Here is a 72,089-nt window from a genome sequence, read left to right as displayed (position 1 = left end):
AGGTACAGGCCAACACGGAAGGACTGTGGCTGACCAAGTTCGCAGGTGACTGCAAACTGGGCGCCATAATCAACTCTCCAGCCAACACAAGCATCCTCCAAAAGGGTCTCATAGAAACTGACAACTGGTGCTAGAGCTATGGCCTCAAGCTAAACGCCAAAAAGTTTATAGTCATCCCCTTTGGCAAAAACAAAGTGCCCACAAATTACCACATAGGTGGTAATCCATTAAGTACAGAAGAAGTAATTAGGGACCTGGGGACCCAAGTTGATAGCAATCTCTCATTTGACAACCACGTGGCCAAAGTGGTTAGAAAAACATTTTATATAGCCCACCTAATCATGAAGGGGATCCACATCTAGATCAGGGGAGGTCATCGTGCCTCTTTACTCATCCCTCATCCGGCCCATAATTGAGTACAATGCCCCTTTTGGGATGTACCTTACCAGACACCTGCAGCAACTGGAAAGACCCCAAAAGTACCTCACCAAGAGGATCAAAGGGCTCAAACAGATGCCATATGCTGCCCGGTTAAAGAAACTCCAGCTCTACTCAGTGGCATACCGCCTGCTCAGAGGCGATCTGTGCCTGATGTATAAAGCCATGTCCAACCCGGAATTAATGGACATGCTGCACCTCAGAAAATCCAAATCCCATCGAGCCATGCACTCGAGAGACTTGAACCTCAGCACTGAAATAAATAGGACATGCTGGAGGGACAGATTCATAACCCAGAGGCTCCCTTCACTCTGGAATAAAATCCCAGTCCAGGTTAGGCAGAGTCCCTCATTGACTCTCTTCAAGAGGAATCTTGATGAGTGGATGGAAGATCGTAGGTTTACCCCGGGTATCACTTCTGTGTCACTGTTAGACAGAGGCACAGTATACTAACCTCGAAAAAGGGCATAGCAAAATTAATTTAAAATGGGTGGCGAAAGCCAAACACACTCTGGCTAGGCTTATAAATGCCCTAGGGCAGATAGCCTAGTATGAACTTATGAAACTATGAACCTATTGCTTGTAGCAGGAGAGGTAGCTCCTAGCACGCTTGTGGCAGGAGAGGTAGCTTAGCTTACAACAGTTTCTAAATAGCTCATGCTGATGAAACACAGACTGTTGTATTTTATAGCCTAGTACCTACCTATGAACCTATATGATTGGATGGGAGATAGGAAATTCATCCCGGGGATCACTTCTGTGGCTCTGCTTGACAGGGGCACAGGAAAATAATTTTCTTGGGTGGCAAAAGCCAGGGTACCGCTTGGCTAGGCTTATATAGGCCCTAGGGCCAATAGCCTAGTACCTACCTATGAACCTATGAACATCTTTCAAAGCTGGGAATTGCTGGTTGAAGGCTTAATGTGTCTGTTATTCTAAAAATGTCTTAGTTCTGGTTTAAGCGCTTGGGCTTCAGGCTAGTTATTTTACATTAAGGTTTGTGGTCTACACTCTTGTAGGAGGAGAAGGAAGCTTCTGCCCTTCTGAGCTGGGAATTGCTGGTTGAAGGCTTATTGTGCCTGATTATTTGAGTTTTTTTTTCTGATATTGGTGCACTTTGTTTGCTGTAGCATAGACTACATTCAGACCTGCTAAATCTAGCTCTGTTTGTATAACTTGAGCACTAAACCAGGCCAACTTTTGTTGACGAGGGTTCCCTTGTACCCTAGTGGCAGGAGTGTACAGTTAGAACTCATCTGATTGAAGGTTGCTGGAACAGGGCTCAATGTTGAGCGTTTTTATTGTTTAATTTGTTTAAATCCATTTGCTCTCATTTGCTACATAAGCAAATCCAAACCATCGGCTGATTTCTGCAAAACGTAAGTAGAATTTTTCACTGTATATTTCACTTTTGAACTGCATTTTTACCATATCACTGCTTATTTGAACTGTTTTTCCTGAAATTGCTGCACTATGTTTTCTGTCGCTTAGACTAGATTTGGACCTGCTGAACCTAGTTCTGTCTGTATAACCTGAGCACTAAACCAGGTCATCTTTTGTTGGAGAGGGTTCCCCTGCACCCTAGTGACAGGAGTGTGCAGTTAGAACTCATCTGATTGAAGGTTGCTGGAACAGGGCTCGGTTTTGAGCTTTTTTACTGCTTAATTTGTTTAGATCAGTTTATGCTCGTTTGCTACATAAGTACCGTGTTTCTGCAACACACACTGCCTCGCAGCAGTGGGCACCATTGGTGGTTATAGACACAAACAATTTTGCCTGCAAATTTCCCCTTAATACTTTGCTGGTGCTCCATTGGTGAGTTCTCATGACTGTCCCTCACTGGCAGGTGATACATTCAGCAAAGCTCCTGAGGTACCAACACAGATCCTACCCACTAGCCCTTCGTATTTTTGTCCACTTCTACTGTTCTCTTCTTTACCTGGTCCTTCCTGTCCTCTTCCTGTTTTCTGACCACATCAACTTACCTAGCATTATGGACAGTTTCCCACAGATTCTCCATGGTCATCCTGAGGCAGTGTAGCAATTGCCTCATGTACACTAACAACCCACTTCTTCTAGTCCGCACAAATTCATTATATGAGAGATGCAACTATAGCAAGAACCTAGAATTCAGGCTTTCTCACTCACCAGTGAATTCATCTGATACTAAGCAGGTTGTCAGCATGCTCACCTCACCTCCTACACTTACCAACAACACATAAGAGAGACCTCCCAAACACAAACACAAGCATGCTTCACATAATACATTCTCTGGAGAACACCGTACATGTAATATTTCACACACCAGTGTCTCACCAGTCAAGCCCCTAATACATAACATAAAAACATTTTAGTCATAGGCAATTCATTTGTGAGACACAAAGATGTTACTCGCACCAGACTGGATAAGGAAATGGTCACAGTCAGCTACCTGTCAGGGTCCATGATCCACCACATCACACACGCACTCAAGTCTCTCAACAACAGGCACTGTTATGACTCCATCATAGTCTATGTTGGTGGGAACAACTTGAACTTGAGACGTACCTCATTGGACTATATGAAGAGAGACATGACTGAGTTCTCTGATTATGTACCTCAGGCAGGTATGTCCATAGTCTTAAGCAGCATTTTACCTTCACCTAGGATGATACCTCAATACAAACAAAAAATGATTGATTTCAACAATTGGCATTGTTTCTGGTGTTATTCAAAGGGGATCTGGTATCTGTCAGCCTAAGATGACATGGTCGGCAGACCTTGATGCTTTGCCAGAGATGGTCTTCATCTGTCACCCCTGGAATTTCAGTAACTGGCTAAGGCTGTTGCCATCCCTATAGTGCCTTTTTTAGGCAATGTCACAAGAACAAAATTCCTGATGTAAAAATATCCTGTAAAAACAACCTCAGGGTTATGCTACTAAAAGCTAGGAGTCTAAACCAGAAACTGCACTCACTGGAAGCAGTCCTTACCCTTGAAGATGCTACCATTTGTGCAGTCACTGAGACCTGGTTTAAGGCTATGGAGAGCAACCTATCTATACCAGGTTACATTTCTTTCCACACATTCAGACCACAAACTGAAGGCATGAAAACTAAAGGAGGTGGTGTATCAATATTCATTAAAGATAAATACACCTCTAGATTGGTTAAACAGCATGATTCCCTTGAATTACTTCAGGTGCAACTTGACTGTAAGTAAGACCCCTCTTCAGACCATTGCCAGCTACAGGACCCCCCTCCATGAATCAGGACATCCACTCAACATACTTGGATCTATTTGAGTAAATCAAGATACAACCAAACACCCTGGTTTTGAGTGACTTTAATTACCCATCCATAGACTGGGCAAATTATATGTGTTCTAACACACTTGCTCTAAGGTTCCTGGACTTTGTTAACTCCATTGCCCTAGACCAGCTGGTTGACACACCCACAAGGGGCTGAAACATCCTGGATCAGTTGCTCATCAACACGGGGTACCACTGCACCACCCCCAGTGTGTGACCACCCCTGGTGAGATCTGACCACAAATCAGTCTCACTAGAAGGAACTATAACACAAGACTCCTCCCCCCTTAGCAACAACTAGACTAAAAAACTTATCCAAAACCAATTACTACCTCTTACATGATGGACTGCGTAAATAGCTTCATAGTCTCTCCCCCCACTGATGGAACAGGCACCTATGCTGAATTATTCACCAGTACTTTATACAAGCAGCTGTACAATTGTACTGACTCTGCTGTACCTGACAGAAGCAAAGCAAGATATTCAAGGAATAACAAAACTGCCTGGTGGACAACTGCCATTAATAGGCTATATAATAGGAGAAAGAAATTGCTGTCTAAGATTAGGAAGGAATGGTCTCAAAACTGGAAACACTCCCTCCTCAACTTAAACAAGCAAATAAGACTCCTAGTGCAGTCCTCCAAATCTAACTATGAATCCAAATTAGCTTCCCTAGCTAAGGATAACCACAAAGCATTCTTTAGTTACATCCGTAACCTCAAAGGTAAGGCCCAAATTTGCACTGAACTCATAGTTAATGGTACTACATATATAGAACCTGTGAATATTGCAAACCTGCTGGCTGACAGGTTTAGTGAAAACTTCCCTCCCCTGTTCCTGCCATATATACCCCAAAGCATCCCTAACACCTCTCCCCCACCTAGTATCTCCTAGGAGCAGGTCTTAAATGCCCTCTCCAAAGCCAAAAACACAGCCTTTCATGGGACCAGACAACATCCTGGGCTGTATTCTGCATGGGTTAAAACAGGAATTAGCATCACCATTGAGCACGCTCTTCAATCATGGCCTAAGCACTGGCTCTGTCCCAGCGGGATGGAAAACAGCTACCATCACCCCGTAGCACAAAGGAGGTGCATCTATGGAACCTGGGAACTATAGACCCATTAGCCTGACCAGGCTTATCGGCAAGGCCAAGGAACGAATCATCATGGACCTTTTATGGAGAAGTATTTATGAAGATCCTGTGGAACATAACAAAGATGCTAAATGGGTAGAAGAAGTAAAAGAAATAATATGAAGTTTAAAGGTGCAGGATATGAAATGGGATGAAGTAACAGCCAGAGAGATTGAAACAAAGCTAAGAAAAGCCTCTAACTGGAAAACCACAGGCCCAGATATGGTACCTAACTTCTGGCTAAAAGTATTAACATCTTTGCACAAAGACTTATCCATGAGTAAGAACTATTTATATGCACACACCGAACAGACGCCAACCTGGTTAATAATAGCAAAAACAATGCCCCTACTTAAGAGTGAACCTGCAAGCTGTCGTAAAAATTACAGACCAATAACATGCCTTCCAATGACATATAAATTATACACTGGAATTGATGCCAACAGAGTTTATAATCATTTAGAAGAAAACTCAATTATGGCAATAGAATAAAATGGTAGTAAAAGAAAGTCATATGGAACAAAGGATCATTTGTTAAATAAAGTTATAGTGGAGAATTGTAAAAAGGGGAAGATTCAACAAAGTATGGCATGGACAGATTACAAAAAAGCATTTGACAGTATCTCACATTCATGGATAAAAGAGTGCTTAAAAATGTATAAGATACACCCTGCACTGATAAACTACATCACAGCAACCATGAAACACTGGCAAACCACTTTGCAATTAAGCTATGATAAAGGACAAATAATTATTCCAGGGATAAAAGTCCGAAGGGGGATATTCTAGGGTGACTCTATGTCACTGGTCTTCTTTTGCCTTGCCCTTAACCCATTAAGCTGTCTGCTTAACAGTTTAGGGCATGACTATAATTTGGCACCTAGAAAGCAGCAAAGTATAAAGACTTCTCATCTTCTATTTGTCGATATTTTAAAACTGTATAGCTCATCAGATGAGGAACTTAAAGCACAACTGCAAGTAGTCAAAACATTTTTATAAGATATACAAATGTCATTTGGTCTCGATAAATGTGCAAAAGCAACTTTTAAAGGAGGAAAGGTGCAGCACCAAGAAAACGTCAGTTTGGGACAAAAATGTGATATAAAAGATTTTGAGCAAGAAGGAGTTTATAAATATTTGGGAACTGATGAAGGATCAACAATAAAACATAAACAAATGTGAATAAAACTTAGTAAGGAATATTTTAGAAGACTTAAATTAATCCTGAAAACAGCGTTATCTAGGAACAAAACTCAAGCTATAAACCAATTTGCTCTTCCTGTCCTTACAGTTTTGGAGTGATTGAATGGCCTCAAAAGGTGTTGGATAGATTAGACAAAAAAACAAGAAAGATGCTTCATGCTCATCAAATGATTTATAAAATTCAGTGCATACCAAGATGATATATTCCCCGTTCCGAAGGAGGTGTGGGCCTTCTTGAATTGATTACATGTATGGATCTGTAATTGTGGGACTACATACATATCTGCTGACTTTACAAGACCCAAACATAGTGAAAGTTGCGAAACATAAGGAGAATAAATCCTAAGATGACTTCCCTTCTTAGTCGAGCATAAGCATATCAACGTGTAGCAGGAATGGAAATCAAACCAGAAGCAGATAAAATTCAGGCAGCAAATGAATGTGCCAAAAAACAAAGGAAAAAATATAAGGTAAAGGATCAGATGAGAAGACAAGAAATGTGGAAAATGCATATATATAGCTGTAAGTATAGAAAACTCCTGGAAGAACCTCATGTCGATCAGGATCAAATGCAGGAATGGTTAAGGAGAGGCGAATTAAAACCAAAAGATGAAAGTTTAATTATGGTGGTCCAAGATAGTGGACTACTTACATGTTGGGTTACAAAGTCCATTGAACAAATGTAAGTTTTGTAAAGTAGAATTGGAAACAGTTGCACACCTTGTTGCTGGTTGTGACTTACTAATGGCAGAAGGATTGTATACTGAAAGGCATAATAATGTGGTAAGACTTTTGCACTGGGGATTGTGCACGTTATAACATTGAAGTAGCTGAAAAACACTGGAAACATGAGCCACAAAGCACCATAGAAAATTATGGTCTATATCACATGGCATCACCCATTTCCAAACAGTTCAAAAGATAGATGCGAGAAAACCAGATATAGTGGTCCATGAAAAGAAGACAAAAGTAGCATTGATGACTGAAATTGTTAGACCCAGTGACTACAGTGTCTTGCATACAGAGAGACACAAAGTCATAAAATATCAGGATTTGCAGGCAGAAACAAGAGCAATGTGGAAGAAAGATACCCAGACAGTTCCAATAGTAGTAGGAGCAACGGGTCTTATAAAAAAGAATCTACAATCATATTTAGATATGTTAGTGATACATGTAGCTCCATTTGAATTGCAGGAGTTATTACTGGGCACATTGTGGGTGCTGTGAAGAGCACTTCTGGCTGACATCAAAGATTGAAACAATACTAATTTTATGAAGTTTAGTCATACTTTGACTTAGGAATGGGGGTCCATTCCCATCATGGTATTAGAAACCCAAAAGATTTGGAGAAATGAAAAGAGAGAGACCTTATTAACAAAGATACAGGAAATTTCCAAACACTCGACTCCACCCAGTTTGGCTTTGTCAAGGGGAGATCATGCCTTTTAAACTTGGTGGACTTCTTCGAGATAGTCACCAAAGCCCTAGATGAGGGCAAATCTGTGCATACGGCCTACCTAGACTTAGCCAAGGCCTTTGACATAATTCCCCACTCAGGCATCATGGATAAACTCACCCTGCTGGGTATCAACCCATATATTGTCAGGTGGATTGCAAACTGGCTCACTGATAGAACTCATATGGTCAAAATAGGGGGCTCCACCTCACCCAGCAGACACGTAACCAATGGTGTTCCACAGGGATCCGTTCTGGGACCCCTACTGTTTGTAATCTCTTCCAAAGTACAGGCTAAAACTAAAGGCCTGTGGCTGACTGCAAACTGGGAGCGATCATTGAAACCCCTAGTGATGTCAACATCCTGCAAGAAGGTCTTACACAGACTAATGACTAGTGCCAAAGTCATGATCTTAAAATTAATGCAAAAAAAATGTATTATCATCACACAGTCAGTGGTGAGAGATCTGGTCTCACAGGTTGACAGCATCCTTAACTTCAATAACCATGTCTCCACAGTGGTAAGAAGGACATTTTATATTGCTCATCTCTTAAGTAAGGGCATTGCCTCCAGAAAAAAAATGAGGTTATGACCTCCTTGTACACTTCCCTCATCAGGCCAGTAATAGAGTACAGTGCTGCATTTGGTATGTTCCTTTCCAAACACCTGCAGCAAATGAAGAGATCACAAAGGTTCCTTACAAAGAAAATTCAGGGTCTTCAAGATCTGTCATATGTGGCTGGATTGAAGTCATTGTCGCTTTACTCTGTGTTGTACAAACTGCTCAGAGGCGACTTGTGCCTTGCATTCAGTGCAATCTCTGACCCAGTCTTAATGGAAATGCTGCACATTCTGAAGTCAAATGGCACACATGACACTCGCTCAAAGGACCTTAACCTGGTATGTGATATCAACAGAACTTGCTGGAGAGACAGATTTTTCTCACAGAGGTTGCCCCACTTTTGAACAAGCTTCCTATTCATGTTAAACAAAGCCCATTGTTGGCCCTGTTTAAGTGTAATTTGGACAATTGGATGGGTAACTGGAAATTCACACTGGGGGTTCCACCTGTGTCCTTTTTGGACAAGAGCAATAGGTGCTGATTTTAGTGTCTGCTTAAACGAGATACCCTTGGGAACACAGGTTGAACTTGGATAGGCTTGTAAGGGCCCTGGGGCCGTTAGCCTAGTAACCTCCTATGATCCTGTGATTCTGTGATTGCATGCTTTCCAGGATGCCCTCCCCAGGGTTGTGATCTCCATACAGTAAGAAAACATGGCTGTAATATGGTATATCAATAAAAAAGGAGGAACCTGTTCTTACACCTTCTGTCGAGAGGCCATGAAGGTTTGGCAGCGGGCGATGTCTTCACACCGTTTTCTTATAACAACACACATTCCCAGGTGTTCTAGTGTTCTAGCTGTCAAGTTAAACAGAACTATTCTAACCCCTCACGAGTGGTCCTTCAATCCCAACAGTGGCAGCAGTAATTCTCAGCTGCTGAGGCCAACCTACCTCAACAACAGGTGTGGCAGTTACTTTGCCCTGATCCCTCCACAAGGTCAATCACCAAGGAACACCCTGTTCCACAGTTGGCCCCCCGGTCTCCTGTATGCTTTTACCCCATTACCCTTCATGAGCAAATTCATCCAGAAAGCCAGACAGTGCAAGGCCAAAGTAATCCTCATTGCTCTCTTTCGACCCCAACAAACATAGTTCACCTTTCCGTGGCCTCTACTAGTATATTTGCCATGGATGCTGAATCAGTATCCAGATCTTCTGTCGCAACCATCCAGACTGCCTCCACCAGATCAGACAACCATGAAACTAACCGCTTGGTTCCTCCAGTTTTGACAATAGGCAGAGATGCCAGAGTTCCCATTAAGGTTGTTGGTATAATAACAGCTTCCCAGAAACCTGCTATGAAAAAGATTTATAACAGTAAATGGAAAAAGTTTTCATTTTTAGAAAAAGGTATGGACCCTTTCTCTGCTCCTACACCATCGGATTTGGAATTTTTAGCTGAAGTCTTTCAGCAGTGCTCTAGCTACTCTACCATCAAAGTTCATATGGCAACAATTTCCAATTTTCATATTGGATAAAATGATACTTTCATGGCCTTCTAAAAAATCTCAAAAGCTCCCCATTAGAGACCCAGTACTTCCATGGAATATACTATCATGCTCCAAGCCCTAATTCGACATGCTTTTGAACCTGCAGCTGTGATAGATATCAGATATTGGACATGAAAAACTAATTTTCTTACTTGCTATCGCTTCTGCAGGATGGATTTCGGATTTACAAGAACTGTCCTGTAAGCCTCCTTGCATGGTTTTCCATAAGGATCTGGTTTCTCTCTGAAATAATGCATCTTTCCTTCCAAAGGTGGTATCCATAACTACATTAAACCAATCCATAGATTTGCCAGTGTGTTTTCTTAAGTTTTCAAATGAGGGAGACTATATTCTGCATGTGCTAGATATGCATTTCAGAAAATCTGATCAGCTTTTTATTGCCTACTTAAAAGCTAGGCTTGGCAGAGCTGTTACAAATGTTACACAGTCCAGATGGCTATGAAATCGTATCTGTGTTGTCTGTGTTACAATAGATTTTAAGTTTACAGTCCAAACCAAAGGCCAGTTGAACCAGACCAGTAGCTACCTCAACAGCCTTTTCTAAGAAACTACTCATTGATGGCATTTGTGCAGTAGCAATTTGGTCCACTGTTATAAACTGGATGTGCAATCCAGATCTCATTCCAGCTTTAGCTCCACCATACTCAGGAATGTCTTTCGTTGATACCATCCTGTAAAACAGCTTGGGAATCAGTCACATATGTTGAATTGGATGAAAATAGAAATATTGGATGCAAAAGTTATGTACTTCCCATAACAATGGATCCATATTGTCTGATGTTTGACCAGTTCAACCTCTCTTCCCTCCAGCCCCCCTGCTAAATTGACTTGTATGGATAAATTCGAGATGATAAAGTGGTTACTATGTCACACCCTGTTTGTCACAAACATTGTCTCATGACCTTGGCCAGTTTTTTTCTCTGGTCCCACTTCATTTTTTTTTTTTTTTTTTTTCCATTTACGGTTGTGACGCCCCACCCCTAGCCCAGTAATCAAGGAGCCTCAGTCCTCATCACTGGCAACAGTGGGAGACGTAAACACTGGGAGGATGACAGGGACACACACACACACACACACGCACACGCACACGCACACACACACACACACACACACACACACACACACACACACACACACACACACACACACACACACACAGTATTTCCAGATGCAGCTCTCTGCATCAAGTGCAATTTCCCTTAAGAGCACACAGAGACCACAGTCAGCCTGGGGCTGGCTTCTCTCTCTCTTTCTCCAAATCCCCAGTAAGACTCCCCACTGACACAGCTATTGAGTTGAGATCTCAGCTGAGTGACCAAGCCAAGGCCTCCAGCACCCACTCTGTCCAACTAGTGCTTCGTGTTCCTGCCCAAGTAGCTGACAAACACACTCTTTGAGGTTTGATTTACACACACACACACACACACACACACACACACACACACACACACACACACACACACACACACACACACCTGGGAAAGGCTGGCACTGATTTACTAGCAAAGCCCCCTTCTGCCCAAACTATAAGGTAGTTATTACTACCACCAGTCACTCCTTATCAGCTACTTTAATGCCCTTAACAAAGGGTGTCCGGTGTTACTGTGTAATGTTACTATCAATACAAATGGTAGTCTGACCAAGAGCAAGTCTATTATTAGGAGTGGCCCACAGTGTCACCAAATAAATATGCAAGCACTCCCAGAATTTAAATATGTCTCACAAATATCATCCACAATGATAGGTTTAAATATATTTAATGATAAATAATAAAAGAACAACAAAATACTTAGTAAATAATCACAGTTACATCAGAGTGCAAAATCACAGGAATACCTAAAACAACATTGCAGGACAGTCTCAGATAAATACAAAAAACATCTACGCTATACTTCACTATATTCCTGACTGCTTCTAAGAGAATTATTATACCCTGGTTAACTTACTTACAGAGCAAGGCAAGTGTGGTGAATGGGTCTTCTTGTCAGATCAAAGACAAAATACAAACTGCTCTGTCTCTCTCAAAGAGTTCTTAAATTAATATCTCAAATATTACTGTTGGGTTAGCTTGCAGGATAACATCACATGTGAAATTGTTCAGTCTCGCTGTTTGTTCTTACGCATGGGTTCGGAGCCGATCCTCGGCTCTGAGACGGCCACTGCTTCAGCTCTGCATCTTGAGAAAGCTCGAGGCACAGTCCTATCCCATAATCCTCTAGTGCTAATCCTCAGATCTAGTTTGCCGCGACAGCAGATGCATTGCAGAAGCTCGGGCCAGTAAAGCTTTTTTCAATTTTTTTGAAGTTCTGTCTAGCTTACCTTTAATTTAGTACAGATAGTTGGTAGCAAAATATTAGTCTTTTTCTAGTGTAGTTGTAGTGGGATTATTATTATTTTTTTTTTTATAAAGTTTTCGCTAAAGGCAATATTTAGGCCTATTATCCTGTCTGGGTCGACAGGTGTTTTTTCTTTAGGAAAGGCTTAAGTCCATAGACTTTTTTCTGTGTGTGTTATCTTTATATATGTATACATACTTTTAAATATTTAGGTGTTTATATATATATATCTTTGGAGTATTACATCATGTCTGAGAAACAAAAATCAGGTTTCAAGAAATGTCAATGCGAACAAAAAATGTCCATCACAGATAACCACTCTTCCTCCGTCTACTGTCTTGGCCCTCTCCACTTACAGGAGGACTGTTCTGTTTGTCATTCCTTTAGTGGGAGGGTCATGATTGAGAGGCGCAGGAAGTTAGTAGACAGGGGTTTGTTAAAAACCGAGTTTCAGGAGGCCCTTGACAAGGCTGAATTGGTATCCAAGTCTTCGAAGGGGTCCAAGTCTTCGAGAGTGTCGGAGCCAAAGTCTTCGGCTCTGAGCACCTCCATTAAGATTCGGACACCGGCTCCACAGACTTTGGAGTCGGCTGTCGAATGTATATCTTTGATCGAGACTCCGGTCTTGGAGCCGGTTTCGGAGGTTCCACCGCCATCGATCCTTCACTCGGTGACGACTTCGGCCCCTTCGACCCGCTCTTCGAGGCCCTTATCTGATTCGGATGTGGATCGAGTGATACAGAAGTTAATGGAGAACTCGGACCTTTCCAAATTGATCGAAGTTTCGTCCCAGCTCGTTTAGAAACTCAAAGCCCTCCCTGGGTCATCTACTGCTCCTCCTCCGAGACCTGTCGAGTCTTCGGAGCCGAGAGTCGAAGTTCCGATGATGGTAGAACCCTCGATACTGAAGCCTACAGCCATGCTTTCAGTACCATTGACCTCGACGCCTTCAAAACGGATCGAGGGGTCCCAGAGTCGACTATCGTTCCTGGGTTTTGGGGCGGACAGTCGAACCGAGCTGTCGGTACCGACTCTCCCCCTAGGAGCCTCGGCTCAGATTAGTTCGGCACCATCCTCTGGGTCGGAGCCCGGACCCCCGATCTCGGGGATTGTTCCTGGTTTCTCGGAACCAGGGAGGTCCTCGGATCCGGGTACCGGTGCCTTCGACACCATGAGGAAGGTCTTGTCGAAACAGACACATATCTCATCAGATTCTTCTTCTCCTCCCCCTAAGGGCCCACGTTCAACTTCTGTATCCTCGGCTCCTACAAAGCGTTAAGACCCAATGCCTCAGCTGCCCCCAGAGGGTGCTCCCGGTTCCTTGGACGCTTCTCCAGAAGCCCCATCTGAAGAAGTACCAAGGAAAAGACTGTGCAAGAGGAGGCACATAGATTCCCCACAGGAATCTCTTACATCAGATACAGATTTAGATGAAGCAGAAGGGTCCCCACGGTCCCCCTCGGAGGATGTCTCCTTTGCGGACATCCTGGAGATCCTAAAACGGAGGGAGGATTGGCAGCCACTTAACCCTTCGGCGGACGAATCAGTATTGCTGAAGGCATTTGGGGCTCTACCTTCTACCTCCTGGGTGACCCCTCCCTTTGACGAACTTATGGACTTGATAGCTCGTAGGGCTTGGGAGACACCTGACACGGTGGAACCAGTTCCCCGCAGACCGAATAAGTTTATAACAGCCCCCCAGGACAAGAGTTTTCTTACCAAGGGTGTTCCAGTGGATACTATGGTGGTGGCGGCAGCCACTAAGAAGGACATGTCAGAGTCCTCTTCCGCTGTCCATCCTCCTAATAAGGATTCTAGGACGATGGACAGATATGGGAAGCGCATTTTCAGTTCTGCAACTTTTTCCGTGCGATCGCTGAACTATTTGACGCATTTTACACGTTTACAGAGGGATCTCCTCAAGGAACTCGGAGATACTCTCCAGGGTCGCACAGATGCTGCTGTTGCTGAGAAAGTGACAGCACAACTTAATACCCTAAACTCTGTAGTCAACTCCTCCATGAGGCTCATTTCGTATGCGGCCGAAGGTGCGAGTAGAGCGGCAGCTTCAGCGATTGCACTTAGGAGACAATCCTGGCTGCGGCTGTGCTCCTTTGCGGAATCCTTCAAGTCTTCCTTTACTAACGTCCCGTTTGATGGTGCCTCTCTTTTTGGCCCCAAAGTAAAGGAGACCCTCACTAGGTGTGAGCAAGAAGGGAAGACCCTATCTGCTGTAGGAGCCCATTTTTCCGTCCCTTCCAGACCATACCCCAAAGGGCAAAGAGGCGGAAAGATGTGGTTCCGTAAGACACAGGGTTCCTTTCAGTCCACACAAAGTGATAATGCCCCTTCCAGAGGCAGAGGAGGGGGAAGGAATGGAAGACGCTGACCAAGCAGCAGAGGGGGTCCGCAAAACCAGGGCGACAGAGATACTTTCTCTGGCAAGCCCTTCCAGCACTCCTGAGAGGAGGCCCGACTGTCCTGCTCTGGAGGCAGTCGGGGGACGCTTAACTTTGTACTCACTGGCCTGGCGAAAGTTAACGTCAGATTCGTGGGTACAAAGTATAGTTACCAGAGGTTACGACATAAAATTCATAAACGTTCCCCCTACCACCAAAAGATTCCCAGACGTTCCACCCAATCTGCGGAATCAGGCAGCCTTAGAGATCCAAAAGCTGCTCAGAAAAAGAGCCATCCAAACAGTCCCGGCAGACCAAATAGGATCCGGAACTTACTCAAGGTTCTTTTTAGTTCCAAAGAAGACAAGGGACTGGAGACCAATTCTGGATCTCAGCAAACTAAACGCCTTCGTAGTGAAGGAGACGTTTTGGATGGTCAGGCTACAGTCAATCCTTCCTTTTCTGCAGGAAGGAGACTGGATGTGCTCTATAGATCTCAAGGACGTGTACTACCACATAAAGATGGCCAACCCGTCCAGGAGAGTCCTGCGCTACTGGCTGGGAGCCAGTCACTTTCCGTTTCGAGCTCTGCTGTTTGGCCTCACCTCAGCCCCCAGGGTGTTCACCAAGTGTATGGCAGTAGTAGTGTCTCACTTGAGACAACAAGGATTCTGGGTGTTTCCGTATTTAGATGACTGGCTCCTCTCCGCCACCACCGAGTATCATCTTCTCCAAGCAAGAGATTACACAATCAGTCTTTGTTCCCGTCTTGGCATTACAATCAATTTAGAAAAATCTACCTTATCGCCATCACAGCGTATCTCATTTATAGGGGCAGAACTGGACACCACTTTGGTCAGGGTCAGGCTCCCACCAGAAAGGGTTTCAAAACTAAGAGAGCAGATTGCAGTACTCCTTCAAAAGACAAAAGCAACAGCAGAACAGGTTTTGAAAGTCCTGGGATTAATGTCAGCCGCACTTGTTGCAGTCCCTCTAGGAAGAATGCACATGAGGATCCTTCAATGGTTACTGTTCGCCCAATGGTCCTATCAGCACCTGCCGTTGTCACACGAAATTCCGATCACATCCTGCTGCAAGCAGGATCTGCGATGGTGGATGCTATCTCAAGACTTGACACAGGGTCGACCTTTTACCCTACCAACTCCGATAGTGACAATAACCACGGACGCTTTCCTGATCGGGTGGGGGGGGTTTGTTCCAGGGAAAGACGGTCCAAAGTCAATGGTCCAGAACAGAATGCAAACTGCATATCAATGTCCTAGAGCTAAGAGCAGTGTTTCTAGCGTTGCAACACTTTCACAGCATCTTACCTCGAGGAACAGTGGCAGTCCAGACAGACAACATGTCAGTGGTCTGGTACATCAACAAACAGGGAGGAACAAGATCTTATCCACTATGCAGAGAGGCCCTCAGGATCTGGCAATGGGCTGTCTCCACCGGACGCTTTCTGATAGCAACGCACATTCCCGGGACATCCAACGTAATTGCGGACAGGTTGAGCAGAGCCATCCTGTTACCCCACGAGTGGTCTCTGACATCTCAAGTGGCGGAAGCGATATTCCGCAAGTGGGGCCAGCCTTGCTGTGACCTTTTTGCATCGCCGATGAATGCCAAATGCAGAAGCTACTTTGCCCTTCTCCCTCCACCAGGGAGCATCCCCAGAGATTCATTGGTTCACGATTGGCCCCCGGGTCTCCTTTATGCTTTTCCACCCATTCCGTTAATCCCCAGGTTTCTACAGAAAGCCAAACGTCTGGAAAGGACCATAATTCTAATAGCCCCATTCTGGCCTTGACAGATCTGGTTCCCCTTTCTTCAGGCCCATCAAATCGAGGAGCCATGGATTCTGGACCCAGTTCCAGACCTTTAGACTCATGCATCAGGAGCCCCTCATCCATCCCTGCAGACCCTGAAATTGACAGCTTGGCTGCTCCTCTTCCCATCCTAGCCAGGTCAAGCCTTTTGTCCCCTGCGGTTAAATGCATAATTATTTCCTCTCTCAAACCATCCACTACAAAGGCTTACAAGTCAAGTGGAAACGTTTTTCTTATTGGGCACTACAACAAGGATTAGATCCAACAGAAGCACCAGTGCACAAAATTTTGGAGTTTCTGTCTAAGCTCTTTGAGGAAGGACCATCATCGTCCACAATTAGAGTCCAACTGGTGGCCATATCGAACTTTCATGTGGGTGAAAGAAATTCTTCCATCATGTCCCACAGACTATGCAAGGCATTTATGAAAGGCACTTTCCACCTCCGTCCTACCATTCGTAACCCAGTTGCTCCTTGGAATCTTAACCTAATTTTATCCCAGTTGATGTTACCCCCCTTTGAAGCAGCCTTCACAGCCTCTCTTAAGTTCGTGTCATGGAAAACCTTATTCTTGGTGGCTATCACCTCCGCTCGTAGAATTTCGGAATTACACACGCTATCTGTTCGATCTCCCTACTTGATCTTCCACTCGGATAGAGTGACATTACGCACCAATCCGTCTTTTCTCCCAAAAGTTTGTTCACTTTCAAATATTAACCAATCCATCGAACTTCCCACCTTTTTCAAAAATCACACTAACAAGTTGGAATATATGCTGCATAAGTTAGACGTCCACAGACAACTCAGGTTTTATTTGCAAAGGACAAAAGATGACAGAAAATCAGATCAGCTATTTATATCCTTTGCTGACCAAAGAAAAGGTATGGTGGTGATGAAAGTTACCTTGTCTAAATGGCTCACAGATTGTATTAAATTTATCTATTCGCAGATGAAACAGCAATTACCTTTTCAACCCAAGGCTCATTCTACCAGGGTGATGGCCACATCTCTAGCCCATGCAGCCCGTTTGCCGTTGGATACTATTTTTGCAGCAGCAACATGGGCGAAGCCTCATACCTTCATTCTCCATTATAAGTTGGACAAGAACTCCAAAGATAGGGCCTCCTTTGGTTCCATGGTCCTCAGGAACGTTCTCCGATGAGCCACACAGGGTAAAGGAGCTAAGGACGCTACCCATGCATAAGAACAAATGGCGAGATTGAACAATTTCACATAAAGAAGTTATGTTCTTACCATAACGTTCCATGTGAATTATTCATCTCGCCTTTGTTCTTACTACCCACCCTCCATCCCCCGGCCTATGGTTTTTCGGAGAACGGGATGATTTGGATTCCAGTTCAGCTTGTCTTCAACACCTTCCTTTCAGTCTCTGGCTTCTTCTGTTGTCAGGGTACACTTCTCAGTACCTAGGTATTTAGGGCATTGATGCCCCTTATCTTTAATTTACTGCGAGTGCCTAGGGCGCATTGTTATCTTCTGGTGTTAGCAAACTAGATCTGAGGATTAGCACTAGGGGATTATGGGATAGAACTGTGCCTCGAGCTGTCTCAAGATGCAGAGCTGAAGAAGTGGACGTCTCGGAACCGAGGATCGGCTCTGAACCCATGCGTAAGAACAAAGGTGAGATGATCAATTCACATGGAACGTTATGGTAAGAACATAACTTCTTTTTCTTGTCATCTGACTTTAGTTCCCAAGCTAACCCCCCATTGCTAGAAACTACAAGCATTTAGCATCTACTTGTGAAAATACATAGCCCTCAGATCTTTGCAGCTGCTGGAAGACATAAAACAATAAAACACTTACGAGATAATGCAGAAGGCTCCCTAGTTTTAGCCATCCTGTCTTCTTGCTGCATTGAAAACATTTTTCATGGCACAGTTATAAATTAATTTAATTTCAACTATTTTTTCTGAAGTTTTACAAGTTAACCTTTATATTCCAGTTTCCACTATTAATATATACATTTACACAGTTACAAAAGTTTGTGTACATTTCTGTTCTCTTCCAGTAGGGTACACCGTGGACACATCTCTAAGCTGAGTACTCTACAAAATATCTCTTCAGCACACGTCTGTACAAACCACCTTATATGACATACAGTTCTAACACATTTGTAACACAAGCATATGAATCATGTTGATATTCATAAATAACGTGATTATTTACAAGATTCCAGCTAGCTGTGCTGGCAGTACCTCCTTTTGTTACAAGGGTCTGCACTATTTTCCCACTAAAAGGTATGACCACTTTCCTGTAATCAAACTCAATCTGAGGTATTCAATTGGAGTTCAAAGAATTATGGGTAGGGGAAGACTCAGACCCCTGGAGCCAAGGAAGCTTCAGATTTGGTGCCGAGGTCAGATCAGGGTGGATCCAATGTCCCATATGTTGAACTGGACGAAAATCGGACAACATGAATCTATCATTGTGGTAAGTATATAAGCTTTGATCTGATGTTGTCAATCTTCATCTTTTCTTGACTTGTGGGTTTCGGTTCCGATCCTCAGAACTGATCCAGCCATTATAAAACTTGCTTCAGCCAAAAAATCTCTTGAGTTGCTAGTCTACCCACAATGCCCCTTTCCACATTACCCCAGATCTCATTTGCCACGCTTACGACAAGACGTGGCAGCCATCTCTCGTGTAGCTAAGTATATTTTTATGGGATACATTCAGAATTTCGAAGCCCAAAACTTCGAATCTCATATGACTGAAGATCATATTTTCGAAGTTTTAAAACTTCAAAATCCTGAACAGAGATTGGCATACAGCTCGGACCGGGAGATTTCCCTTGTCCTCGCTGTAGTGCGATCTCGGAGCTGGTATACTTAAGTTGCGGGGGTGTGGGGGGGTGCAGGGGGGCTTACTTGTTGTTTATGTATTTAGTGGTGTTTTGGGGGAGGGTTCACAATTTCGAGATTCCAAGATCTCGAGATTCTGAACTCGGTGTTCTGAAACTCGAGATTTTGAGATTTTGAAATGTAGAACTGAGCCCATATTTTTATATATTATTATTATCTTTTTCCTGCTAAAACCTTTCTTATCCCTTAAATCTTGGTCTACCTGTTATGAATGTAATGTAATTTCCTTTTACAGTTGGTAAATTCTCCCTACCATTGTTGGTAGCCTTTCCCTTTTTCTCTACTTTTGGTAGTCTGTCTACCATCGTTGGTAGATTTTTTTCCCTTTTTCCCTGTTGCATGAGTGAAGATCTAATTTTCTTTCTTTCTTCTCTCTTTTTCTGCCTTCCTGTTTTGTTTTGTCAAGATCATGGCAGAGAAACCAAAAAGCTCCACTACGGTGTTTAAGCAGTGTGCAGAGTGCGGCAGAAAGATGCCAAATTAGGATAACCATGAATCTTGTGTGTATTGTTTGGGAGTTTCCCATTTGAGTATAAAATATTCTATCTGCCAGGGTTTCAATAATCAAACTCTGGCAGAAAGGAAAAATAAGTTGATTCTTAAAGGGCTCTTTAAAGCCCCTTTTGAAGAAGCCTTGTCCAAGGCCAAGTCTCCTCCAGTATCTGGATCTAAGTCCTCTTGTTCAGTGCTGATGTCTCCATCAGCTCCGATCATCAAGAAACATAAGCACGCTTCCGAGGATTCGTCTTCAGAACCAAACTGTTTTCACCTGTTGTCACTTTTTACCTTTTTGACTGTTTTTTTTTTGTCTTATTTCCTTCTCCAGCATTGCATAGCTTCTATTCTCACCTTTCTACATTTGTTGTGCCCTTCTGGACTCCAAGACCAGCTCAACCCACCTACCTAAGCCTGATTGAGTGTTTCTGTGACCTGGGTAACCCAGCAGCCCTTGGACTAAAGGCCACAGCTACTTTTATTGTATGTTACAAACAAATTATTTGTTAGCTTAATTATTACTTAATATCTAACCCCAGCACCTCCAAGGTGCACTAATTCTCCTGCCATATCTGCCAGCAGCCATACCCCCCGGGTTTAACTATCTTTTGTTCTACCTTTTGCCCCCTACTACTACAGCTACCCTTCTGCCTTGTTACACCACTCTTTCCACTACCCTACTTTACCTTGATATTGCACTGCTTCCATCTCTTTATAGCTGTTATAGATTTGGCCACTAGATGGCACTCATCACCCACCTGTAATCTCATTTCTTTTGCTACCCCACCACCCTCCCTGAAGCTTATATGCTTGAGGCACTCTTCTCTTTCTGTTGACAAAGCCCTCTTAACCCTGCTACCCATTCTCCTTCCTAGTTCTTATACAACTCGCTACCTAACTCTCTCCTCTACTCTCCCAGGTTTTTCCCCTCTTTCTATGTCCTCCTCTTCTGACTCTCACCTTGTCTACTCTGTTACTGTCTCTTGTGCTTACCTTCCTCCTTACTGATTGTTTCCTCTCACTTCTACTCTTACTTTGGTCTGCCCCGCTACGCTCCTGTACCCTACCCCCATATCCCACCCACCCCCACTACTCCTACACTTATACTTCACTAGCCACACCCCACTAACCTCTCAACCAATTACAAACCCCTTAACACCAGATACTCCCTTATCCATACCTGCCGGTATTAGTTCTATCTCACACCTGAACTACACCCCTATCAGCTTTACTACTCCATCCTCTGCTCTATTTCCCTTTCCAATTCCTTCACTACATCCTTCACTTATCTAACCTTATACTCTTGACCCGCCTCATCCTCTAGTAACATTCTTACCTCTTTTCAACCGTACATACACACTATACCTACTTTCTTCCAACAACTACACTCTACAATGGCTATAACACAAAGAACTATTCTCACACAGTTACTTCTCTTAACTTGTATTACAGCCTCTCTAACCATACCCTATTCCCTCACCTTCATGGAAAACCTTACTATTCTTAAACAAAACCATAATGTCCAACAAACTCTATCTTATACTTGTATCAACACTCTTACTCACTGTAACATAACCTCTATGTCTAACTACATACTCCCAAAATATCATAGAGTAACACATGTAACATACCTCTCCTCTAAAAAGAGTTTGATTAGCCTCAATAAAATCTTGAATATAAAACTACTTCACCATTGTCATCTCCTCTCAGATGGTGATATTCATCCAAACCCAGGCCCCAATGGTCATAATTCCAATATCCTAGATAATATAACTTTACCTGTGCACTCCACATTATCTAAAGCACATAACTCCCTCCTAATAGCTCATCTCGACATTAGAAGTATCAATAATAAAATCTCACACCTTCATGCTCTCCTACACCTGCACTCTTTTGACATCTTATGTCTCACAGAAACATGGCTAAAATCATCCACCCTAGACCAGGAAATTACCCCTCCAGGTTACAACATCCTTAGACATGACCGCATAACCAAAAAAGGTGGAGGAATTGCTATTATTTATAAAGCTAATCTCCAGATTTCCCTGTCTAACACTATCACATTACTTGACACCAAAGCCGAAATATTATCTGTCACTCTCCAATTAAACAACTCCAAATCTATCTACCTATTTTGTATATATCTTCCCCCTGGAAACAACACTAGTACTCTTGAACACCTACTAAGTTACCTATCTACACAACTTCCCCAAGAGACCATTGTACTAGGAGATTTTAACATTGACTGGCTCACCTGTAATTCTCTGACCCCAACTAACCACTTAAATCTTTTTGGCTTCTCTCAATTAATAACTACTCCTACTAGAATTCACAAACCTAACAGTAAAGAATCTACCCTTGATTGGATCCTTATCAATAGCCATCCTAACAACTATACTCCAGGAACCCTTCCTGATAATATCAGTGACCATATGCTTACTTACATTATCAGACAAAAGGTTCACATTCCGAATACTCCTAATCTTATAACCTCACGCTCAAAAAACACTTTAATCCTGACAGTTTTATAAATGAACTAAAAGCATGTAATTGGTCACCACTAACATATCTGGACCTTAATGAGGCTGTAACCTACTTTAATACTAACTTTATTCAAATACTAAATCACCATTCTCCATACCGCTCCATTAGAATAAGAACCAAATCTGCCCCTTGGCTAACTAAACAAACTAGGCAGAAAATGCTACTTAGAAACAAAATTTGGGCTAAATGGAGAACTACCAAATGCCCATCTGATCACCTTCTCTTCAAACAATTAAGAAATGCTACCAAGAGAGATACCCTTAGGGATAAAAAGGACTTCCACCTAAACCTCCAACAAACTTCACAACATACACCAAAAAAATTTTGGTCAGGAATTAATAAACTTCTTCAGCCAGGAAACACTACTACTCCCACCCCTGTAGGTTTCAACCAAAATAATTCCAACCTAATCCCTGATGCCTTTAATAAATACTTTACAGAAGCCATTCAATCTCTAGCAAACTCTCTACCACCTTTACCTGCTTCACAACTGAATACCTCTAATACTTCTTCCCCAACCTTTCATATACACCCTGTTCCAAAATCTCTTATTTACAAACTTCTTACTAAACTAAAACCTTGTACCCCATCCGCTGACCATCTCCCATCTGAATACCTACAAATTGCTGCACAAGCCATTGACTACCCCATATCTATCCTGATTAACAGAACCATCACTGAAGGCAAAATCCCTACCATATGGAAAATATCACATATTATCCCTCTACACAAAGGTGGAACTTCAATTGACCTCTCTAACTACCGACCTATTGCCTTACTCTCCCCATTAGCCAAAATAATGGAAAAATGTATTCACAAACAAATACTTAACCACCTTCTACAAAACAACCTACTAGCCAACTGCCAACATGGCTTTAGACCATTTCATAGTACTACTACTGCTCTTCTCTCCTTCACTGACACTATAAACAAAAACCGCAATAATAACTCCTTTTCCTCTGCACTATTTTTAGACCTGTCAAAAGCCTTTGATATAGTTAATCATACCCTACTTCTTGAAAAACTAAAGCACCTTTCCCTCGACCTACAAGCATTACAATGGTTCAGATGTTATCTTCAAAATAGACAGCAAGCTGTACTCTGGGATAACAATTTGTCTTCCTTACTTCCTGTTAATATTGGAGTCCCTTAAGGCTCGATCTTAGGTCCACTTCTTTTTTCCATATTTATTAACGATCTCCACTTGAACATACCCCACGCCACTTGCATCCAATATGCAGATGACTCTACCTTAATCTGTACTACCAATAATATACCCTCACTCCAATCCCTAACCCAAACTGTATTCCAAAAAGTAGAAAACTGGTTCATGCAACATCGTCTTCTCCTGAGTCCAAAGAAAACAAAACTACTACTTTTTACACCAACTCATAAGTCACCCACTCCATTCTTCTCTATAACCTCCAATAATGCTACTAATATAGCACCAGATACTACCACCCGCCTACTAGGTGTCACAATCGACAATCATCTCAACTTTGATGACAATATTAACTCCACCATAAAGACTGTTAAAAAACTTGGTACCCCCTACAGAATCAAACCCTTCCTTACACCCTCAGCCAGGCAAACTATCGCACAAACTCACCTCATTTCTACCCTTTTCTATGCCTCTGCTATATATACCAACCTTTCAAAAAACAACATCTCCAAACTATCTACCTGCTATAATAGTATTGCTAGATTCATCACATGCTCTCCCTTTAAAACCCACCACTGCCTTAACCTTAAACAACTAGGATGGTTAGAATTACAGAACCATATACTCTGTCAACAGTTACTTATGACACAAAAGATCCTATACAACCCTAACAATACACCCATCCTCTCTAATCTGATCTCTCCATATAAAAACCTGGCTACACTACGTTCTGCAAATAAACTACTTGTCTCCTTAACTAAATCAAACAACAAAGCTGGTGACTCTCTTTTCTCAAACACTATAGGAAAAAAATGGAATCAGCTCCCTCCTGAACTATCTACCCTAGCATCTGCTTCTCAATTCAAAAAGCAAATAAAAGAACATCTAAAAACTAAGTGGCTCTGTCCTTGTGCTAACCCAGACTGAAACTTGTATTTCACTCCTATTTCAACCCTACCCCTCCCTCTTGCCTCCAAAACTTATTTCTCTCCTCTTGTTTTATTCTTAGTAATTTGATAGGATTTGGGAACTTTGTTCTTTCTGCAATTGCCCTGGTGCTGTCTAGTGCATTTGCTTGTTTATGTCTGGTCTAGCTTTTGCCTAAATGTTTTCTAGTCACTGTTTGTTAGTCCCATTTGCTTTTCTCATTTTACCTATGTTACTATGGTACTGTTGCTTTATTACTCTATTTTACTTATTTGCTTTTGTTATATTGTTATTCTTATGCTTGGAGCTTTTCTCCCCGGGCCTCTACTGAAAATGGACATGTATCCAGTTAGACTAGCCCGGTCAACAAATGTAAAATAAATGTAAAATAAATAAAATAAAATAAAAAATGTTAAGGTTCCAAGGCTCTCAGAGCAGACTAAATCTCCAGCACTGAAAACTTCACTGGTGCCTTCTACACCGGCTATGACAATTATTCCTACTATAGCCTCTATAGCTCCGATCTTGACTACGGCTTCAACGTTGGTGCTGACTGCCACACCAACCAGTTTGGTGCCCATTTCACCCTTGGTGCAGACAGTACCGAAATTAGTGTTATCCACAGAACCCAGGTCTATCTATTCTCTATCCTTGGAACAGTTCCATGGTTAGCTCCCTGGTCCATTCATAGAAAGATCCAAATTGCCTTCTGGTTTATCCCTGCGCTCCACCCAAAGTCTTTCTGAGGTCAATATTGTTGGGTTGGTGGATCAGATCTTCACAGCCCGGGGTCTTCCGTCCTCTTCTCAAGCCCCTCTCCCTTCTGGTGCAGAGGGTTTTTCTCCCCCCTGCATATTCTCCTCCTCTAAACTTGACACAGTCTTCAGAGCTTTTGACTTCAGCTTCCCAGGTACAGATAGCTTCAGTGCAGACAACACTTCTGTCTCCAGCACCAAGTGTAGCCTTAGCTCCCTTGGTGCCTTTGGTTTCGGCGAGTCCCCGGGACTGTGTCTTCACCGTCAGGCCTGGGGGATTCGAGCAGGCTCCAAGTTTTTCCATGTAGCCGACTGTGTTCCTTTCAGCTGCGACAGCGAAAGACCCTTCCTTGGTTCCGGTCTGTCAGGTGGGGCTGTCGGGGTGGGGTGTGACCCCACTTCTGAGTTTGTCTATCTTGGTTCTGTGCTCCCATCACCCTGCAGGGGGTCCTGCTTTCAGGCTATGGAAAGGGCTTTAGCCACTGCTTCATCTCAGGTAGCTTCTGGGTTATTGGATTCTTCCCCTGTGACCCCAGGTTCTTCACTTCAGCCACCAACCACTACCCCTGAACAGTGAGCACTATGGTCACAAGACTTGCCTTCTAAAGGCAGTCCCTCTTCTGAGTCCTCAGATGTCCCCAATAAAGAGCCCCCTCGGAAGAGATTGTGTAAGAGGAAACACATTGATTCTCCTGAAGAATCCGTCAAAGAGGACATGGCTTTCAGTGAAGGGGAGGGTTCCCCAAGGCCACCCCCAGAAGATCCTTTGGAGTCATTCTGGAAATCCTGATACAGAGAAATGATTGGATGTTCAAAAACCCATCTTCGGAGAAATCTGTGCACTTGTAGGCCTTTGGTACTCACCCATCTACCTCCTGGGTGACCCTGACGCTGATGATTTGATTAAACTAATTGCTTAGCTGCTTGGAAGGCTCTTGATGCTGTGGAACCAGTCCCCCAGAGACCTGACAAAATCCTTACTGCTTCAGAAGACCAACCACATTGGTCAGCCACAGCTCCCGCCAGGGTATCTGACAGCTCTTTGACCAGATCCCTTTGGAGCCTTGTGAAATGTGCCAAAAAGTTCAAGGACCTGATAAAGAAGGACAATGATGCATAGACCCACTTCCCAAACCTGTCCATCCCCCTGGACTCCCAGTTCAGGAGATGGACAGCAGAACTTTCATTGGCTAGTTCTATTTTTGTGGTGGCCATTATTCTTGAATGTCTAACCCAATAGGCCTTTCCCATGAATGCAGAAGAGACCGTAGTTGTCTATACTGACGATTAAAAGTTGTTTGTGATGTACAGCTTTGCCTGTCTTTATGATTGTATGACTGTCTTTCAGCCTGGACCAATCAATTGATTTCAGGCGCTTATGCGGAAGTGTCCGCTTCCATTCAACAAAGAGCTGCTAAGTATCTTGTTGATTGGCCACTTTCTTTGGTCTACTAACTGGATTGGCCCTTACCGCGAATGTGGAAGAGACTGTTGCCGTGAAAGTGGACAGTCTCAGTTTGCTATCATTTGACATAACAATTTGGCCAGACTGATGTTTGGCTAACTGTAACCTATTAACCAAGTCAAGCTTTTAGAATAGATAGTAATAAAGGATGGAGATATGGATGTTTTAAATGAACCTCTAAATAGAGCTGATAAGCTTATTTTTGATTGGCCATTTTTTCTTGAGTATCTTACCTGATAGGCCATTTCCGCGAATGCAGAAGAAACCGTAGTTGTCTACATAGACGATTAAAACTTGTTTACCCACAGCTTTGCCTGTCTTTATTTATAATTGGCTGACTATCTTTCAGCCAGGACCAACCATTTGACTTCAGGCGCTAATGCGGAAGTGTCCACTTAACTTCAACAAGAGCTGTTAAGTCTCTTGTTGATTGGCCACTTTCACTGATCATCTAATTAGATTGGCTCTCACTGCGAATGGGGAAGAGACTGTTGCCGCAAAAGCAGACAGTCTCAGTTTGCTATTTGTCAGCCTGTGCTCGGAATTAAGATTGACTGACAGTTATTTAATTAGCACCAACCATTTGGTGATGCTAAAATGCAAAGCATTACTAGAAAGTATATTAATAGATCTGCCCCCTTTTTTCACTATTTTCGACGATGGGCTATAGCCAGACAACAAAGGGTCCAAAACATACGTTAGTATGGAAAATTTGGATTTTATTCCTGTTTTTGCAAACATTATTATAAAGAGATGGATGTTTTTTCAATCTTTCATAATCTTTTAGAACTGACTCCATTGAGAATAAAGATGTAGTCTTGAGAACGGTAGGCCTCCATCTTCGATTGATATTTTAGTCGCCTGTATTTAATTGGTTGAGACACTAATTTATTGGAGTTTTATTGGCCCTTCATATATTGGCCATGATCTATGTTTAATAATTTGATAGGCTTATATAGGGTAAATGAAACATGATGTATTCACAAATACGGAAGGCGCTATTATGTAATTTCTGATTGTTTAACATATAGGTGAATTAATGACTGCCTAAAACCAGACAGTAAGCGCCTATAGTGTAAATCTGATTGGGAACTATGAAAAGATCAATGAACTAAATATGAACAGTATTTTTTATATGTTTTTCAACAATAATTCCATCCATACGTCCAGAGTAAATTGCAAAAATTGCAAAATGAATGGCTTTAGTTTCTTTTTACACAAGTCAATGTTAAAAATCAATGGTAGTGACTTGACCATAGCCGTAACTACAGACTCTTGTCACTACAGTGTTCCAACTATACCTAGACTGATTTTGATTGGCCATTTGCACATAGATTAAATCACTGATTGGTTATATCAGTTATCATACATTAGACTTGACCGTAACCGTAATTACGGATGCTTGTCGTTATAGTGTCCTAACTTTGTTTTAGACTGATTCTGATTGGTTATTTGAACCTAGATTAAATCATTGATTGGTCTAACCAGCTATTCTATAAAAAAATGTACTGTGAATGCAGACGTATTTTCTTTTCTTTAGAACTAATGAGCTTATAAGTAAATAAAAGGATATGGGTTTGATCATGATACTAGATAAAATTAAGTACTTAACATACCTTATACATGTTCTGAAGTAGAATTATTTAGAGGCTAAGTTTCACAATCTACTAATAGTACATTTTAACAATTATTTATTGATTTTTACTGATTTCTTATTGGCTACTAGAATCTCTTCTTGGCTAGGGTTGGGTAAATAAGTTTTTTGTCATCCTACTTCCTGGTTTTAAGGTTGGTGTTTTGATTGGTAATTATTTGAAGGTGTGCTCATACAAAAGATATGATTGGTGAACTATTACTATCTTAACCAGTATGGACCTTTGTACTGTATGATCTGAAGAAGGTGAAGTATCGCCTAAAGCGCTCATCTTTGTACACAGGCCTTTTATTTTATTTTATTTGTGTAAGATTAAACTAGTTTGTCCTCAAGATCTTGTGTCTTTATGCAATTGCAGCCGTGGTGCCATTTCAGGATTTCTACGGTCCTCCTTGTTTGGTCCCAAAGTAAAGGAAACTCTGTCCAGGTGTGAAAAGGATGGAAAGATTTTGCCTGTTGTGGGGATATGTTTCTTCACTTTTCAACGATCCTATTCCAGGAATCAAAGGATTGGTAAAATGTGGTTCAAGAAATCCCAGAAGCCTTTCCAGGACACATGTGGCTCAGACTCCCCTTGGGGCAGAGGGAAAGTTATAGTGGAAGACGCTCTCCCAGAAGCAGGGGTGGTCTGCAGAATCAGGGTTCCAGGGATTCTTTCTCTGGGCAACCTTATTAGTTCCTGAAGGGGGGCCCGATTGCTTACCTCTGGAAGCAGTTGGGGGAAGATTTTCTGTGTACCCGAATGCCTGGTGACACATAACCACAGATGCCTGGGTGCTAAGGATAATTTCCAGAGGTTATCTAATTCTCTTCACCCTTTACCAAAGATCCCCAGGCAAGACTCCCCGACATTCCATCCAGTAAGAGAGTTCAAGCAGCAATAGAAATACAAAAGCTGCTAGAAAAAAAGAGTCATCCAAGAAGTCCCACCAGACCAACTAGGATCCCTTTTTTATTCAAGGTTCTGTTTAGTGCCAAAGAAAACTGGGGACTGGAAGCCAGTTTTGGATCTCGGTATTCTGAACAAGTTCGTCCAACAAACAAAATTCCAGGTGTTCCCGGTTCAGTCAATTCTCCCTTTCTTAGAGAAAGATGATTGGATGTGCTCTATCAACATTCATGATGTATATTACCACATAAAGGTGGACAAATGCTCGAGAAAGTTTCTCCGCTTTCGAATGGGAGCCAGTCATTTCCAGTTCAGAGTGCTGCCCTTTGGTCTCACCACAGCCCCCAGAATGTTCACCAAATGTATGGCAGCAGTCACAGCACATCTGAAGCTTCTTGGATTCTGGGTGTTTCCTTACTTAGCTGACTGGCTCCTGACTGCTCCCACCAGACATCTACTTCTTCAGACTACATTCTGAAACTAGCCCTTCAGTTAGGCATAATGGTCAATCCTGCAAATTCCCAGCTAACCCCTTCTCAGGACATGGAATTGATCGGAGCTTGCCTCAACACTATTTCTTGCATGGCATCACTCCCACTGCACAGGCTACAGAAAATTCAGTCTTAGGTCCTCCCTCTTCTTTGCTCAAACAAAATTTCTGCTTATCTGATTCTGCAGGCATTGGGTTCCATGGCAGCAGCGATCACCTTGGTTCCATTGGCAAGATTTCACATGTGACTTCTCCAATGTCACTTGCAAACCAATGGAGTATTCTAACTCACCCCATGAACCATTTGGTTTTCATATCCATTTGATGCAAGAATGACCTATCCTGGTGGATGCACTCAGAGGAGGTTCTTCTAGTTCGTCCCTTTGTTTCCCCTCAGCCCAAGGCCATAGTGACCACGGATGCTTCCCAGATGTTGGGGGGGGGCATTATCTCGGGAAAAAGTCCAAGGCACTTGGTCCCCCTCCAAGGCCAATTTGCATTTCAGTGTTCTGGAGTTAAGAGCAGTGCTAATGGCATTGCAAGCATTTTACTCTGCCTTACGTCAAGGGATGATAGCTATACAGTTGGACAACATGTCAGTAGTCTGGTGCATCTAGAAACGGGGGAACCAAGCCCTACCCACTGTGTCAAGAAGCCCTTCAAGTGTGGCAATGGGCTATAACTTCCAACCACTTTTTAATAGCAACACATATCCTGGAGAGTTCCAACATGATTGCAGACAAACTAACCAGGTGCATCCTCATGCCTCAGGAGTGGTCTGTGAAGTAGCAAAGGAGACCTTTCTTTGCTGGGGCCAGCCTTCCTGCAACCTGTTTGCCTCACCCCTGGATAAGAAGTGCAGAAGCTACTTTGCCGTAATACACCCTCATGAGAAGTCTGCCAGGGATGCTTTTCTTCACAATTGGCCCACGAGTCTTCTTTATGCCTTTCCCCCCTTCCCTCTGATCCCTCTTTTTCTCAAGAAAGCAACTCTGTTGAGAAGCAAAGTGATTACTCCCTACTGGCCTCGACAGATATGGTTTCCCTTCCTCTGGCCTCATCTACTACACCGCCCTTGGATTCTGAACCCAGGTCTGGATCTCTTGTCCCATACCCAGAGACTAGTACATCCCAGTCTTCAGTCTCAAGCTGACGGCTTGGTTTCTCTATTTCCGGTAGTTTCCAGGTATAATAGTATTCCTTCCCCCGTGCGACACATTTTGATGGCATCCCACAAACCATCCATCAGGAGTCTCTACCTTAGTAAATGGAAGAGATTTTCTATTTGGGCTTCTGACAATGGTCTAGACCCCTTTTCAGTGCCAGTGGATTCTGGAGTTTCTAACTGCCATCTTTAGTAAAGGAGCTTCTGCTTCTACTATCAAAGTTATCCTAGCAGCTATTTCAAATTTCCATAATGGTATTGGGGATCAACCCTTAATTTCTCACATATTTGTAAGGTTTTTCTAAAGGGTACAATCTGCTAGAAGCCTCCTTTCAAAGACCCTCTTCCGCCATGGGCTCTGCAGTAGCTTACTTCACCTCCATTTGAACCCGCACTGACTTGTGATTTAAAATTCCTTTCTTGGAAGACATTGTTCCTTATAGCTATCACTTCGGCGAGGCAAGTGTCTGAATTCGGTTACCGGCTTTATGCTCCAATCCTCCGTACTTAGATTTCCACAAAGACAGAGTGTCACTCAGAACGAACCCCACTTTACTTCCTAAAGTGATATCAGAGACCAATATCAACCAATTTATAGACTTGCCTGTATTCTTTCCAAATTTTTCAAATAAAGGCAAGTTTGTCTATACCTTCTGAATGTACACAGGCAATTACGTTTCTACCTTGATAGAACTAAACAATTTAAACTGTCAGACCAATTATTTGTGTCCTTTGCCAGTGTAACTGTGGGCAAACCAGTATGCAAAGTGACACAATGCCAAATAATTGCCAACAGGCAAACTGAACACTCAAAATAAAAAATAAAAACCGATCTCAAACCACATAATGAAAAACGAGTCACTTTTTTAATACAGGTTAAAAAACAAACGAGTAAGTGCTTTCACCTTATTACATACTAAGCTTCATCAGAGTCATTTGCCATTAACACAAACACCTCTTATATACATTCTATGTCACAATTAAAGCAACCAATCACATACATCCTCACAGGTTTAAAAAAATATATATTAATTACATGTTAAAGTGATATTAAGAATATGTCATGTTAAAACATTTGCTCATACTTGACCCAGAACCATAAAAATTTGTCATTTTATATATAAACAGATGTTAAGTTGTCAGTCTCGCCTTCATTCTTGCTGGATGGGTTCGGAGCCGATCCTCGGCTCCGACTCGGCACTTGCTAAGCTCGAGAGTCACTTTTACCAGCTCGAGGCAGCCCCATATCCCATGATGCAAGGCGGTAATTACCCAGATCTCGTTTGCCGCTTCGCTGATGAGGTCAGTCTTTTTACCAGCTCCTGGTAAGTGATATTTTTCTTGCTATTTGTCAGGTTTTAGGTGTCTCAAACCCTATTTTATAGTCTTTATACCCTTCAGTGTACTTTATTCACTTAACTCCATACCCATTTCCCCTTAGTTCACTTAGTTTTAGCGTATTCGGGCCTTAGGCCTTTCCCACCCTCACAGTTCCTGTCAGGATTTCCCTCAGGTGTGTGTGTGTTGTGTCACTCTTACAGTAATAACTAATTATTATTATTAGTTATTTATAATTTTTATTTGTTAGTGTCTTGTTTGGACTGATTGGTGTGTGTGAGTGTTTTAGGACTGACATATGTCCAAAGATACTAGGGTCTCAGGTTTCAAGAAGTGTGACTCGTGCTGTCAGAAGATGTCTCTGACAGACGGTCACACTTCTTGTATTTATTGCCTGGGACCCCTACACCTGCAGGACTCCTGTGCTATATGTCATTCTTTCAGCCAGAGAGTCCTGCTGGAACGTAGAAATAAGTTGATCCTCAGGGGTCTTCTTAAACCAGAGAGCTCCCCGGCTAAGTTCGGCTCCGGGAAGCCCTCCAAACCTTCCAAGACCCAGGCTTCGGTGTCCAAGTCTGTGGTCTTGGTTCCGACTCCGCCGGAGTCGACATCGGCTCCGTCCGGAGCCGATCCTTCCTTGTTGGAAGTTTCTGTACCGGCGCCGGTTGGCTCCGATACCCTGGCTTCGACACCTGTGTTGGCTCCGTCTGGAGCCAACACCCTTGAGTTGAAGCATGTCTCAGCTCCGGCTGGAGCCGAGATATCTTTGTCTCCTCTCGGAGCCGACAAGTTGTCGGCTCCGCCTGGAGCCGAACGTTCTTCGGCTCCGATGGCTCCATCCAAGAAGAGGTCTAGATCTCCTTCTTTGGAGTCTACACTCGGCTCCAGCCTCTCCCTTGCTTTCGGAGCGGAGCCATCGGAGCCGATCATCGAGGGCGTCCAGGCTGTCAGACCATGACTTAGAGAGAGTGGTGAGTAGGCTATTAAAATCACAGGCACTAGCCCAGATGCTCCATAACCCGTCTCATCAGACGTCAGCTATTCTACACCCCCCTGAGATTCCTTCTTCGACTCTCTTACAGAGTTCGGAGCCGGAGATTATTGGTACCGTGACTGTTGCTGCTTCGGAGCCGATACCACACCTTTCGGCTCCGTCGTCTTCGACTCCTATCTCCTCCTTGAGACCTTCCTTGGAGGGATCCGGGCGTCGGGCTTCCCTGGTCGGCTCTGAGGGGGCAAGTGGCATCAGACCCTTGTCCGACCCCGTTCTCCCTCTCGGAGCTTCGGCCTTGGTGAGCTCGGCCCCGACATCTGCTTCGGAGCCTTCCCTTTCGGTGGGACCAGGGATCCCCATTTCTTTGGAGCGGGATCTCTCGGCCCTCCCTGGAAGGGGAGCCTTCGAGGTGATGAGGAGTGTGCTAGCCCCAGAGCTTAGCCAGCAGTCGGTTCCTTTAGCTCCTCCCTCTATGGTGCCTGTAGATGCCTCTTCCCGCTCTCTTGCTCCCAGACCCAGAGATCCATCGCCCCAGATTTCCCCATTGGGAAGGACTTCCTCTTCCGAGGTTTCTCCTGATCCTTCAGGTGAACCCCCGCATAAGAGGACCTGCAAGAGGAAGCATTTAGACTCCCCTGAGTCTACAACATCAGATACCAATTTAGATGAGTCAGAGGGGTCCCCAAGATCTCCCTCTGAGGATGTCTCCTTTTCAGACATCCTTGAACTCCTGAAACAGAGGGGGAACTGGCCCTCCATTAATCCCTCCGAGGATGAATCGGTATACCTGGAGGCTTTTGGATCTCGACCCTCCACCTCCTGGGTGTCTCCGCCTTTCAACCCCCTTATGGAAGTCATAGCTCGAAAGGCGTGGGCATCTCCTGATTCAGTGGAACCAGTCCCCAGGAGACCTTCAAAGTTTATCACGGCCCCCGCTGAAAAGCAGTTTCTTACTAAGGGTGTCCCGGTTGATGCCATGGTGGTGGCGGCCGCCACCACGAAGGAACTTGCAGATCCTTCCGTGCCAGTCCATCCTCCTAACAAGGAGTCTAGGACCATGGGCAGGTATAGCAAGCGGATGTTCTCTTCAGCGACCTTTGCTGTGCATTCGCTGAATTATTTGTGTCACTTCACCAGACTTCAGAGAGACATCCTCAAAGAGCTAGGTGAAGTAGTACAGGATCCATCAGCATCAGGGGCTCAAGAAAAGATCGCCTCTCAGCTGGCAATCCTAAATTCCATAACCAACTCCTCCATGCGGCTCATTTCTTATGCAGCCGATGGGGCGAGTAGAGCTGCAGGCACAGGAGTGGCCCTCAGACGTCAGTCCTGGATGCGGCTCTGTAATTTTGCAGACCCCTTTAAGGCGTCCTTCACAAACTCTCCCTTTGATGGGACAACATTGTTTGGCCCTCAGGTGAAGGACACTTTAACCAGGTGCGAGCAGGACGGCAAGACTCTTTCTGCCATAGGAGTCCATTTCTCCACTCCTTCTAGACCTTACCCCAAAGGTCAGAAGGGAGGGAAAATGTGGTTCCGGAAATCACAAGGAGTCACGCCTGATGCACGTGGTCAGTTTACCCCCAGAGGCAGAGGGGGTAATAATAACAGACGCCGCCCTAGGGGCAGAGGGGGTCCGCAGAACCAGGGCTCCAGAGAGCCTCTCTCTGACAAGCCCTTCCAGCATCCTTGAGGTATTGCCCGACTACCCACCCTTGGAGGCAGTTGGGGGAAGATTGTCGCTGTACCCAGAAGACTGGCTTTCCCTCTCTCAAGACAAATGGGTACAGTCGATCATATCCGAGGGTTACAAGATTCCTTTCGAGGAAAGCCCCTTCCCTCAAAGAGGTTCCCTTCCAGACGTACCACCCGGTCTCAGGGAAATTGCAAAATTAGAGGTGTCAAAGCTTCTAAAGAAAAGGGCCATCCAGCCAGTACCAAAAGATCATTTAGAGTCCGGAATCTACTCAAGGTTCTTTTTGGTCCCCAAAAAGACGGGAGACTGGAGACCAATTTTAGACCTCAGCAGGCTCAACAAGTCTGTCAAAAAGACAAGTTTTCGGATGGTCACACTTCAATCGATTTTGCCCTTTCTGGGCAAAGACAACTGGATGTGCTCCATAGACCTTCAGGATGCGTACTATCATATAAAGATTCACAGACGCTCCAGAAGTTTTCTCCGCTTTCGGCTGGGGACCAGTCATTTTCAATTCAGAGCCCTGCCCTTTGGCCTCACTACAGCCCCCAGAGTGTTCACCAAATGCATGGCAGTGGTCACGGCTCACCTGAGACGTCAAGGATTCCAGGTGTTTCCGTATCTCGACGACTGGCTCCTCTCAGCCACCACCAGGCATCAACTTCTCCAAGCCAGAGATTACACTCTACGTCTCTGCGGTCACTTAGAAATTTCAGTCAACTTCGAAAAGTCTTCCTTGTCGCCCTGCCAATCTATTACCTTTATAGGCGAAAATCTAGACACTACTCGGATGTCAGCAAACCTAACAAGTCAGAGAATCCTAGATATCCAAAACCACGTTCGGATCATCCTATCCAGCAAAAGGGCACAAGCCAGGTTGGTCCTGAAAGTGTTGGGCCTCATGGCAGCTGCCATAACACTTCTTCCTCTGGCCCGCTTTTACATGCGTCTCCTACAATGGATGTTGTTCACCCAATGGTCCTTCCAGCAGCTTCCCATGCGTCACAAGATTCTGGTGACACAAACCTGCAAGAACCATCTATCCTGGTGGATTTCCTCTCCTCTAGTTCATCAGGGCAGACCAATTGTTCCCCCGGCCCCGGTAGCCATGGTCACTTCAGATGCCTCCCTGATCGGGTGGGGGGGGGCATTATCAGGGCAGGATGGTTCATGGCATGTGGCAACCGTTCGAATACCACCTGCACATAAATGTCCTAGAGATGAGAGCAGTGCTTTTAACGTTGCAAGCCCTCAACGACTTTCTCCCTTTAGGGACTATTGCAGTTCACACGGACAACATGTCCGTCGTGTGGTACATCAACAAGCAGGGCGGAACCAAGTCCTATCCGTTGTGTCGAGAAGCTCTCAGACTTTGGCAATGGGCGATCTCCTCTCATCGGTTTCTGGTAGCAACGCATATCCCCGGGAAAACCAACATAATAGCGGACAGATTGAGCAGAGCTATTCTCATGCCTCACGAGTGGTCTCTCAAGCAATCCATTGTGGAGGAGATTTTTCAGAAGTGGGGCCGCCCATGCTGCGATCTTTTTGCTACACCCCAAAACAGCAAATGCCCGGACTTCTTCTCTCTCTTCCCACTTCCGGGCCATCCCCCCAGAGACGCTTTTACCCAAGATTGGCCCCGGGGACTTCTTTATGCCTTTCCTCCCTTTCCTTTGATACCACAAGTACTCCAGAAAGCTACCGTCTTGAGAGCCAAAATGATTCTCATTGCCCCTTACTGGCCTCGACAAATTTGGTCCCCGTTCCTTCATCGCCATCTTTTGGTGCGGCCTTGGCATCTGGATCCAGTTCCAGATCTTCTGACCCACCAGTCGGGTCAACTGCACCGGTCCGTTCCTTCCCACAACCTCACAGCTTGGTTGCTCCACTTCCTTCCTTAGCCAGGCTTCCTATGATCTCTAGCCTCGTTAGAGATATCATAGTAGCTTCTCTTAAGTCCTCTACCAGGAGGATTTATTCTAGCAAGTGGAAACGCTTCTCTTTTTGGGCAAAATCTAAGAACATAGACCCCTTTACTGCCCCTATTCAGTCGGTCTTGGATTTCCTTGCGGAAATTTTTCACTCAGGTTCTTCGTCTTCCACAGTCAAAGTTCAGTTGACTGCAATCTCGAACTTCCATGTCGGCTTTGCAGACCACAACATTATGTCCCACAAACTTTGTAAAGCCTTTCTCAAAGGAGTGTTCCTTCTTAAACCCCCTGTCAGAGATCCTCCACCACAGTGGGACTTAAATTTAGTGCTGACATCCTTGATACTTCCCCCACCACAGTGGGACTTAAATTTAGTGCTGACATCCTTGATACTTCCCCCTTTCGAACCGGCTGCTTCATGTTCATTAAAGTTTCTTTCTTGGAAGACACTTTTTCTAGTCGCTATTACCTCGGCTAGAAGAGTGTCTGAACTTCATGCCCTCTGTGTTCGTCCCCCTTATTTGGTCTTCCACAAAGACAGAGTATCCTTGAGAACCAACCCATCCTTTTTGCCCAAGATTGCTTCTAAGACAAATTTAAACCAATCCATTGATCTCCCTGTATTTTTTCCAAATTATTCTAACAGGGCGGAACAAAAATTGCATTAACTAGATGTTCATCGCCAACTTAAATATTACTTGGACAGAACAAAGCAATTTAGGAAGTCCGATCAGCTCTTCCTGTCTTATGCTGAAAATAGAAAAGGTCTCCCTGTTTCTAAAGTGACCTTATCTAGATGGCTATCTTCCACCATTTCTGATATTTATCAGCTTAGGGGCAAACAGCTGAACTCAAAACCTAAAGCTCATTCCAGAAGAGGTCTAGCCACTTCTACAGCCTTTCAGGCTAGACTACCCTTAGATACTATTTGTGCAGCAGCCACTTGGGCCACTCCTCATACTTTCGTTTCTCATTACAAATTGGATTTAGCCTCCAGGGACAGGGCAAGCTTTGGTTCCACTGTTCTCAAGAGTCTGTTCCATTGAGCCACCCAGGATAGAGGTGCTAGGGACGCGGTCCCATCCAGCAAGAATGAAGGCGAGATTGATAACTTAACATTTAGAAGTTATGTACCTACCATAACGTTCCATGTTAGTTGTCTTCTCTCGCCTTCTTTCTTGCGTCCCTCCCTCCTGTCCCCCTAGCCTGGACAGACCTTGATCTCCCCTTTTCTTTGGAAGATTCTTCTTCCTTGGACACCAGATAGTTCTTGTCCTTGATTACCTGGTTTCCATTATAGCCCTTTTAGGTTAGTGTTTCTCTTTCCTTAGTGGAAAGTTTTTATAGGCAGTTTTTCCTCTAGATACCAAACGAGATCTGGGTAATTACTGCCTTGCATCATGGGATATGGGGCTGCCTCGAGCTGGTAAAAGTGACTCTCGAGCTTAGCAAGTGCCGGGTCGGAGCCGAGGATCGGCTCCGAACCCATCCAGCAAGAAAGAAGGCGAGAGAAGACAACTAACATGGAACGTTATGGTAGGTGCATAACTTCTAATTAATAGACATCTATGTGACTTTGATCTTATTTAAACATCCATTTAACCTATAATTTATTGGCTCTTTGTTTTAATATAGGAGCCAAGGAAATGCAATCAATGAGACCTGGTGGGACTGTGGAGTTTAGTCAAAGTTGCCATCTGACCTCCCTTGCTTCAACCTCCAATTTGTCATCACCTTCCCTGTCATTGGGAAAAACTCTGTCGATCACAAAAAAGATAAATCTTTTAAAGTTGGTACATTTAGTACTATGCATATACAGGGCATTATGCATGTCTTTGTTTTTGATTGCCCTAAGATGTTCACTGATTCTGTCCCTGAGTCTACGTACAGTTTTTCCAACATAAAATCCCAGACACCATGTACACGTTGCCAAATATACTATCATAGATGAATTCCAGTTGCATTTACTGGGACAATTTAGGGAATAATTGTAGCTGCTAACAGAGACATATAGATCATCATTAATAAATTTGCAGTGTCTACAGGCACCACATATAAGCATTAATGATCTATATCCCATTTTTCTATTTTTTATCGGGATGTCCTTCCAAGATATTTTAAGTACTAACAAGAAGAAATACTCAGTTTGGCCCTATACTGAGAGCTACGAGTGGTCAGTTAAAAATCACTAGGAACACAGTGGAAACTGATGCAATAGTTATAACGATTGAACATCTAGTTTAGTCTCTATTATGAATAGGTGCTGGGGTATCTCTATAGAACAAGAAACAAAGGAGAAACTGGGAGCAAAACCCCAAGTAGTATATAGTAGGGGGAAAATATTAAAAATATCATGGAAGGACATCCCAATAAAAATAGAAAAAATGGGATATAGATCATTAATACTTAAATGTGGTGCCTGTAGACACTGGAAATTTATTAATGATGGTTCATAAAAAACAAAGGCATACATAATGCCCTGTATATGCATAGTACTATGCATAGTACTAAATGTACCAACTTTAAAAGATGTATCTTTTTTGTGATTGACAGTTTTTCCCAATGACAGGGGAGGTGATGACAAACTGGAGGTCGAAGCAATGTAGGTCAGATGGCAACTTCGTCTAAACTCCACTTCATTCAACAGACTTCTTCCTGGATGTTCATTGTTCAGTCCATATTGCCTTCTCTGGGGAAGAATGACTGAATGTGCTCAACAGAACTTCAGGTTGCCTACTATCACATCAAGATAGCAAATTGGTCCAAAAGATTCCTTCGCTTTTTGCTGGGAGCCCATCGTTTTCAGTTCAGAGCACTGCCTTTTGGACTCACCACAGCAATCCCCATGTTCACCAAGTGCATGACAGTGGTTGCAGCACATCATCTCAGGCTGCAGAGGTTCTGGATGTTCCCTTAACTAGACAACTGGCATATAACTACTGCTACTAGGGATCTATAATCCAAGCAAGGGACTCATTGCTGTAGTTGTTCTCATACCAAAGATTCACAATCAGCCTTTAGAAGTCCAAACTAATGCCAGTCCAAACCACAGAACTCATAGGATGCTGTCTGGACATCACCGAGCAAATTGCCAAACTTTCTGTATCAAAAATAGTGACTCTTCGCCAACAAAATTCACAGTTCCTGTCTCATCAAACTCTACCAATGAGATCCATCCTTAGTCTGTTGAATTCTATGGCAGCATCCATTTCTGTTTTCTGTCGCTCCAGGTTCTACATGAGGGTGTTATTTATTTATTTTACATTTGTTGAACTGGAAAGTCCGACTGGGTACATGGCCATTTTCAGCGGAGGCCTGGGGAGAAAAGCTCCATAAGTCAAATAACAAGCAAATATAGGGTGAATACAAGCATGCAGATTTTCATAGCTAATACAAAGCTTTAACATAGTTACATAATTATGAAGTTTAAAATTACAATATTTACATAGAATGTACAGATCTTTACAGTTTTAGAACCGGATGAGTCAAAAACACAGGTAAGAGGAGGTCAGGTTGAGATGACTGGGTTAACTTTTGTGTCTAGAAGTTGTGTTCCAAGTTGGAATGTGTACACTTTTGGCCTGTTAAGATGAATATTAGCAGGTGCAACAACAGAGTTAGGTGGTAGGTTATAAGGATTAAGTGAGGAAGCCAGGAAATAGGAGATATAAGGATGTAGAGTGAATTTTAGTGCCATTAACTGAGTAGGTACTAGTTAAGGAGTGTGATGAGGAGGTGGGATTAAAGGGAGGCTAGAGGATAAGAAAGTTACTGCTCCTCCTTAAAAGTATGGCTGAGACAGGGAACAACAGAAAGGGGAAGAGGGTAAGAGTGGTTGGGGAGGTCAACCTGGAGGGGAACAGGAGTATATCCATGTGAGTTTTAGGTGCTCTTTAAGTAGTCCTTTAAATGTAACCTTTGAGTCTGCTGAGGTAACAGCAGAAGGTATGGAGTTCCAAATTTTGCCTATGTAGTTAGGGAAGAGGGAGTCACCTGCTGCATTATTGCTTTTGGTCACCTTCATTAGTTTTTTGTCACTAGAGCGAAGTTGCCTGGGATTAGTTTGCAGATTTAATAGGTTGGAGAGTGCTGGGGCTTTATCTGGAAGTAGTAGGAGTTTATGGACAAAGGAAGGCTGATGGAAGGATAGTAAGTTAGGGAATTCAAGCCAATTAAGTTGTTTTAGTGGGTGACAGTGGTGGGCACTGTAGGGGGCACCAGTAGCAAATTTGGCAATTTGTTTGTAGCAGATGTTGAGCTTAGCAATTTTGGTTTTGGGTAGGTTTGTGAAGATAGGTACGGCATAGAATAGTGTGGAAAGGAGGTGAGTTTGAGCTATGGTTATTCTGGCAGGTTGTGTTTGAAATGATTTATTTTTATAAAGACTGTCCAGTTTTTTGTGGATGTTTTTAATGGTTTGATTAATATGCTGATCGAATTTCAGGTTGTTGTCAATGGTCTCACCTAGCAGTTTAGTATGAGTATCTGGTGAGATGATAGTCCCATCTCTGGACACAGTATTAAATGGGATGGGCATTGTGGTAGATTTGTTTGGTTTGAATATTAACAGTTTGGTCTTTTTGGGATTTAGTAATAGGTTTTTGTTAAGAAACCAGGTTTTGGAAGATTGTAAGACTTTTTGGGTGATAGAGAGGAGTTCATGAGGATCATTGGCTGAGCAGACTAGCGTTGAGTCATCAGCATATTGAATAACATTTACATCTTGGCATACTGTGGGGGTTATTAGTGAAAATGGAGACTAGACGGGGACCTTGTATGGACTCTTGTGGGACTCCTATGGTGATAGGTAGCAGTGAGGATAGGTTGTTGTCCAATCGAACTGCTTGTTGTCTACCTTGTAGATAGTTATGAAACCAGGCTAATGCATGATTACTAAGGCCAAGATCAGGAAGGGAGTGGGGTAGTTTAAGATGGTTGCTCATATCAAAGGCTTCTGACAGGTCCAAGATATGGGAGATGTTAGCTTGCCTAAGTGTTATAGTGGAACCTTGCCATCCAGTGATCCATTTTTTTATTATCCATTGCATCATCCCTTCAAACTTGTTGGAATTTGTAGACAACATATTCATTGGTGGGTAACTTCTGTTCTAGTCTCTCTAGGTTGTCCTTTTATTCTTCCCCTGCCAGGAGCCAAGGTGGCTGCAGATGCATTCATTCTGGGATGAGGGGACATATTAAAGGAAAGACAGTCCAAGGCACATTGTATTGGACAGAGGCCAATTTTCACGTCAGTGTGCTTGAGATGAGGACAGTCCTCCTAACACTGCAGGCCTTCCAGGACTCCTTCCCCATGGATGTAATCACTGTCCTGACTGGCTGCATGTAAGTGTTCTCATACATCAACAAACAAGGCGGAACGTGCTATTACCACGTATGTTGGGAGGCCGTGAGGGTCTGGATGTGTGCAATGTCTTCCCAGAGCTTTCTAGCTGCAGTGCATATCCCAGGAAATCCAGTGTATTAGTAGATAGACTGTGCAGATTGATTTATCTGCCACACAAGTGGTCCCTCAATCAGACAGTAGGTGCCATGAGCATCAGCCACTGGGCAAAACTTGCTGTGACCTGTTTGCAACTCCCTCCAACAGCAAACACAACAGCTATTTTGCTCTAATACCCAAAGTGGGGTAGTCCCCAAGGGATGCTTTGGTCTACAGTTCCCCTCCTTCACTGATAAACAAATTTCATCAGAAAGCGGCTTGATGCAAAGTAAAAGTGATTTTCATCACCCACTTTTGGACTCGACAAGTATGGTTCCCCTTCCTGTAGCCTCATCTGGTGCATGCTGCATGGATACTGAATCTACTTGATTAGATGTCTCACCTGTCCGGCATGCCTCAGTCACACATCAAATCCTTAAGTCTGATCATTTATTTTCTCCACTTCTGATGATGAACCGAAATCCCTGTCTTTCATCCAGAGTTATTCACATTTAAGTTTCCTCTCAGATGCCCTTCACCAAGAAAGTTTACAGAAGCAAGTGGAAAAGATTTTATGTCTTAGCCTCAGCCAAAGGTCTAGACCCTTTTCTGCTTCCTTACCATCAATTCTTGACTTTCTTGCAGACCTTTTTCATGATGGAGCTGGCTATTCCACAATTAAAGTTCAACTGTCAGTGATTTATATGTATTATATGGGCAAAAAGCAAGCTCCTGTTGCATCTCGGAAGCTTTCTAGGGCCTTTTTGAAGATGCCTTTCTCCAGCTCCCTCCTTTAAAGAATCAGTGTCCTTCTTGAGATGATATTATCTTGCTACAGGTCATCAGTAGACCCCTTTTGGGCCTGCAGTTGCGATTGGTCTGAAATTCTTGTCTTGGAAAACTATTTCTTGTGATAATTACTTCAAGAAGGAGAATTTCAGAATTGCAGGCCTTGTCTTGTAAGCCTCCATATCTGATTTTTCAGAAGAATAGGGTGTCAGTTTGAAAACATTTGGATTTTCTTCTCAAGGTAGCTTCAGAGTCCTTCTTGAATTAGACTGTTCATCTACCTGTTTTTTTTTTCTAATGTTTCAAATTAAGATGAATATCTCCTCCATTTGTTGGGTGTTTATAGTCAGTCACATTTCTACTGATATTGCACAAATGATTTCAGGAAATCTGACCAACTTTTTGTCCTTTTCTAAAGCTAAACTAAAAAACAGTGTTTCCAAGGTTACATTTTCCAGGTGACTGTCCAACTGCATTGTGTTTGTATAGGGCCATGGGACTTTCACTGCATAACATACCTAAAGCACATTCAACAAAGGCAGTAGCAACTTGAAGATATTTGTGCTGCAGCTATTTGGTCCACAGTTTATAAATTTGTCATTCATTACAAGCTAGACGTGTAGTCTAGGAGTGGGGCTTCATTTGATTCCATTATCCTCTTGAATATCCTTCCATAGTTCCTCCAAGGGTCTTTGGTAGCTGGGATGCTGTCCCATAAGTTGAGAGGATAGAAAAGACATAATCAGATAATGAAGTTATGTATTTACCATAATGCTAGATCTATGTTGTGTTCTTCTGCCCATCTCAACCTTCCCTCCCTCTATCCCCTATCTAGATTGTCACCATCTTAGGTTCTCAGTTTTCCAATAAACAGTTTAAACAACAAGGAACTAGTAATCAGGTTTAAAAAAAGGAATAGAAAGAGGGCTCAAAACAGGAAAGAAAAGCCTCCAAAAATCAAGGACAGTCCTGTCACAGTAAGCTGCCTGTCGGGTGCTAGAATCCGCCACATAACGCATGCACTCAGGTCTCTCAACAGCAGGTACAAGTATGACTCAATCATTGTCCACGCTGGTGTTAACGACCTGAGACGTACCTCCTTGGACTACATGAAAAGAGACATAGAGGAGCTCTCTGATTATGTAGCCCAAGCAGGTATGACCCTGACCTTGAGCAGTATCCTACCTTCACCAAGAATGATGCCACAATACAGAGATAAGATGATCAGCTTTAACAATTGGCTTAAACTCTGGTGTCATTCAAAGGGGATCCAATGTCTGTCTGCCTGGGATGACATGCTGGACAAGCCACGCTGGGCTTGCACTTGTCACCCTGGGATTCGGATTTTGGCAAAGGCTCTTGCCACCCCATAGTGCCTTTTTAGGCAAGGCTCAAATTCTAAACCTACCACCCTAGAACAAAAAAAAACTAAGGTAATGCTGCTCAATGCCAGAAGTCTCAACCTCAAGATGCACGCACTGAGGCCCTTCTCAGTATGGAGAACATCGATGTCTGTGCTGTGACAGAAACCTGGTTCAAGGCTCCTGAGAGCACCCCAGCACTATCAGGTTTTACCTCATATCATGCTCCGCCCCAAAACCGGACAATACCAAGAAAGGAGGAGGGGTATCCATATTCATCAAGGACACCCACACCTCAAGATTGGTGGCATCGCACGATGCATCGGAAACCATCCAGGTGCAATTAACCATAGGCAAGACTGCTCTGCAATTTGTAGCATGTTACAGGCCACCTCGCAAACTCAGGAACCTCATATGGCCTTCCTGAAAACACTGGAGGGATAAATGTATCTCCAACACCATCATACTAGGTGACTTCAACTACCCTAATATAGACTGGGAACACTACTCAAGCCCAAACACTCTAGCCCAAAAGTTCCTGGAATTCATAAACTCAAATGCCATGGAACAACTAGTCACCATCCCAAGAGGAGAGAACATACTTGATCTCATCATCACGAACATGGGAGCACAATGTTCAACGCCAGAAGTATACCCCTCACTGGTGAGATCTGATCACAAACTAATCTCGCTGGAGGTCCTCATAAAAAGACCACAGTAAAGAACTTCTCAAGCCGACTTCACACTTCTAAAGACTAGTGTGGTCTCCTTTAAGGCCTGAGCCGCGGTTAACATTACTCAAACCGCTGAATCACTTACAAATGCCTTCTACCAGCACCTGCAGGGCTGCATGGATCAGGCAATCCCAAGCAAAACAAAGACTCTTTGTACCAAAGGCAAGCGTCCAGTCTGGTGGACCCCAGCCATAAACAAACTCTACAACAAAAGGAGAAAGCTACTACAAGATAGAGCAAAATCCTTAAAAGGTAAGACACCGCTGATCACTATAAGTAAAAAGCTAAGAGCTCTCATAAAATCATCCAAAGCTAATTTTGAGAAAAAATAGCTAAGGACTCTAAAGACAACCATAAGGCATTCTTTAGCTATGTCAGAAACCTAGGAGGAAACTCCCAGATATGCTCAGAATTAGTTCAAAATGATGTGAAGATTACTGATCCTACAGACATTGCCAACATACTGGCTGACAGGTTCAGTGCAAACTTCTCTAAAGGAGAGATATCTATACCAAATGATTGAACATCTCTAACGCCCAGGTGAGAACTGCTCTCTCAAGGCAAAGAACACAGCATCCATGGGACCTGATGGTGTCCCCGGCTGTGTGCTCCATGAACTCAACGAGGAATTAAACCCACAGTTAGGACAGCTGTTTAATCTTAGTCTCACCTCCGGATGTGGTACCCTGGAAATTACCGTCCCATTAGCTTGACAAGCCTTATCTGCAAAGCCATGGAGAGGATCATAATGGATCTCATAAATAAAGACATAGGAACTTGCAGACTTTGGATCCAACCCAGTTTGGCTTTGTCAAAGGCAGATCATGCCTTTAAACTTGGTTGACTTTTTCAAACAGTGACCAAGGCCATTGATGAGGAAGGCAGTCCATACAGCCTACCTAGATCTGGCTACAATACCTCACTCGGGTATCATTGAAAACTCATCAACTTAAATGTAAACCCATACATTACAAGATGGGTTGCAAACTGGCTGAGTGACAGAACCCACAGGGTCAGAGTTGCTCATGTCAGACTCAAAGCCTGTCACAAGTGGTGTCCCACAGGGCTCTGGCATCTACTTTTCTGAAGTACAAGCAAACACAGACAAAGTTTGCAGATGACTGCAAACACAGATATCCTTCAGAAGGGTCTCACAGAAACGGATAACTGGTGCCAGAGCCATGGCCTTAAGTTAAATGCCAAAAATGCATAGTCATAAAAAATAAGGTTACCTCTAGCTACCATATAGGTGGCAATCCCTGAACACAGAAGAAGTTATTAGGGACCTGGGAACCCAGGTTGACAGTAGCCTTTCATTCCCCACTCATATTGCTAAAGTAGTTAGGAAGACCTTCTACATTGCCCACCTTATCATGAAGGGATTCACATCTAGATCAAGGAAGTCATAGTCTCCTATACTCATCACTCATCAGACCAATGATCGAGAACAATGGCGGATTCGGAATGTATCTGACGCGAGACTTGCAGCAGCTGGAGGCCACAAAGTTCCTCACCAAAAGGATAAAGGGTCTCAAAATCTGTCTTATGCTGCCGACTGAAAGAACTCCAGTTATATTCAGTTGGTCAGAGGTGACCTATGCCTGACATACAAGGCCATGTCAAAGCCAGATTTGATGAACATGCTTCATCTCAAAAAATCTAGATCCCTCAGAGCCACAAGGGCGGGAGACTTAAACCTAGACATGGTTATTAATAGGACGTGCTGGAGGGATAGATTCATCACCCAAAGACTCCCTATGCTGTGGAACAAAATCCCGGTTTATGTGAGGCAGAGCACCTCACTGGCCTTGTTCAAGAGGAATCTTGACCAATGGATGGGAGATCGCAGATACACCCCAGGGGTTACCTCAGTGTCACTGCTCGACAGAGGCACAGCAAAATAATGGGCATAGTTTCTCCAAACTAAAGGGGTGGCGTAAGCCACAAAACTATGGGCTAGGCTTATAAATGCTCTCGGGCAGATTGCCTAGTATGAACCCATGAACCTATGAATTAGCATGACAATCCATCTGTTCATTTACCCCTGCCCTCCCAACCAGGCAGTCTTTCTATGTCTCTGATATTTTATCTTCCCCTTTTGAATCATATAGCCTCAACCAGCTGGGTTTTAAGGTAGTCCAGTGGGAATACTTTTTTGTCCTTTTCAGGAGATTCCCTCTTTCCCAGGAAACCAAATTTCTGTCTTTCCTTCCATTCTGCAAAACATGCTGTGTCAAGGAGTCATAGAACCAGTGCCTTTCAGTCTCCTAGGCAGAGAGTATTATTTAAGGTTATTTCTAGTTCCCACACCAGACAAACTCTGGAAGTCATAACTGTATCTTTCTTCTCTAAACCTTTTTGTCAAGATTCCAATGTTCAAGCTGTTACTACACCATTATCTTGTGCCCCTGATTCCTCATCAAGCTTTAATGGTGAAGCTGGATCTAACGGACATTTGTCATCACATTTCTATTGCCAAGCATTTCAGACTTAAATCATTAGTTCTCTGTTTTATCCTTTGGACTCTCCACTGTATCAAGTGACTTCACAAAAAGCCTAGCCCCATTTGCAGACTCAAGGGAATTCACATTTTCTTCCATATTAGAATGATTTGCTTATCTCCACAGACTCTTTTTCCAGCTGTTAAGAGTCTTTAACTGCTCAGAAACTTTTACTCAATCTGGATTTTCAAATCAATTTGCAAATGTCTTTTGTCATCCCCTGTCATAGAATGATTTTCCTGTGATGTTTACTTTACTTAGCATTCGGAATAGCCTTTCTTCCACCTAACAAAGTTGATATGTTTCATTGGTTCTTCCTGAGTTTCTTTAGCCTAAGTCAAACATCTGCAATGGAGTTTCTCAAGATTTTAGAGGGTACATGGCATCAGTGATAATCACGATGCCCCTTGCCAGACAACACATGAAGAAAATACAGTGGTACCTCAGATCAGCATCTATACCTTTTGACTTCATATTCCAGTTCTGGGACACTTAAAGAGAAATCTTGGCTGGTTGGTAGAACAGATAGGGCTCAATCCAGGTCTTCTATTCTCCCTACTGACCCACCTCCAGTCAGTCAACACAGATGCTTCAGACGTGGTGGGAGGTGCAGTTTCAAAAGAGGTAAAAGTGCAAGCTCTTGGAGACACAGTGGACAGGCAGAAACACATGAATGTCAGGGAGATGTTGGCTGTTATCAGTGCTTTGAAGGCCTTGAAGTGTCCTTGGACTTCAGTACCTCTGCAAGTGTACACAAACCAAACAACAGTGATGTGCATAAGCAAACAAGGGGGCATTAGCTCATACCCTGTTTGTAGACTGGCAATGATAGCCTGAGATGTAGAAATTCAGCTCAGTCTAACTCTTCAGGCTTTGTATGTTTAGCCAGAGCATCACCTTATTGAAGACAAGCTCAGCAGGACCAGGATAGATCCGTACACATGGAGACTTCATTCTGGAGTTTTCCTAGAACTGGTCTGACTGTGGAGAATATAGCTGGTAAATTTGTCTGGCTTCTTTCAGAACAGATAACTAAAGACATTTTCCCCCAGGATTCCATGCAGGTAGGTCTGGAAGATATATACTTTCTCATTCCCATGTATGAGAATGTTCCTTTATGATTTTCCACCTTTTCTACTGATTCCAGGGGTTTTCTTAAAATACAAGAGGAATCTAAAAAATTGTGGTAATAACGCCCTTCTGGCCAAGGCAAAAGTGGATGCTCTTCATTTTTTATTAGAATTGCTGTAGCCTTAGCTATTTGTGTTTAATCCTGCCAAGGATTCAGCAGCCATCCAGCTTCCAAAGTTTTCAGGGCACACACACCACAACTGCTGAGTTGACTAAAAGATTTTGGTGCAAAACCCTTTCAGAGTTTTGCTGCTGCCAAAGAGAGCACTCCTGTGTGGCCTGTCGAGGATCAATGGTAGGCTGATGCTGTTACATTATTGGGCAGTTAAGTTCCCTTTGGGGGGAAAACATAACTTCCATTTTACTTTTTGTGGAAAAAAAAATCCGCTTTTTACTGAAACTTAATAAAAACACTTTTTTAGCGGGTTCTGGTGTATAGATCACGAGACAAATGCCTGCGAGCTACAACGCCAAAAGCTGAAGGCCGCAACACCGCTAGATTGTAGAGCGGTGAGGCCGAAAGAGAGATATGCTGTGGGAATCCATGCAGTCAGAAAAAACGGCAAATGGAGACGTTCCCTAAAGTTGACCATCGGGCTGTCACCTGACAGTGGAAACAGTCGCACTACACAACCGATTGGCAGAACAAATGGCCAAAAAAGTCCGAACACAGTAAAAACCAAAAAGCAGCTTACCTGTTGCCCTGCACAAGCATACAAATCCCCCACACACAACACGTACATTAAACCTCGCTGTGGGAAGCTGTCAGGAAAAGCCAAAGAAGCTGCAGCTGCTGCTGAGAGATACAGTTGTACATGTGCACTGTTAGTACAGAAGTTACAATACCACAAGCATCCCTGCCCATACCCCCCAACAATGCAGATTGTCACAGACTACCCTGAGCTTTGCAGAATATGTTTGGCCCATATACCAAATAATTGTGGCTGTCTGGCAAAGTAGTGGAACATCATTGAAGAGTGGAGTTAGAAAATAATGACGGACATTTGAGTTTCAGACTTCATAACCATCAGAAAATTCATGCTAATGCAAAACCTGTTATTCTATCAACTTTCTACGTTTTTAAGAGCAAGATGTAAAAAAGTGTCGCTGTTTGTACCACTGTTTTTATGGCATTTTCCACATTACCTACCCAAAGAGGTTGAGAGGTACGCCTGCAACAAACAGACACTGTCCTGCCAGAGCCTCCCTAGTGCAGTGGCAGGTGGAAACATGTCAACCCTGGCAATCACAGACTACCTACCCAATAATGCAAAAGCAACCACTGTAGAAGGGGACACTGACACAAAGATGATTGAAAGTATGTATGAGACACACAGGAGTATCAACCCACCTTCCAGTCCACAGCAGCATGTGTGTAATGTGGGGGCTGCCAAACCCATCCAATGGTTGTTGCAGCTGGGATACGCAAGTATGCAGACCCATGTAGGCAGAAAAGGGTGCTACACAGGGATACATCCCTATGTAATCTCTGTCACTGAAACTGAGACTGGGCCCCACACCCTGACTGGCCAGCAGCAATAGCTGGAAGTTAAAGAGGACCTGTGCAGTACAGGCAGAACCAGTGGTGCAAGCAAGCTGGGTAGACTCCTACTAGACTACAATCACTTGTCAATTCCATGGCTGTGTGAACTGCACATAGAGAATCCCTAGCAGGACAGATAGTAAGAGCAAGGTGGGTGGTGTGTATACTGCTGCTCAGGGCCACTGTGGCAGACAGCGCTTATTCAGAGGGTACAACACAAGGTGGTATACAGCAACATACCCGAAGTCTGACAGTGGCCTGTATCGAAGTTATGTCTACATTCTGTTCCCTGCTACACCGGATGTGATGGATACCGAGAGGCCATCTACACGTAGTGTTGCCATGATGGAATCTGTGTACGAGTATATCCCAGGTCAGCTTGGCAACAGATACAGCACAGTGCCCAGCCAACGGGGCAAACCAATGCTGGTAGTGGAGGGGTACCTCTACCATTTAGAGCGTGAAGCACCCCCTAAATGGTACTGAGCATGTATTGAGCAGAGTAAAGGCCTGCAGAGGCCGTGCCATCACTGTTTGCCAGGATGAGGGGGAAGAACTGCAGAAACCACTACCACACCAGCATGGCCCAGATGCAATAACTGCCCAAGTGGCTATGCTGCAAGCAGAACTATGGGAGAGGGTGGTAACCAGTAATGAACTGCACATTCTGGTAATGCAGAGTGTCCTTGGTACAGCGGTTGACAATGTACTACAAGAGATGCCTTGCCATGCCACCTTGTGTTGTAGCATCACCAGTGTATGGCAGAGGGCACGGGCATCCATGTCCACACTTCCAGCAACACTTGCATATATTGCTGTCAGCCAATACCCACTCCATAGTGGTAGCTTTATCCTACGCAGAAAGTCTGATATGGATGGGACTGATTCTTTAGTTCTACTAACTACAGCACAAAATCTGGCAGATTTGTGCAGTTCAGACATCATATTTGGGGATGGCACCTTCCCAACATGAGCCGATATTTGCCATCAACTGTATACTTTACATGGATGTATTGGCACCCCCACCTCAGCAAGGATTGTCCCCCTCGTGTACTGTATAATGACATGGACATCAGAGTCTACATACAACTGCTAAAGGGTATGGCTACAGATCAGGGATGCATCTTGACTCCACGGTATATTATGACTGATTTTAAGAAGGCAGCAATCCATGCCAGCCAAAAGGCATTCCCTAAGAGTATTCTGATGGGGTGATTATTCCATTTTGCACAGATCATCTGGCACCAGATCCAGCATCACCATCTTGTAGCCCTTTATGGTACGGACACTGCATTTTCAATAGCCATCCACAAGCTGATTGTGTTGGCATTCCTACCAATGGAAAACGTTATCCCCGCATTTCTGGACATTGTTGCTACCTTACCTGACTGTGCCAAGCCTATAGGTGTATTTCTGGACCATCATTATGTGCGTGGCCGACCACGTAATTATGCATTCCGCTGCTCAGCACACCAGCGCCTGCCATCTTCCTACCCATTGAAGTTATGGAATGTGTGTGATGTCTCTGACATGGACTTCCCGCAGATTAATAACCAGGTGGAGGCATGACATTTTCGACTGAAAGTGTTACTTGGACACCCTACAGTGCAGCTGTCCGACCATCTGTCTGTTTTGCAACAGGAACGGAGCCTGACAGATACCTGAAGGGAGTAAATTCTGAGGGGGATGCCTGTGACACTATGTAGGAAGGCTATTGTTATAAGGGACCATTGTACTACATGAACTACAAAATGAACTGGCACGTCACCTAAGTGTCATGTTTAATCATAGCCTCACCTCAGGCTTCATGCCCACTAAGTGGCACACAGCTACAGTTATCCCACTCCACAAGGGGGGGATCCACCTTGGATCCCGGGAACTACTGTCCCATCAGTCTGAAGAGCCTGATCTGCAAGGGCATGGAACGCATTATCATGGAACTTATAAACAAAGACATTGGCAACCTTCAAACACTGGACCCCATCCAGTTTGGGTTCGCAAAGTGCCGATCTTGTTTCCTGAACCTGATTGACTTCTTCGAATCAGTCTCCAGAGCTGTGGATGAGGGTAAGGCAGTCCACACAGCCTATCTGGACCTCATCAAGGCCTTCAACACCATCCCCCACTCTTGAATCATAGATTAACTTACTAAGCTGGGCATAAATCCCTATGTCACTCGATGGTTTGCCAACTGGCTTACTGTCAGAACCCAGATTGTAAAAGTAGCTGACTCCAAATCCAGTTCCACACAAGTGACAAGTGCAGTACCTCAGGGCTCAGTCCTGAGACCGCTCTTTTTTGGTATCTACTTCTCTGAAGTACAGGCTGGCACTAAGGGACTCTGGCTAACAAAAGTTCGCAGATGACTTCAAACTGGGAGCCATTATTGAATCCCCAAATTATATGGATATTCTAAAAAAGGGCCTTACAAAAACAGATGCTTGTTGCCAGAGCCATGGCTCAAGCTTAATGCCAAGAAATGTATAGTTATCCCCTTTGGGAAAAATCATTTACCCATGAATTACCACATAGGTGGCAGTACACTAAACACCGAAAGTGTGATGAGAGACTTAGGGACACAGGTAGACAGTGGTCTCACCTTCTATAACCTCATTGCCACAACAGTCAGGAAATCCTTCTATGTGGCACACCTCATCACTAAGGGCTTTTCATCCAGAAAAAAGGAGGTCATTGTCCCACTGTACTCATCTCTCATTAAACCCATTATAGAGTACATTGCCCCGTTTGGTATGTACCTCACAAGAAATCTGCAACAGCTGGAAAGGCTGCAGAAATACCTCACTAAAATAATCACAGAACTAAAGCAGATGCCCTTTGCTGAACATCTAAAAAAACTCCAGCTATACTCTGTGGCATATCGTCTACTCAGAGGCGTCTCTGCTTAACATACAAGGCCATGTCAGACCCTGAGCTGTTGGACATGCTCCACTTAAAGAAATCCCAATCCCTCAGAGCCACACAATCCAGGGATGTAAACCTTGTCATCACAATGAACAAAACATGCTGGAGGAATAGGTTCCTGACCCAGAGACTCCCCATACTCTGGAATAGACTGCCCATACAAGACCAAGCAGAGCACCTCCTTCTCCCTCTTCAAAAGGAACCTTGACAATTGGATGGGAGATAGGAAATACACCCCGGGGATCACGTCAGTCGCCGTGCTAGACAGGAGTTGAGGGAGGTAAATATTGTGGGAAGAAATATCCAGGGAATTGTTATCGCTAGGCTTGTATAGGCCCTAGGGCCGATAGCCTAGTACCAACCTATGAACCTATAGAGCACATCTTGCATCATAAGTGTGACTACAGTGATGTGCAGGATTTCCTATGTGCTGTGGCACATTTCTACAAGTTGTGAATATATTTGGGTTTAGTACGCACCAGACACTACACACATCACTTTACATATTGTGTTAATAAAGGCTTTGCCCACAGCACATGAATTTCACAGTACCACTTTCATGCCCACTTGGCATCCAGTGACGGCCACATGTTAGACTGACAGTCGCACATGTTGGTTTCTTGGGGGTGCAGAGTGTATCAGTATGTGGGTTTGTGTCTTCCACCTATGGTTAGGGTACAGGGGGGTCCTCTATTCCCACAGGGAATTGTCCACAGGCATTTGTCACTGCAGCTAAACTGCCAACCTGCCATGTGCCCACATCCAGCTGTCTCATATATATATAAAATTACATACATATTTATACATTTCCTAACATATATATTTTTCTATCTTCCTCTAATTCTTCAGATCGTCAGACTAAGAAAGTTACTTTCTTTTTGATATAGTAATATCCCTTTTTGTTAAATAGTTTTTCTATATAGTGCTTCTCCCTTTGTTTTCTTCAGGTTATCTTGTCAATCCTTATGGCAGACAAGGCTTAAGCCTTAAAGCGTCAAGAGGAGTACTGCATTTGGACATAAAATTCCACAGGAGGACCTGTACTCCCTTTGTGTTTATTGTCTAATGTCAGCCCACCTATAGATAACCTGTGAAGCTTGCTTCTCTTTTGGTTCCAGAGCCACTCAGGGCTGTAGAGACAAACGTGTTTTAAAGGGTATGATACCTCAGTCAAGACTGTCATCTCAGGCATGTATTTCAACTGCTCCCTCTGTAACCTCAGCTAAGACTATGGAAAAGTCTAAACAAAAGGAAAAGTCTAAGAAACAGAGAAGGACAAATCTGAAAAAAGACCAGATAAGTCTAGAAAGCAGTCTCCGGTCCCATCCGAATCTTTGGATCAACCATCGGATCTGACACCCCCGGAATATCATCACCATTGTCTCATCCTCATTTTTCCCTGGAGTTGGTGAGTCCTTGGCTCCAGCCTCCTTTTCTTCAGGAGAATCACTCGTCCAGCGACTGTCAGTGGCTTCATCCTCCATGTCTGTTTGGTCATCAAGGAGTCTTACCAAAGCAGATGTCAACAGGATGGTGTGGAGAGTTCTTCAGAAGGGAATTCGACTAGGGGTTCTCCTGGCTCCATCCATATATGACTTTCCAAGAACAGCTGCAGTAATGCCTCCGCTAATTTCTCCAGTTCTGGTCTGTCCTTTGGATTCAAGGCCCATGGATCTGAGCCTCCCAGGAGCACCCACATCGAAGCTGACAGCCCTGTCAGCTTTTTCTGTGTCCCTTACTCTCTTGACTCTGATGCCATCTGCTGTGGAGGAGTCTTGGAACTGAAGCCTTGGTGCAGTGGCTTGAGGTGCAGAGTCAGTACCAAATCTCTCAGAGACATCTCTCTCGATTGACAGCTCTGTGATAGATAGCTCAGTGCTGATGTGGACTTCAGATCTGAGGCAGATCAGATCAGGGATGGCTTGCCCTTCATCTGCCATGATGATGCATGAGTCTCTTCTGGTCCGATCTCTGCCCGGAATTCAAGACTTTCAAAAGAGTTCTTGCTAGGCTAAGAGGAGAGGTGCTTTCCATATGCTTGGCTCCATCCTAAACTGTTTTGGACATTGCATCTGACTCAGCACATCTGTGTTGACAGGAACAGTCAACTTCCTTTAGCCTGGGAGCTACTCACCTCATGAGCTCCCTGTCTGATTCTGACCTACCTCCGAATGTCCCATTGAGGCAGGTTCCTATGAAGTAGACATGTAAGAGGAGACTCTTAGATTCCTCTCTGCAATCAGTCACTGAAAACACAAACTTGGATAATGGTGATGGTTTCCCAAGATCCCCTCTGGAGGACGTCACCTTGGCTGACATTTTTGAATTGTTGAAGCAGCAAGAGGGCTGGTCCACTTATATGCCCTCCCCTGTAGAGTCTGCATTTCTCGAGGCTTTTGGAGCATGTTCTTCTACCTACTGGGTGGTACCACCTGCTGATGCATTCATAGACCTCAGAGGTCATTGAGCTTGGAAGGATCCTGACATGGCAGTGCCAATCCCTAAGAAGACTGACAGAATTCTGGTTGTACCTGAGGATAAAGCACACTGGAAGAAGGGTACCCCAGGAGATGCTATGTTTATGGTGGCAACCACTAAAAAGGAATTCTCGGAATAGAGGACATCTGTCCATCCTTCTAACAGTGAATTTAGAGTGCTGGACAGATTTGGGAAACAGTTGTGGGCTTCAGTGACTTTCACAATTACAGCATTGAACTACCTAGACCACATGACATGTTTCCAGAGGGACTTGACAAAGAAACTCACCAAGTCCATCTCAAGTAACCTATGAATGAACATTCAGAAAATGGTGAAGTCCCAGCTGGTAACTTTAGAATCAATGTCTAACTTATCCATGCAACTGCTTTCCAGTGCAGCTAATGGTATAATGGTGTGATATGGCTAGAGCAGCAGATTCTATTATAGTCATCTGCTGAAATGTCTAGATATGATTGTGTGACTTTGTGAAAGGCTGCAAGACATCATTCCTTAATGCTGCCTTTGATGGCTCCACACTCTTTGGGCCAAAGGTTAAGGAGGCTGTCATGAGGAACGAGCAGGATGGTAAAACTCTTTCAGCTGTTGGAATCTGCTTCTACACCCTTAAGAAAACCTTTGCCAGAAATCAGAGATGTGGCAAGAAGCTGTGGTTCAGGAAGTCTCAAGTGTTCAATCAGGACACTGCTGCAGACAGGTCATCCCAGGCAGAAGGCGGAACAATTTCAATAGACCTCACCCTTGAGGCAGAGACAGACCGCAGAATCAAGGATTTTGCAGCCCCTTTTCAGAGAAATCCTTCTAGTGTTCCAGAAGGATTGCCTGACTGCTGCACCCTAGAGGCAGTCAGGGCTGCTTATTCCTGCTCCCTCAAGCCTGGCAGGCCATCACATCAGATTTATGGGTTCTTTTTTCCCCTCCCGTAAAGAACAGAAGGATTCCCACCGTATCTCCCCATCAGATGTAATCCACAACAGCAGAAGTCTTAAAGCTGTTAAAAAAAGTCATTCAACAGCTCCCCCAGACCAGTTAGAATCCAGAGTCTATTCCAGGTTCTTTTTAGCTCTGAAAAAGAGGGGACCTGTGGCTAATCTTGGACCTCAGTCATCTCTAGTCAGTTTATAAAACAGACAAAGTTTGAGATGGCCATGGTTCAGTCCATTTTACCACTGTTGAGGAAGGATAATGGGATGTGCTCTGTAGATTATTTATTTTATTTGACATTTGTTTACTGAGATAGTCTGTCTGAATATGTACCCATTTTCAGCAGAGGCCCAGGGTGAAAAGCTCCAGGTTTCGATCACATTTCACATTGCAATACGTATAAAATTTACATTTGTAATACCAAATACACTGAGTTCAAAATTTACAAGATACATATATACTGGGTACATAGAGTCAGATATTTACAAAATTGAGAAGCAACATGGTAGGTGTGATAGAATGAAAATGTTGTTGACATGAGTGTCTAAGGTTGTTATGAGCATGTGTAAGTTCTGATATACTAGGGAAGATAGATATGGTGTGTAAGTATTGTGAAAAGAGAGTTGTATTAAGTGTATTAAAACAGTAAGACTATATGAGATAAAGTCTGCTTAAATGTGTATCAGAGACAGATGGAGGTTGTAAAATAGAGTTTTCATGAACGTGCAAAGCACAGGGGTGAGATTTTAATATGTGGATTTATTAGAAGTTAAAGTGAGAGTTAGCAGAAATATGAAAAAAACAAAGTGACTATAGAGATACTAAGAGAAATTTGATAGTAATGTTTACATGGATAAGAAGGGATCAAAGTAAATTTGAGCTTGGAGTAGGATAGTCGGTGGTTATCTTGATGTAGTGCAGGATGCCTACCACCATATTAAGATTTCAAGGCAGTCAAATAAAAAAATCTCCATTTCCAGCAGGGAGTCAGTCACTTCCAATACAAGACACTGCCCTATGGTCTTGCCACCCCCCCAAGGTGTTCACCAAGGGCATGGCAGTTGTCACAGCAGTTGCTAAGGTTCTGGGTATTCCCATACTTAGAAGGCTGGCTCCTCACTGCATCAACCAGGGACTTCTACTCCAGCAACAGGACTTCTTGCTCCAGTTTCTTCAACATTTGGAGATCACATTCATCCATTGCAAAAACAAATTGTTACCCACATAACAAATAGAGTTCATTGTATGCCACTTGAATATGAGCAACCAGATAGCACCTCTGACAGAGTACAGGACTGTTTCTGTATGTCAGTCAGCCTTGCAAGTTCTTCAACACCCCTTACCACTTTCAAGACTTATTCTTCAATTGCAATTTGATGATAACTTTAGTTCCCCTAGCCAGATACTATGTGGGAATTCTTCGGTGGACCCTTTCAGTACAATAATCCCAGTTCCCCCATCCTCTTCATGTGCGGATTCGTCTAATGCCCATGTGCAAGTCTCACATAACATGGTAGTTGACCTCCACAGCTCTCCTAGAAGGTCAGTCCTTTTCTCCACATCCCCCATGGCCATAACTACCACGGATGCATCCCTTCTAGGCTGAGGGGGAATTGCAAAAAAAAAGATGGTTCAAGGTTCATGGTCAAACACAGATGCCACTCTCCACATCAGTATCCTGGAGATAAGGGTAGTCTTCTTAGTGTTACAGGCTTACTAAGACTCTCCCCCCTGGTGTATGATCTCCTACCAGATGGAAAACACGACAGTAGTCCGGTACATCAACTAGAATGGTGTAACCTGTTCATATCCTCTATGTTGAAAGGCCATGAGAGTGTGACAGTGGGTGATGTCTTCCAATTGCTTTTTCATATAGCTATGCATACTACTGGGACTTCTAATATGTTAGCAGACAAGTTGAGCATATCCATCCTCCTGCCTCATGAGCAGTGACTCGCTCAAGCAGTGGCAAATCAGATCTTTAGTCACTGGGGTCAATCTTGCTGCACTTATTTTGCTTCATACCTAACCTACAAGTGCAGCAGTTAGTTCGCTCTAATCCCACCACATGTACAGTCACCAAGAATCACTGTAGTCCACAATTGGCCCCCACGACTTCTATATACCTTCCTCCTTTTCCTCTGACAACAAAGTTCAGAAATTAAGAAGGTGCAAGGCCAAAGTAATCCTTCTTGCCTCTTTCCTGCCACGGCAAATGTGGTTACCGTTTCACTGGCCTCATCTACGATGTCCTCCCTGGCTGCTGGACAACCATCCAGACGTTCTAACTCACTCATCAGGACAGCCTCACCTGGACCCAGAGACACTGAAACTAACCACAGGGTTTCTCCAGTTTTATTGGTGGTCAGATATGCCAGGCTTTTCACTCAACAGGTTCATATTTTGTTGGTCTCTTGAAAATTGAGAACCAGAAATGTGTACTCAGCAAGTGGAAGAGATTCTCTTTCTGGGCTGTAGCTAAAGGGAGAGATCTCTTTTCAGCTCCCCTTCACTCTCTCTTTTCCTTAAAAAGTTCCAGCTTTTCAGCAATCAAAGTGCAATTATCTGCTATTTCCAGTTTCCATATTGGACACAATCAGATGTCTATAGCTTCTTTAAAGATTTCAAAGGCCTTTCTAAAGGGATCTATCTTATTGAGACCCCAATACATGATCCATCTGATGTTGTCATTTTCATTCATTCCTCAACAAATGAGTTCGGATTCGAGCGGCTGCTTTTTCCAACTCGTGGAACAATGAAAGCTGTCAAGTTCCTCTCTTACTCATAATGCACTACTCCCATACAATACTTCAGATTTCCTTTGCCACCTTCACGTACAGACATGGTGGCTGTTAGCTTTTGAGTTGTAACTCGTTTATCATCTGTTAAAGTAGGCTTTATACATATAACTTTCTTTCTTTATTGAATTACATCCTCCCTTGCCCTCCTACAATTTTTAATGTCATTTCTGAATACCATTGATGGTATTTCTCTTCCTTTTTGCTTTTTCTTAAATTATCATTGGTGGTCATACTTTTTTATAACTATCTAAAAGTTAAAAAAAAAAGAAAAAACTTCTTCCTCTTTTTCTGTCCTGTTCTTTTTCTACTAACATCTGTTGAGTATGTCTGTCAATCCATCAGGTTTTAAAAAAATGTAAGGCCTGTGGCCATAAGATTTTATTTTTTGCTGCACACAAGTTGTGCATTTGTTGCTTAGGCCTGGCCCATTTGAGCTCTGCATGAGATATATGTAAGGCCGTTTAATTCTAGGACCCTTACTGACCGTAAAAATAAACTGATTTTAAGAGGATTAATGTCTTCGATATCCTCTGACACAGCATCTGGGGCTCAAACCCCAAAGAAAAGTGACAAAAAAATTGAGGCCTAAAAGCCTCCGTGGGACCCTTCAGGTTCTAATGCTCCAAGTTCTTCTCCGAGGTTGGAACCGCCTCTGAAAATATCAAAACCATTGGATATGATTCAGTTGGATCCAAAATCTATGACGTAATATCCGACCTCCTCTGATCTGAAGAAACACAAGGATATACTGATTTTGATGAAGGGGAAGAGTCCCCAAGATCACCACCTGATCACATCTCATTTAGAAACATACTACAGATCCTTAGGCAAAGGAGTGGTTGGTCTACCGACAACCCTTTCCAAGAGGAATCAATATTCCTGAAAGCCTTTGGGGCTGGCCCATCTACCTCCAGGGTGACTTTGCCCACTAATGAGCTCATTGATTTGATCTCTTGATAGGCATGGAAGGAAGCTGATTCTATTGAACTGATCCCCAAGAGACCTGACAGGATACTGGCAACACCCAAGGACAGGGAATTTTGGAGCAAAAGAATACCAGTTGATGCCATGGTCATAGCGGTGGCCACAAAGAAGGAACTTGCAGAGCAAACTTCTTATGTTCATCTCCCTAACAGGGTGCCTAGGGTGCTGAACACATTCTGGAAGAGTGTATGTGCTTCACTGACTTTTGCATGTCGGTCGCTGAATTATTTGGCACACTTCACCATGCTCCAGAGGGATTTGATTAAATAAATTATCAAATCCCTCTCTGGGACCATTACTTCTGAGGCAGAGAGCTTGCTTGCCACATAGCTGGCTACCACACAGTCAATTTCAAATTCATCCATGAGGCTCATCTCACATGTAGCTGAAGGTATCTCAAGGGTAAGGGGTTCAGGCATTTCGATTAGGTGGAATGTCTGGATGCTAATGTGTGATTTTCCAGAGCCCTTCAAGTCTTCCTTCGTCAATGCTCTCTTTGACAGAAGTTCTTTGTTTTGCCCCAGAGTTAATGACACACTATCCAGGTTTGAGCAGGAAGGTAAACCCCAGTCTGTGTGGGCATTAATTTTTCGATTCCTCTAAGGGCTTTATCTAGGAATCAACAAGGTGATCGAAAACGTGTGATTCAGAAAGTCCCAGGGACCATTCTGTGATCCACAGGGAGATAGTTCCTCCAGAGGCAGAGGGTGGATCATTAACAGAATACAGCATTCACGCAGCAGAGGAGGCCCCGCAAAAACAAGGATCTAGAGATACTTTCTCTGACAGATCCTGCCAGTGCTCCTTAAAGGAGGCCTGATTGTCCACCTCTGGAGGTAGGCGGGGGCAATTTATCCCTGCACCAGAGAGCCTAGTTAAAGATTACAGAAGATTCATGAGTACAGAGGATTATTTCCAGAGGTCATATAATATCCTTCTCCCTACCCCCCCACCCTTAGCAATAAACAGAATTTCCAATGTTGCAGCCACTCAGAGAAAAGCAGCAGCACTAGAAACAAAAAAGCTTCTAGAAAAAAGAGTTATCCAAGAGTTTCTCCCTGACTAGAAAGAGTCCAGAACTTACTCACGATTCTTTGTAGTGCCAAAAGAAAACAGGACTGTAGGCCAGTTTTGGAGCTCGGCAATCTGAACAAGTCTGTATACCTGTTCCAGATGTTCACAGTCCAGTCCATTCTACTTTTTCTGCACAAGGATGACTGGATGTGCTCCATAAATCTTCAGGATGTGTACTATCATATAAAAAATGAATAGATGATCCAGAAGATTTCTATGCTTCCGGCTGGGAGTCAGTCACTACCAATTAAGAGCTGTGTCCTTTGGTCTCACCACAGTCCCCAGTGTGTTCACCAAATGCATAGCAGAGTGGCAGCTTACTTGAGACTGCAAGGATTCCGGGTATTTCCTTAATTAGAAGACTGGCTTATAACTGCTCTGACCAGCCATTAGCTGATCAAAGCACAAGATTACATACTCCATTTATGCTCTCACCTGGGAATTACTATCAGTCACAGCAAATCTCAGCTAGAGCCATCTCAAATATTGCAGTTCATTGCAGCATTGTTCGACACAGCCTCCCTTCCTTTACCAAGGGTTCAGACCATATGATTTCAAGTCAGAAAGATAATCCAAAGTTCTTCTCTTTCAGCTCAATTGATCCTTCAAGCTTTGAGGTCAACGTCTGCTGCAATAGGTTTGGTTCCATTAGCAAGATACCACATGAGAATATCACAGTGGAACCTAGCAACTCAGTGGTCTATTCTTCACCAACCTTTGTGCACCCAAATTAAAATAACTCAGGGATGCAAAAATGACCTCCTGTGGTGGATTTATTCCGATCAGATAATGCAAGGTCGCACCTTCATTCTCTCTCTCAGTCCAAGGCCATAGTTACTATGGATGCTTCCCAAAGTGGGGGGGGTCGCTTCTTGGGAAAGACAGTGCAGGGCACATCGTCCCGCAAACAGGCCAATACACATATCAATGTCTCAGAAATGAGAGCTGTCCTTCTAGCATTGTAGACCTTCCAGGACACTCTTCCTTCCAGGACTGTTGCGATTCAGACTGACAAAATGTCAGTGGACTGGTACATCTACAAACAAGGAGGAACCAAATCTTAACCCCATGTCAAGAAGCTTTGAGAATGTGGCAATAAGCAATCTCATTCAGCCGATTTCTGATAATAATGCACATTCTGGGGAAATCCAAAGTAATATCTGACAGATTAAGCAGGTCCATTCTGATGTCTCATGAGTGGTATCTCAATATGAAAGTGGCAGAAAAGAGATTCTGTCGATGGGGCCAACTTTGCTGCGACCTCTTTGCATCTCCTATCAACAATGAGTGCAGCAGGTTCTTCATCCCGATTTCCCTCACTGGGGGAGTCATTGAGAGATGCCCTTTTCCACAGCTGGCCCCCAGACTTCTCTGTGCCTTTCCCACAGTACCTCTAATCCCCAAATTTCTTCATAAAGCATCTTGTTTGAAGAACAGAGTCATCCTCATTGCTCCTTGTGGGCTTCGCCTGATTTGGTTCCCCTTTCTCTGGCCTCATCTTCTTCTCCCACCATGGATTCTACATCCAATTCCAGACCTCTTGTCTCACCTGACAGATATGATAAACTCAGACCTTTTAGGCCTAAAACTGACAGCATGGCTTCTCCAATTTCATTAATAACTGGACAGCCCAGACTGTCTTCCCCCATCCATCACATTCTTTTATCTTCCCACAAAGCTTCCACTAGGAAAGTTGACAAAAGTAAATGGAAAACATTTGTTGTTTGAGCAGAGCAAAATGACACTAACCCATTTTCAACAACAGTACCTAAAGTTGTATTTTTAGCTGCAATTTTTAATGAAGGTGCTAGTACTTCAGCTATTAAAGTACAACTTTCTGCCATTTTCAATTTTCACATTAGAGTAAATAATGTGTCTTTAGTTTCTTCCAAACTTTGTATGGCCTTTATAAGGGGAATTTTTCTTCTTAGACCTTCTTATAAAGACCCCCTCCCCATGGGATCTGCATTTAGTTTTGCGATCTTTGACCCAATCTTCATTTGAACCATCAGCCAAATGTGAACTAAATCTTTTACCCTAGAAGATTGTCTTTTAGTGGCCATTACCTCTGGTAGATGAGTCTCAGAACTTCAAGCCCCATCTTCTAAACCTCCTTACTTGTTTTTTTATAAGGATAGGGTAGCTTTACAAACCAACCCACCCTTCCTTCCTAAGGTGGTGTCAGAATCCAGTATCAATCAAATTATAAACCTTCCAGTTTTCTTTCCAAATTTCACAAAGGAGAGTATATGTGCACTTATTAGATGTCCACAGACAGTTTTTATCTGCATAGGACAAAAATTTTCAGGAAATCAGACCAATTATTTGTCTCCTTTTCAGATTCAAAGTTGGGCAAACCAGCTACCAAAGTGACCTTAGCCAAATGGCTAACGGATTGTATTACCTTTGTTTATAATAAATTAGGCTTGTCTTTGCCAAGACCACCAAAAGCTTATTCCAGCAGGTCTATGGCAACTTCTTCTGTATTTTTAACCAGACCTTCCTTGGAAAATATTTGTGCAGCTGAAACTTGGGCTAATCCTCATACCTTTATTGTCCATTACAAATTGGAGCTGGTCTTCTGCTCAATGGTGCTCAGGAATATCCTTCCTTAGAGCCCTCCCAAGATTTAGGTAGCTGGGGGTCTCTGTCCCATTTGTTGAGGAATGAATGAAAATTACAACTCCAGATAAAAAAAGTGATGTACTCACCATAGCACTCCATCACTGTTGTCCGTTTTCATTCTTCCTCAACTCCCCTCCCTCCACCCCCTACCAATTTGACTTCTGGAAGGATTACAAGATGCTAAAGGAATCAATGTTCCTTCATTTGACCTCCAGATACTGTTATCGCATAGCCTTATTTGCTACAGTATATAGTCTGAAAGGTCAGTAAACAAGATCTGAAGTATGGTAGGGGACTAGTGCGTTGTGGGTAAGAGAGGAACTCGTGAGCTTTCAGTGTTCCATGAGCAGGAAAAAGCATCTGAGTCGGATCCAAACCCTTTTTTGAGGAAAAATTAAAATGTACAGCACGGGACACAACTGTCGCTTTTCAAACATTAACAAAACCCCATTTTGAATCAGCAACTTCAGCAGATATAAAGTACCTGTTCTGGAAGACTGTTTTTCTGTTGGTCATCACTTTGGTTAAAAGGATTTCCGAATTATAAGCACTTTCTTGTAAACCTCCTTACTTGACTTTATAAGGATAAGATTTATTTGAGAATTAATCCTATGTTCATTCCAAAGTGGCATCCGAAATTAACATTAATCAAACCTTTTATTTATTATTATTTTTCCCATGATTTCCTAACAAAGGAAAATATACTCTGCATCATGTCACAGACAGCTTAGATTTTATCTCCATAGGTGTAAATATTTCAGGAAATCTGGTCAGCTTTCTAATCTTTTCTAAAGCCAGTTAGACCAGAATGTTTGTTAAGTCACACTGTCAAGTTTTCTGTCAGACTGCATATTCTTTGTGTATGAAAAATTGGGACTTTCTTTAGCTAAGAAACCAAGAGTTCACTCACTAAGGTCTGTGGCTACTTCTGCTTTTATTCATAGAGTTCCTGTAGATGAAATCTTTGCTGCAGTACTTGTTCCATGGTCCACGCGTTCATATCCTTCTACAAGCTGGATGTACAGTCAAGATCCCATACATCTTTTGACTCCTCCATTCTAAGAAATATCCTTCTGAGATACTGCCCAGGGAATTTTATTAGATTGGGAAAATGTCCTACAGGTTTAATTGGAGAAAAAAGGACAGCATAAGCTACGAAAATGATGAACTCATCATAACGATAGAGCTGTGTTGTCTTCTTTTTCTCTAATTCAGCATCCTCCCCTTCCTCCCTCCTTCCACCTTTCAAATTTCTGACATAGCGCACCTCTTTGATTGAATGGACCTAACCAAGAACTTTGTCATTATACAAACTCGGTTATAATTTCTCAGGGTCATGGCCTGGTATAGATTATTAGGTATTTCTTTAAATGAGATATTTGGTTATTCATTAGTAGGCAAACTCGATCTGAGGTATTTGGAGTAAGAGAGAAATTATGGGTAGGGGCGAATTCAGAGCTTTGTATCCACAGATTCTACAAGGTCAGATCCGGTCAGATTCAATAACTCAAATCTTCAACCAGATGAAAAGAAGACAACACTAATCTATCATTATGGTGAGTACATAACTTTTGATCTGAATTTTCATTCTGTCCTCAATTGTTAAGTTCGGATCTGACTTGGCCATTACTAAAGCTCGTGGTATCCAAAAAGCTCTTGAGCTTCTCCCTTACCCATAACGCACCAACCCCTAACATACTTCTGATCTCGTTTGCCACTTTATGTGAAAGGATATGGTCAGCCATAGTTCTTGAGCTTCATCACTATTTCTCAGCTAAGTTACACTCTGTCTTTCAAAACTTCTTTTTCTGATTTTTTTCACTTTAATTTTCTAGTTTTCTGTTAATCCCTTACAAGTGTACTGATAGTTTTCTGTATATACCATAATTGGTATTTATCATAGGTTCATAGGTTTGTTCTAGGCCAACAGCCCTGGAGCCTTTATAAGCCTAGCCCATAGAAGTGCCCTGGCATCATGCACCAATTACTTCCCAGTACCTCTATCAAGTAGAGCCACTGGAGTGATCTCTGGGACGAACTTTCTATTTCCCATCCACTCATCAAGATTTCTCTTGAAAAGAGCCAATGAGATGCTCTGCTTGACAGGTATAGGAAGTCTATTCCAGAACATAGGCAGTCTCTGGGTTATCAACCTGTCCCTCCAGCATGTTCTTTTGATTGTGGTAATGAGGTTGAGGTCCTTGGAGTGTGTGGTGCAGAGAGATTGGGATTTCTTTAGGTTAACATTTCTAACAGGGCCGGGTAAGACATGGCTTTGTAAGTCAAGCAGAGATCCCCTCTTAATAAACGATATGAGACAGAGAAAAGCTGGAGTTTTTGAGTCTGTCCATGTAGGGCATGTGTTTAATGACTAGGACCCTCTTCGTGAGGTACTTTTGTGGCCTTTCCAGCTGTTGCAGGTGATTAGTGAGGTACATGCTAAATGGGGCATTACACTCGATGATTGGTCTAATGAGGGAAGAGTAGAGAGAGGTGATGACCTCTTTCTTCCTGGATGCAAAACCCTTGATAATGAGATGTTCATAGGTTCATAAGTTGGTACTAGGCTATCGGCCCAAGGGCCTAAGTAACCCTAGCCAACAAGAATCCCTGGCTTACGCCACCCAAGAAAGTTATTTTCCTGTGCCCCTGTTGAGCAGAGCCACAGAAGTAATCCCTGGGGTGTATTTCCTATTTCCCATCCACTGATCAAGATTTTTCTTGAAGAGTGCTAATGAGGAACTTTGCTTGACATAGATGGGTAGCTTGTTCCAGAGTATGGGAAGTCTCAGGGACTGGAATCTATCCCTCCTGCTTATTGTGGTGACAAGGTTTAGGTCCCTAGAGCGTGTAGCTCGGAAAGATTGGGATTTCTTTAGGTGTAGCATGTCCAACAGCTCTGGGTTTGACATAGCTTTATATGTTAGGCAGAGATCACCTTGGAGTAGGCAATATGCTACGGAGTAAAGCTGGAGTTTTTTGAGACGGTCAGTGTAAGGCATCTGTTTGAGGCCAATAATCCTTTGTGAGGTACTTTTGTGGCCTTTCCAGCTGCTGCAGATGTCTTGTGAGGTACATTCCAAAAGGGGTGTTGTACTCTATAATGGGTTTATTGAGTGTCAAGTAGATGGGAACAATGACCTCCTTTTTCCTAGATGAGAACACTTTTGTGATGAGGTGTGCCATGTAGAAGGATTTCCTGACTACTGTGGCGATGTGATTATCAAAGGAGAGACTACTGTCCAGCTGGGTCCCCAGGTCTCTTATCACACATTTGGCATTAAGTAGACTGCCGGCTATGTGGCAGTTCTTGGGTACAGAGTTTTTACCAAAGGGGATGACAGTGCACATTTTGGCATTGAGCTTAAGGCCATGGCATTGATACCAGGCATCTGCCTCAGTGAGGCCCTTCTGTAGGATGTCCACATCATTTGGGGACTCAAATATGGCTCCTAGTTTGCAGTCATCTGCGGATTTCATTAGCCAAAGGCTTTCTGTGTTAGCCTGTATTTCAGAGAAGTAGATACCAAACAGGAGAGGTCCCAGGACTGAACCTTGTGGTCCTCCACTTGTCACTGCTTTGAAGTCAGATTTGGAGTCTGCAACTTTTTCAGTGTGGGTTCTGTCAGTGAGCAAATTGGCAACCCGTCTTGTGACATAGGGATTTATACCTAGTTTAGTGAGTTTAGCTATAATTCCAGAATGGGGGATGATGTCGAAAGCCTTGGCGAGGTCAAGATAGGCTGTGTAAACCACCTTACCCTCGTCTACAGATTTGGTAACTGCCTCAAAGAAGGCGATCAGGTGCAGGAGGCATGATCTGCCTTTCACAATTCAAAACTGGGTAGGGTCCAGAGTTTGGAGGTTACCAATGTCTTTATTTATGTGTTCCATGATGATTCTTCCCATGGCTTTACAGACCAGGCTCATCAGGCTAATAGGGCGATAGTTCCTGGGATCAGTGGTGGCTCCCCCTTTGTGGAGTGGGATAACTGTTGCTGTGCGCCATTCAGTGGGCACAAAACCTGATGTGAGACTATGATTGAACATGGTGCTTAGGTGGGGAGCCAGTTCGTTCTGAAGTTCGTGTAAAACGCAGCCTGGGATGTTGTCCCATGGATGCTGTGTTTCTGGCTTTAGAGAGTGCAGCTTTTACCTGTGTAGTTGTGAATACAGGGACTCTGCATTCTTCCTGTATAGATATGGGCTCTTTAGGGGGTGAGAGGGGGATAAAGCTAGCACTGAACTTATTTGCCAGGATGTTGGCAATATCAGTTGGCTCTGTAATTTTCATGCCATTGTGCTGTAACTCAGAGCAGATCTGGGTGTTGCCATTGAGATTCTTGACATAGCTATAGAGTGCTTTGTGGTTGTCCCTAGAATCAGTGGTGATTTTGTTTTCGTAGCTAGCTTTAGAGGATCTTATAAGGGATCTCAGCTTCTTACTGAGGTTGACCAGGGAACTCCTTCACTCATGGGATTTTACTCTCTTTTGCAACAGTTTCTTCCTTCTGTTGTAGAGTTTGTTTATGGCAGGGGACCACCAGATTGGCTTCCTTTTTTTGGAGGATGGAGTCTTGGTTCTGTTTGGGATAGCACAATCCATGCATTTGTGTAAGTGCTTATAGAGTGCATATGTGTAGGATTCAGCAGTCGTAACTGTATTGTCCATCTGCATGGGTGTCATGAAGTTCGCCACTTCTGTCTTAAGAATCATGAAGTTGTCTTTGGAGAAATGGTTTACTGTGACTTCCTTAATGGGGGGTGGGGGCGGGATGTGGATATCTAGGGTGATTAGCTTATGGTCGGATCTGACCAACGAGGAGTTGACTTCAGGTGTGGAACACCAGTCACTCATGTTGGTAATGACTAGGTCTAGGATATTGTTGCCCCTGGTGGGGATGTGGATAGGTTGATTCAGGGCATTGGAATTTATGAATTCCAGAAAGTGTTGAGCAAAGGAGTTGGTACATGAGTAGTTTTCCCAGTTAATGGCAGGGTAGTTGAAATCGACGATTATTAGGGTGTTTGGTTGAACCCTAATATTTTCCAGTTTATCAAGAAAAGAGCAGTGAGAATCCTGGGGCATGGTGGGGGTTCTGTATCAAGCTACGATTTGGATTGTAGTTTTGTCCAGAGTTAGTTGCACTTGGATGGATGCATTGTGCTGAGCAACTAGGCTGGAGGTGTGGATATCCATAATGAATATGGACACACCTCCGCCTTTGGTGTTCCGGTCCAGGTTAGGTGGCCGAAAAGTGTGGTATGAGTTATAGCTTGGTAATGCAGGGTTGTTCTCTGGAGCCTTGAACCAGGTCTCATTCCTTGCACAGATATTGATGTTCTCCATTTTAAGGAGTGCCTCGAGGAAGTGCATTTTGAGATTTAGACTTCTAGCCACATAGAAGGACTGTCTGACCACAGCGGCAATGTGGTAGTCGAAGGAGAGGTTGCTGTCATCCAGTGTCCCCAGATCTCTTATAGCGCCTTCAGTGTTCAGTGGGTTACCATCAATGTGGTAATTAGTGGGAACTGAGTTTTTCCCAAAGAGAATGACGACACATTTTTTGGCATTAAGCTTAAGGCCATGGTTTCGACAACAGTCGTTGGTCTCAGTGAGGCATTTCAGTAGGATGTCTACATCACTTGGGGAGTTAATAATGGATCCCAGCTTGCAATCGTCAGTGAAATTGATCAGCCAGCGTCCCTTCGTGTTGGCCAGGACTTCTGAGAAGTAGATGCCAAACAGGAGAGGACCCAGGACCGATCCCTGTGGGACTCCACTCGTGACTGGTTGACAGTCTGACTTGGAGTCTGCCACTTTCACACTGTGGGTTCTAACTGTGAGCCAGTTTGCAACCCACCTAGTGATATAGGGGTTGATGCCTAGTTTGGTGAGTCTATCAATAATTCCTGAGTGGGGAATGGTATCAAAGACCTTGGCCAGATCGAGGTAGGCTGTATGAACTGCCTTGCCCTCATCCACAGCTCTGGTGACTGACTCATAGAAGTCAACCAGGTTGATCAGGCATGATCTACCCTTTGCATGGGATTCAGAGTTTGGAGATTCCCTATATCCTTGTTAATTAGGTCCATGATGATGCGCTCCATAGTCTTACATATCAGACTCATCAGGCTAATGGGGCAATAATTCCCAAGGTCTGTAGTCGCTCCCCCTTTATGGAGAGGGATGACTGTAGCAATGCGCCATTCTGTAGGGACAAAGCCTAAGGTGAGGCTGTGATTGAACAGGGCATACAGGTGTGGTACCACTTCATTTGGTAGTTCATGTAGAACACACCCAGGGATATTGTCGGGTCCCATGGAAGCTGTATTCTTAGCTTTGGACAATGCAGCTTTAACCTGTGCTGCAGTAATGCTGGGTGCCTGGCATTCTTCCAGTATTGTGATTGGTCCTTTGGGGGGGGGGGGAGTTGGCACTGAATCTGTCAGTCAGTATGTTGGCAATATCTGTTGGCTCAGTATAGGAGGTACCATTGTGCAGTAAATCAGAGCAAATCTGGGTATTGCTGCAGAGATTCTTCATATAACTGTAGAAGGCTTTGTGCTTGTTTTTAGTGTCTGCCACAATTCTGCCTTCATAGCTAGCTTTAGAGGTTTTGATGAGGGATCTCAACTTTCTGTTGAGGCTAATAAGGGGGGTTTTCCAGTCTTGGGACTTCACCTTTTTCTGCAACAGTTTCTTCCTTCTGTTGTAGAGTTTGTTAATGGCAGGGGCCCACTAGATTGGCTTCCTTTTTTGGAGGAGAGCGTCTTGGTTCTTTTGGGTATGGCTAGTTCCATACATTTATGTTCGTGTTTGTACAGTGTATTGGTGTATTATTCGGCACCTATTTTTAATCTGCATGGGTGCCGTGAAGTTAGCCACCTCTGTTTATAGGAGCCCAAAGTCAGCTTTGGAGAAGTTTTTCATGGTGGTTACCTTTGTCAGTGGTGTGGGTGACATGTGGATTTCCACGGTAATTTGTTTGTGGTTGGATCTAACCAGGAAGGAACTGACTATTGGTGTTGAGCAACTGTTGCCCATGTTAGTAATAACCAGGTCAAGGATGTTGCTTCCTCTACTGCGGGTAAGAATGAGCTGGTCCAGTGCATTGGAATTAATGAATTCCAGGAAGCGTTGGGCAAGTGTATTGTTGCATGAGTAGTTTTCCCAGTTAATGAAGGGGTAGTTGAATCTCCCAGTATGAGAGTGTTGGGTTGGACCCTAATAGTTTCCAGGGTGCTTAGAAATGTGGAATGAGATTCTTACTGTTAGTTGTACCTGAAGTATCTCCGATGCTTTATGCTGGGCTACTAGTCTGGAGGTGTGCATATCCTTTGTGAATATGAAGACGCCACCACCTTTGGAGCTTCAATCCATTTTCTTGGGCCGAAAGGTGCGGTATGAATTATAGCCTGGTAGCGCAGGGGTGCTTTTTGCTGCTTTAAACCAGGTCTCCATTACAGCACAAATGTAGATGTTCTTCATTTTGAGGAATGCTTCAAACGAGTACATCTTGAGATTTAGACTTCTAGCGTTGAGCAGCATGACCCTCAAATTGCATTTATTTATAGCTGTTACAGTGGTAATTTGGTGTTTGGAACACCACCTAAAAAAGGCACTATATGGGTGACAAGAGCCTTAGCCAGTATCCGAAAACCTAGGGGTGACAGATGCAGGCCATCTCTGGCAAAGCATCAAGGTCTGTCAATCATGTCATCCCAAGCAGACAGATACTAGATCCCCTTAGAATGACACCAGAAACTTAGCCAATTGTTGAAGTCAATCATTTTATGCTTGTACTGAGGTATCATTCTGGGCGACGGTAGGATGCTGCTCAGGGTTAGGGTCATACCTGCCTGGGCCACATAATCCAAGAGCTCCTCCATGTCTGTTTTCACGTAGTCCAGCAAGGAACGTCTCAGGTCAATCACATCCACAGGGGCAATGACAGAGTCATACTTGTACTTGTTGTGGAGTGACCTGAGTGCATGTCTTATGGCTCGGATCCTGGCACCCGACAGACAGCTGTTACCTTCTCCTTATTCATCCTAGTGAGTGGGACATCAGTGTGCCTCACCATCGAGTCACCTATGATTAGTGTATTGGGCAAGCTGTTTTGCTTTAGGGGCTTAGGTTGAG

This window comes from Protopterus annectens, chromosome 7.part1, assembly GCF_019279795.1.
Source record: "Protopterus annectens isolate FY-2018-M chromosome 7.part1, PAN1.0, whole genome shotgun sequence".
Classification (NCBI taxonomy): domain Eukaryota; kingdom Metazoa; phylum Chordata; order Ceratodontiformes; family Protopteridae; genus Protopterus; species Protopterus annectens.
This window is presented reverse-complemented; position numbering follows the sequence as displayed.